Here is a 72089-nt window from a genome sequence, read left to right on the forward strand (position 1 = left end):
TCCTTCAGGTGAAAACCAAAAGGTGTGCCTTCATCCGGTTGAGCGTACTTAATCTTCACGTTCGTCATCCTAAGAGAGTAGAAAAGATGAGGAGTTAGAAAATGAGAAGAGAATGGTGATCTATGGCTTTAACTTAGTGGTCGTGTCCTACAGTCAGCGTGTGCTCTGATACCATCTCTATCGCGACCCGACCCGAATGGATCAAGCGCTCTGTGCTCAGGTGTCATCCCTGGATCAGTAATGCTGACACCACACAGTACATCGAAGGATTTATAGCAGAGTGGCAATCACACACTTATTACATCGTTGTCTCAAAGAGAACTTATTACAATAAAATGGCTTAAGGCCATCTAGTGTCGATAACAGCGGAAGACTCGGAAGATAAATGGGTCCATCAACTCCAACGGCATCACTGAGTATAGGGCCACGACCTAAAAGCACTTTACTCGTCGTCTGAAAAGTCTGCAACATGAGAAGTTGCAGCCCGAAAACGGGTCAGCACATGGAATATGCTGGCAATGTAACACATAGAGAGTAATGGAAATGAAACAGCTATACTATATGCATATATGGCTGGTGGAAAGCTCTATGGTTACAGTTTTGCGTAAAGCCAGTTTTTCCCTACTGCAAAGGAATAAATTTATTTAACTATCAAGGTGGTTGTGAAACATCGAGAATGGTTGACAGCATTCCGATCCCAATTAAGTGAACAATTAAAACCCAACAACATTAATTAGAAGTAACATGATGAGATTCACATGATATTCAAGTACTAGATACTCAAGTTGTCCATAACCGGGGACACGGCTAATCATGATTAGTTTGTACACTCTGCAGAGGTTTGCGCACTTTTCCCCACATGACTCGATCACCTCCGTTTGGTTTCTCGCACTGCAGGGTGTTTGAGAAACGGATGACCGAGACACAGTCTTTCAGAAGCGCTAGAACCTTACATGTGGGGTAGACCGTACCACCTACAACCCCTACATCTGCTAGTCCACCCCGTAATAGTTCGCACAACTTAGTCAACTATGCCAGAGCCCATAGTAGCATGTGGCTGCACACGGAAGTTTCTAGCATGAAAGATCTTATGATCCCTTTGAGCCTGGGTGGCGGTCCAAAAAAAACAGGCAAGTCCTGATAGACATCAGGTGCCTCAATCCACCCAGATGTGTGTTTAAGTTGCCACCTTAGATAAACCATTAAAATTAATAAACTCACATCTGTCATGGATATCACTCACCCAATCCACGTCTACTAGCATAGCATGGCATAATAAGCAAACGTAGAAGTAACTCCCAAAGGTTTCATAATAATACAGGTAATAGGTACTACCTAATCTACTTCCCATCCCACAATTTAATTAGATCCTAATCATGAAATGTGAGAGGATTGATCTAATGCAATAAAACATGTGTTGTAGAAAAGGTATGATCAAAGTGTTACTTGCCTTGCTGATGATCCGCGATACCTAGGGTTTCGAAGTAACAAGCGGCGCAATCCGGGTGATCTATCGCAGACAAACAACAAGCACACAATAAGTACTCATCTAATGCACAGGTAAAACTCGAACAAGAGAACAAACCAGAAAGTTCAACTTAAGAACTCCGGTTGCAAAGAAAGAAAGAACCGAACAAAGAAACAGAAAACAAACGGCGGAAGAAAACAACTCGGTTCTAGCAAGTTGAAACTAGGTCAAATTTTTACCGGGGCAAAAACTTGTTTAAGTTGGTTAGACGGAACGGCGGTTTCGAGACGAAACTCCAGGCGCTTGAATCACCTGATTCCGATCAACGAGCGAGAAGAAAAACTAGAACGAAGATCGGATCTGAGATCACGATCGCGGAATAAATCCGTCAAAAAGAAAGAGACGAACGGTTAAATGAACGGGCGTTCGTTAACCGGGGAATAATCGGTGATCACGTTCGTTGGGACGAACGGTACGAAAGAAGAACGAAAACCGATCTAGGGTTTCGGAAGAAAATCGAAACAAAAACTAGAAGAAAAAGAAAAGAATCAAAAGAAAAAGAGAAGAACTGGAACGGTTTCTAGAAGAAAAACCGAACCGAGGAAAAGAAGAGGCGGCGCGGCTACCTCGGGAGGCGGGCTCCGGGCGGCGGCGGGCTAAGGCGGCGGCGGCGCGGCTAAAGGGCGGCGGCGGCGGGCTAAGGCGGCGGCGGTGCGGCGAAAGGGCGGCGGCGGCGGGTGAGGGGCGCGGGGTGGGGCGCGGCTTGGGAGGAGAGAGGCTTGGGGCTGCGCGCTGCTGCTTGCTGCGGCTTAGGAGGAGAGGGGGCTTGGGATTGATGTGAGGAGAGGGGGGGTGTGGGGGTATTTATATAGGTGAGGGGTGAGGAGACTTGGGGTAGGGGGCAAGAAAAAGAGAAGGAAAAGGAAAACGAAACAAGGAAAGAGGGGGGGATAACCGACCTAAGTCCCGCTGGGACTCGGCCTCGAGCGAAGAGGCGGCGGCCTCGCCTGGCGCCTGGCGCGCGCGCGGCTGGGCTGGGGCCTGGCCGGCTGGCCTGCTGGCTGGGCCTTGGCCCAAGGCGGGGCGCTGCTCTTTTTTTTTAAACGGTTACGCGCGCAGAAAAACAAAAGAAAGAAAATCTAAACGAGCTCCAAAATTCCTAAAGTAAATTTTCCCCGACTCCTAAAAATGAGTCGAACAAAATGAACTTTTCTCCGGGCCTAAAATGCAATTTTTGAAAACGCGCATTTTTCCCTATCCAAATAAAAAGCAAACAAACTCCGGCAAAAACCAAATTTGATTTATTCATTAGATCTTCATTTTTCCTCAATTTTGGGAAAGTCATATTATTCCCTCTCTCATATTTTTGATATCGGAAAAATTATTGAAGATGAAATAAATAAATCAAATGATCCTCTTTTCAAATTCGAGAAAACTCTCAAATATGAAAATAACGAAATCTCCAACTCTCTCCGAAGGTCCTTGAGTTGCGTGAAATTTCTAGGATCAACCAAAATGCATGAAAATATGATATGCATGATGATCTAGTGTATAACATTCCAAATTGAAAATTTGGGATGTTACAAACCTACCCCCCTTAAGATGAATCTCGCCCTCGAGATTCGGGTTGGCTAGAAAATAGGTGAGGGTGGTCCTTGAGCAAATCTTCTTCTCTCTCCCAGGTGGCTTCATCCTCTGAGTGGTGGTTCCACTGAACTTTGCAAAACTTGATAACCTTGCTGCGGGTAACTCTGCTGGCATAATCGAGAATCTTGACTGGCTTCTCCTCATACGTTAAGTCATCCTTCAACTGAATCGCTTCGAGTGGCACGGTATCTCTTAGCGGTACCTCCGCCATCTCGGCATGACATTTCTTTAGCTGAGAAACATGGAATACATCATGAACTCCTGACAGCTCCTCTGGTAATTCCTACTTATAAGAGACTTCTCCCATACGTTGCAAGATCCTATACGGTCCAATGAAACGCGGTGCTAACTTTCCCTTAACTCCAAAGCGCTTAACTCCTCAAAGTGGGGATACTCGAAGATAAACTCTGTCTCCGGTCTCGTAGACTGTCTCCTTGCGTTTAGAATCTGCGTAGCTCTTTTGCCTGGACTGGGCTACCTTGAGCCTATCTCGAATCAACTTAACTTTCCGTTCAGACTCCTTAATCAAATCTGGTCCAAAGAACTGACGGTCTCCAACTTCGTCCCATGACAACGGTGTCCTGCACCTCCTTCTGTATAAAGCTTCGAAAGGTGCCATCTTCAAACTAGTTTGGTAACTGTTGTTATAAGAAAACTCCGCATACGGCAAGTTATCGTCCCAACTAGATCCATAATCTAGTGCACAAGCTCTCAGCATATCTTCCAAAATCTGATTGACTCTCTCGGTCTGTCCATCTGTCTGCGGGTGAAAAGCTGTGCTGAACTCTAGTCTGGTTCCTAAAGTTTCATGCAACTGATTCCAAAACTTTGAGGTAAATTGGGTTCCTCTATCTGATACGATACTCCTCGGAACTCCATGCAAACAAATGATCCTAGTCATATATATCTTTGCCAACTTAGCACTGGTGTAAGTGGTCTTAACTGGAATAAAATGTGCTACCTTCGTCAAACGATCAACTACTACCCATATCGAGTCATAGCCTGCTTTCGTCCTGGGTAGTCCTGTGATAAAATCCATGCCTATCTTATCCCACTTCCATTCGGGTATCGGCAATGGTTGTAACAATCCTGCTGGCTTCTGATGCTCTGCCTTTACTCTCTGACATACCTCACAAACTGCTACATATGCTGCAATATCCTTCTTCATTCCGGTCCACCAGAATGTTTCCTTCAAATCCAAATACATCTTGGTATTCCCTGGGTGAATCGAATACGGTGAATCATGCGCCTCCTGCAAAATCAACTTCCTGATCTCCGGGTCATTGGGCACATAAACACGGTCCTCAAACCATAGGGTATCGTGCTCATCCTCACGAAATCCCTTTGCTTTTCCTTCGCTCAATTTCTCTTTTATAGCAGCAATCTCCTTGTCAGATTTCTAAGCTTCTCTGATCTTATCCATCAATGTTGACTGAATCTCCAATGCTGCTACATAGCCTCTCGGAACTATTTCCAAACATAGCTCACGAAGGTTTTCTGCTAACTCCTTTGGTACTTTCCCCGTCACTAGGGTATTGACATGGCTCTTACGACTCAATGCGTCAGCTACTACATTAGCTTTTCCGGGATGGTAATGCAATCTCATGTCATAATCCTTGATGAGCTCCAACCATCTCCTTTGTCTGAGATTCAACTCCTTCTGAGTGAAAATGTACTTCAAACTCTTGTGATCCGTGTACACCTCACAATGATTTCCAATGAGCAAATGTCTCCACGTCTTCAATGCATGCACTACGGCTGCTAACTCCAAATCATGCATGGCGTAATTCAACTCATGAGGCTTCAGTTGCCGTGAAGCATATGAAACAACTCTTCCTTCCTGCATAAGCACTGCTCCAAGTCCTCGACGTGAAGCGTCGCAATACACCTCATAATCCTTGGTCTGATCTGGCAAAATCAATACTGGTGAGGTAACCAAACGTTTCTTCAACTCCTGGAAACTAGCCTCACACTCCTCAGTCCAGTTGAACTTAGTATCCTTCTTCAACAATTCAGTCATAGGCTTTGCAATCTTTGAAAAGTTCTCAATGAATCTCCGGTAGTATCCTGCGAGTCCAAGAAAACTCCGGATCTCTCCAACTGTTGTTGGTGATTCCCATTCGGTTACGGTCTCAACCTTTGTGGGGTCAACTGCTATACCTTCTCCGGATATAACGTGTCCGAGGAATCCAACTTCCTTCAACCAAAACTCACATTTGCTGAATTTGGCGTATAACTGATGTTCCCTTAGTTTCTCTAAAAGCAAACGCAAATGTTCCTTATGCTCCTCTTCATTCTTTGAATAAACCAGGATGTCATCAATGAACACTACGACGAACTTATCCAAAAACTCCATAAACACTTTGTTAATCAGGTTCATAAAATAGGCAGGTGCGTTAGTCAATACAAATGACATAACGGTATACTCATACAGTCTGTATCTTGTGGTGAATGCTGTCTTAGGTATGTCCTGCTCTCGAATCTTCAACTGATGGTACCCTGATCGCAAATCGATCTTGGAAAACACTTTAGCTCCTTGCAACCGATCGAACAGATCGTTGATCATTGGCAGTGGGTACTTGTTCTTGATGGTTACTTCATTCAATCCCCGATAATCTACAACCATCCTTAATGATCCATCCTTCTTTTCCACTAAAAGTACGGGTGATCCCCAAGGCGAAGAACTTGGGCGAATGTAACCTTTATCCAATAACTCCTTAATCTGATTCTTAATCTCCACCAAATCCTTTGCTGGCATCCGGTACGGTCGCTTCGATATTGGGCCTGTACCTGGCAATAACTCAATCAAAAACTCGATGTCTCTATCCGATGGCATGCCTGGTAATTCCTCAGGAAATACATCAGGAAAATCCTTCACCACTGGTACTTCCTCTTGCACAACTCCTGTTAGGCAGTTTACTTGTGTCTTGTTTGGCACATGTCGGGATACATACTTGATCCTTCTTCCTTCGGGTGTGGTAAGCAGAATTGACTTACTAGCACATTCAATGTTCCCTTCATACTTTGATAACCAATCCATGCCTAATATCACATCCAATCCTTGAGATTCCAATACTATTAGGTCTGAGGGAAACACATAGTTACCAATCCTTAATGGTAACCGATCACACCATCGTCTAGCCATATACTCCGCTCCTGGTGAGCTTACTAACATGGGTGACCTAAGGGCTTGGGTTGGCAGGTTATATTTATCCACAAATCCCCTTGATATGTATGAATGCGATGCACCAGTATCAAAAAGAACGCGTGCGGTAAATGACTTAACCAAAAACTTACCGATTACTGCATCAGGCTGATCTTCAACCTCCTCCACATTAACGTGGTTCACCTGTCCCCTATTGAAAGGGTTCGGCTTCTTCCCGGAGCTTCCATTGCCATTTCCATTCTGGCCTTCAGGACATTCATTGGCATAGTGTCCGGTCTTGGAACACTTGAAACAAGTGACTTGGCTCAGGTCCCTCTTGGTTGGGGTCGATGGGGTGGTACGGTTCTGGCCGTTGCTTCCTCCATTCCCATTACCATTCTTGTGGCCATTATGGTTGTGCGAGCTACCTCCTCCATGGGTATGCTGAAACTGAAATCCCGGTTTAGGGGTAAAACGGGGCTTTTGCTGGGCTCCAGAGTTATACTTCCCCTGTCCATACTTCCTCTTACGGTTCTCAATCTGCTGTTGCTTTCCTTCAATCATGATGGCACGATCTACCAACTCCTGGTAGTTGTTGAAACTCGCTACCATCAACTTCATGCTTAGTTCATCATTCAGTCCTTCCAGAAACTTCTCCTGCTTAGCTGCATCCGTAGCAACGTCATCTGGGGCATAACGTGCTAACTTGCTGAAATCGTAAACGTACTGGCCAATTGTCCTTCCTCCTTGGCGTAAGTTGCGAAACTCACGCTTCTTCAGGGCCATAGCTCCTGCTGAAACATGGGCAGTGCGGAAAGCTTGCTGAAACTGATCCCATGTGACAGTGTCAACAGGGTAAGTGGCTGTGAAATTATCCCACCATGCTGCCGCGGGTCCGTCAAGCTGGTGAGCGGCAAACTTCACTTTCTCACCATCCGTGCATCCTGTAGTGGTCAACTCCCTTCCTATCTTGCGGAGCCAATCGTCTGCTACTATTGGCTCGGTGCTACTGGAAAATACCGGCGGATTCAGCCTAAGGAAACGAGCTAAGTGGTCAACAGGTGGTGGTGGTGGTGGGTTGTTGTTGTTGTTCTGCTGGTTCTGGACTAACATCTGCATCAATTGATTCTGCTGCTGGATCAACTGAGTGAGCTCCGGTGGGAATCCATTGTCACGTCTCGGAGGCATCTGAGGGTTTAGAAAGGACGAGAATTAAGAATAGAGTGAGGTCTAAAGGGAAAACACTACCCAAATGCACATGAGCAAATGCACACAAAATCACTTCATTCAATCAAACAAGGGCTTACAAACGGTCTAAAACTATCGCAAAAGTGCTCGAACTATAATGTTTACATGGGGGAATACTACTACTATTTGGTGGTCATCTAGAAATTTGAACCAGTGGAAGACTCCATGATATCTGCTCCAGCTTCGTCTTCAAAGTCGGGTTCACTTGGATCCGAATCGGTGTCGTCGATGATGATGTAGTTGTCCGGACATGCGACGTACTCGTCCTCCTCCTTGGATGCTAACTTCCTCTTGAGTTCTTCAATCTCCTGCTTAAGATCGCCATTGTGTCTTGCTAGAGCTATGATCTCGTCCATGTAGTCCTTGCGTGTAGACTTCAGTTCTCCTTCTAGCTCGATGATCCTTGCCTTTGCATTCTTCAACTCTATCATATCATTGCACATCTGGTTCTCGTGGCGTCGAATGTGCTGATTTAACTCCTGGATGAAAGATGCAATGGATCTATCCTTCTTGGTGCTGACTAACTCCCAATGTTCATCTCGACGTCCGCAAATCTGGTAAATAGTGTCCTTGAGGTCTTCTTGATAAACTTCTCCAATGCGTCCTATGGTGATATGAGCTGCCATGCTCCTTCCTAGACTCCAGGTTGGTGCATTGAAAACACTATCTATAGGCTTCGTGATTGGCGCGAATGTCCTTCCCGGAACGTGAGCTTGAATCTTCCAGCGCTCCTCTTCAGGCAGAGTGGCGTTGAAGGTTCCCGTGAAGCTTGGTAATCCAACGTTCAGGTACTTGGTGACTTCCTTCAGGTGAAAACCAAAAGGTGTGCCTTCATCCGGTTGAGCGTACTTAATCTTCACGTTCGTCATCCTAAGAGAGTAGAAAAGATGAGGAGTTAGAAAATGAGAAGAGAATGGTGATCTATGGCTTTAACTTAGTGGTCGTGTCCTACAGTCAGCGTGTGCTCTGATACCATCTCTATCGCGACCCGACCCGAATGGATCAAGCGCTCTGTGCTCAGGTGTCATCCCTGGATCAGTAATGCTGACACCACACAGTACATCGAAGGATTTATAGCAGAGTGGCAATCACACACTTATTACATCATTGTCTCAAAGAGAACTTATTACAATAAAATGGCTTAAGGCCATCTAGTGTCGATAACAGCGGAAGACTCGGAAGATAAATGGGTCCATCAACTCCAACGGCATCACTGAGTATAGGGCCACGACCTAAAAGCACACTTTACTCGTCGTCTGAAAAGTCTGCAACATGAGAAGTTGCAGCCCGAAAACGGGTCAGCACATGGAATATGCTGGCAATGTAACACATAGAGAGTAATGGAATGAAACAGCTATACTATATGCATATATGGCTGGTGGAAAGCTCTATGGTTACAGTTTTGCGTAAAGCCAGTTTTTCCCTACTGCAAAGGAATAAATTTATTTAACTATCATGGTGGTTGTGAAACATCGAGAATGGTTGACAGCATTCCGATCCCAATTAAGTGAACAATTAAAACCCAACAACATTAATTAGAAGTAACATGATGAGATTCACATGATATTCAAGTACTAGATACTCAAGTTGTCCATAACCGGGGACACGGCTAATCATGATTAGTTTGTACACTCTGCAGAGGTTTGCGCACTTTTCCCCACATGACTCGATCGCCTCCGTTTGTTTTCTCGCACTACATGGTGTTTGAGAAAACGGATGACCGAGACACAGTCTTTCAGAAGCGCTAGCACCTTACATGTGGGTAGACCGTACCACCTATAACCCCTACATCTGCTAGTCTACCCGTAAGAGTTCGCACGACTTAATCAACTATGCCAGAGCCCATAATGGCTTGTGGCTGCACACGGAAGTTACTAGCATGAATGATCTTATGATCCCTTTGAGCCTGGGTGGCGGTCCGAAATAAAACAGGCAAGTCCTGATAGACATCAGGTGCCTCAATCCACCCAGATGTGTGTTTAAGTTGCCACCTTAGATAAACCATTAAAATTAATAAACTCACATCTGTCATGGATATCACTCACCCAATCCACGTCTACTAGCATAGCATGGCATAATAAGCAAACGTAGAAGTAACTCCCAAAGGTTTCATAATAATACAGGTAATAGGTACTACCTCATCTACTTCCCATCCCACAATTTAATTAGATCCTAATCATGCAATGTGAGAGGATTGATCTAATGCAATAAAACATGGGTTGTAGAAAAGGTATGATCAAAGTGTTACTTGCCTTGCTGATGATCCGCGAGACCTAGGGTTTCGAAGTAACATGCGGCGCAATCTGGGTGATCTATCGCAGACAAACAACAAGCACACAATAAGTACTCATCTAATGCACAGGTGAAACTCGAACAAGAGAACGAACCAGAAAGTTCAACTTAAGAACTCCGGTTGCAAAGAAAGAAAGAACCGAACAAAGAAACGGAAAACAAACGGTGGAAGAAAACAACTCAGTTCTAGCAAGTTGAAACTAGGTCAAATTTTTACCGGGGCAAAAACTTGTTTAAGTTGGTTAGACGGAACGGCGGTTTCGAGACAAAACTCCAGGCGCTTGAATCACCTGATTCCGATAAACGAGCGAGAAGAAAAACTAGAACGAAGATCGGATCTGAGATCACGATCGCGGAATAAATCCGTCGAAAAGAAAGAGACGAATGGTTAAATGAACGGGCGTTCGTTAACCGGGGAATAATCGGTGATCACGTTCGTTGGGACGAACGGTCCGAAAGAAGAACGAAAACCGATCTAAGGTTTCGGAAGAAAACCGAAACAAAAACCGGAAGAAAAAGAAAAGAATCGAAAGAAAAAGAGAAGAACCGAAACGGTTTCTAGAAGAAAAACCGAACTGAGGAAAAGAAGAGGCGGCGCGGCTACCTCGGGAGGCGGGCTCCGGGCAGCGGCGGGCTAAGGCGGCGGCGGCGCGGCTAAAGGGCGGCGGCGGCGGGTGAGGGGCGCGGGGTGGGGCGCGGCTTGGGAGGAGAGAGGCTTGGGGCTGCACGCTGCTGCTTGCTGCGGCTTAGGAGGAGAGGGGGCTTGGGATTGATGTGAGGAGAGGGGGGGTGTGGGGGTATTTATATAGGTGAGGGGTGAGGAGACTTGGGGTAGGGGGCAAGAAAAAGAGAAGGAAAAGGAAAACGAAACAAGGAAAGAGGGGGGGCTAACCGACCTAAGTCCCGCTAGGACTCGGCCTCGAGCGAAGAGGCGGCGGCCTCGCCTGGCGCCTGGCGTGCACGCGGCTGGGCTGGGGCCTGGCCAGCCTTTTTTTTAAACGGTTACGCGCGCAGAAAAACAAAAGAAAGAAAATCTAAATGAGCTCCAAAATTCCTAAAGTAAATTTTCCCCGACTCCTAAAAATGAGTCAAACAAAATGAACTTTTCTCCGGGCCTAAAATGCAATTTTTGAAAATGCGCATTTTTCCCTATCCAAATAAAAAGCAAACAAACTCCGGCAAAAACCAAATTTGATTTATTCATTAGATCTTCATTTTTCCTCAATTTTGGGAAAGTCATATTATTCCCTCTCTCATATTTTTGATATCGGAAAAATTATTGAAGATGAAATAAATAAATCAAATGATCCTCTTTTCAAATTCGAGAAAACTCTCAAATATGAAAATAACGAAATCTCCAACTCTCTCCGAAGGTCCTTGAGTTGCGTGAAATTTCTAGGATCAACCAAAATGCATGAAAATATGTTATACATGATGATCTAGTGTATAACATTCCAAATTGAAAATTTGGGATGTTACAAACTCTCTCTATGAAGAACAAGGTATTACTTTGAAGCACAAGTGTGGTAAAAGGATAGTAGCATTGCCCCTTCTCTCTTTTTCTCTCATTTTTTTGTTTTTTTGGGCTCTCTCTTTTTTTGTCCTATTTTTTCTTTTTTATTATTATTATTTTTCATCCGGAGTCTCATCCCGACTTGTGGGGGAACCATAGTCTCCATCATCCTCTCCTCACTGGGACAATGCTCTAATAATGATGATCATCACACTTTTATTTACTTACAACTCAATATTACAACTCGATGCTAGAACAAAGATGCGACTCTATATGAATGCCAAGCCGAGCAATTCAAATCATGCACAACCCCGATGACAAGCCGAGCAATTGGTTCATACTTTTTAACGCGCTTCAGCTTTTTCAACCCTCACGCAATACATGAGCGCAAGCCATGGACATAGCACTATGGGTGGAATAGAATATGATGATGAAGGTTGTGTGGAGAAGACAAAAAGGAAGAAAGTCTCACATCGACGCGGCTAATCAACGGGCTATGGAGATACCCATCAATTGATGTCAATGCGAGGAGTAGGGATTGCCATGCAACGGATGCACTAGAGCTATAAGTGTATGAAAGCTCAAACTGGAAACTAAGTAGGTGTGCATCCAACTTGCTTGCTCATGAAGACCTCGGGCATTTGAGGAAGCCCATCATCGGAATATACAAGCCAAGTTCTATAGTGAAAATTCCCACTAGTATATGAAAGTGATAACTCAAGAGACTCTCTATATGAAGAACATGGTGCTACTCTGAAGCACAACTGTGGTAAAAGGATAGTAACATTGTCCCTTCTCTCTTTTTCTCTCATTTTTTTCCTTTTTTGGGCCTTCCTTTTTTTGGCCTTTCTCTTTTTTTCTCTTTTTTTTATTTTATTTTTTCGTCCGAAGTCTCATCCCGACTTGTGGGGGAATCATAGTCTCCATCATCCTTTCCTCACTAGGACAATGCTCTAATAATGATGATCATCACACTTTTATTTACTTACAACTCAATATTACAACTCGATGCTAGAACAAATATATGACTCTGTATGAATGCCTCCGACGGTGTACCGGGATGTGCAATGATCTAGCATAGCTATGACATGAAAAAACTGACAAGCCATGAAAACATCATGCTAGCTATCTTACGATCATGCAAAGCAATATGACAATAAATGCTGAAGTCATGTATATGATGATGATGGAAGTTGCATGGAAATATATCTCGGAATGGCTATGGAAATGCCATGATAGGTAGGTATGGTGGCTGCTTTGAGGAAGATATAAGGAGGCTTATGTGTGATAGAGTGTATCATGTCATGGAGTTTGGATGCACCAGCGAAGTTTGCACCAACTCTCGGGGTGAGAAAGGGCAATGCACGGTACCGAAGAGGCTAGCAATGATGGAAGGGTGAGAGTGCGTATAATCCATGGACTCAACATTAGTCATAAAGAACTCACATACTTATTGCAAAAGTCTATTAGCTATCGAAACAAAGTACTATGCGCATGCTCCTAGGGGGATAGATTGGTAGGAAAAGACCATCGCTCGTCCCCGACCACCACTCATAAGGAAGACAATCAAAAAATAAATCATGCTCCGACTTCATCACATAACGGTTCACCATACGTGCATGCTACGGGAATCACAAACCTTAACACAAGTATTTCTACCAATCCACAATTACCCACTAGCATGACTCTAATACCACCATCTTTATATCGCAAAACTATTGCAAGGAATCAAACATATCATATTCAATGATCTACAAGTTTTATGTAGGATTTTATGTCTAACCATGTGAATGACCAATTCCTGCCAACTCTCTAAATGTATATAAGTGAAGCAAGAGAGTTTAATTCTTTCTACAAAAGATATGCCCACTCTCTAACAAATATAAGTGAAGCAAAAGAGGATTCTACAAATGGCAGTTTTCTATGTGTAGAGAAACAGGCAATCCAAACTTCAAATGATATAAGTGAAGCACATGAAGCATTCTATAAAGCCATACTAAAAAGATATAAGTGAAGTGCAAAGAGAATTCTATAAATCAACCAAGGACTATCTCATATCAGCATGGTGAATTATTAAAATAAAAATAAAAAGCACACGACACTCCAAGATTTACGCATATCATGTGACGAATAAAAATATAGCTCCAAGTAAAATTACCGATGATCGTTAGAAGAAAGAGGGGATGCCTTCCGGGGCATCCCCAAGCTTAATTGCTTGGGAGTCCTGGAATATTACCTTGGGTTGCCTCGGGCACCCCCAATCTTGGGCTCTTGCCACTCCTTATTCCTTCATCCATCGTGATCTTACCCAAAACTTGAAAACTTCAATCACACAGAACTTAAAAAAAACCGTGAGATCCGTTAGTATAATAAAACAAATCACCACTTCAAGTACTGTTGAAAACTCATTCATATTTTATTTTTTCATTGTAGCTACTATATTATAACTTCTCTATGGCTTATACCACCGATAAAATCGATAGTTTCATCAAAACTAGCAAAACAATGCATCAAAAACAGAATCTGTCTTAAGCAGGACAGTTTGTAGTAATCTGAACGTCAACCATACTTTTGTAACTCCAAAAATTCTGAAAAATTAGGAAAAATTAAAAAAATTGTATATAAGTATTATGCAAAAAGTTTCAGAAGATTTCGAATTTCCAGTAAAAAATGTAAAATCACGCACTACAGCCAAAGTTTATGTTTTTGCACCGCACAAACCAAACAGGCAATCTAATTATCATAAAGGCAAATCTTGGCACATTATTTCTATACTAAAATGGAATTGTACAAGGGGATAATTATTTTTGTGAGAATATTCAAGAAAAATTATACATTGTTTCCATGAGCATGAACACAAGTGTTCAAGGTCGACCCTCACTCTCCAATGCATAACTTCCAATGCTTCTCTTTTGTGAAAAAGTTTTAAGTTCCCCTCTATATTTTTGTTTTTAAACTTTATAAAAGCACTCAACAGAAATAAATGACTCTCTAAAACTTCTGGATTGTCTCCCTGGCAGCGCTTTCTTTAAAGCCATTAAGCTAGGCATAAGGTGCTCAAGTAATGGGTCCGCCTGGATCCCAAGGTATATCAAAGCCACTTTTAATTAACAATGATTTGGCATTTAGTAATGAGCACAAAGAAACATAAATCATGCAATGAAGAAGTCTAACTCTCTTCCTATGCATCGGCATGTCATACAAGAACAATTCATGCACATCAAGTAAAGGCCAATACATAGCATAAGTAGTTTCTTGCAATTTTATCGTGTTGGAAACATAGAGAGGTGGAGATGTAGTTCCTCTCTCATAATAATTGCAAGTAGGAGCAGAAAGCACATGCATATTACATTCATCAAAATTATCACGTGCAACGGTAAAAGGCAACCCATAAATATAATCATTAATAAGAACAAACTTCTCTGATATTGTGTTGTTTGGAGAATTCAAAAAGATAATAGGACTATCACGTATGGGTGCAATAGAAACAATTTCATTCTTAACATAAGGAACTATAGCAAGTTCATCTCCATAAGCATAATTCATATTGGCATCTTGGCCACAAGCATAGCAATTATCAAGTTCATCAAAAAGGGATATTTCAAATGAATCAACGGGATCATAGCAATTATCATAGCATTCATCCTTCTGTAAGAACGAAGGGACATTAAACAATGTATGAGTTGGAGGGTAACTCTCATTAGAAGGTGGGCCCGGGTAGCTAATCCGCTCTTCCTGCTTTTGTTCTTCACTCTCCTCCTCATCTTTTTCATCTAATGAGCTCACAATTTCAGCAATTTCTTCTTCCATAGTTTCCTGCAAATTTTTAGTATCCTCTTGACAGCGGAGGAGTCCTCAATATATGCATCAATATCTGTATTTTATTCATAATTCTCATAACAATATTTAAGTGTAGCAAAATTTTCAGGTCTGTAAACAACATCATAAAGATTTTCACACTTTTTAAACAAAGATTCAATTTCATAAGCACCCTTAAAAGCAACAAATTCTTCTATTCGTTCCACATCATAGTAATCATATATACCATTAGCATAAGAAGCTAAGGTTTCATTATCATTAAATTTGCATGAAAAGGAAAGGTGTGGAGCCTTCATCCTAGAGCAACAAGTATAATCATATCTCAAGCATAGTTGCCGAGCATACCAATGCAATATACGAATTTGATCCCATAATAGTTTCCCTTTTTGAGTCAAGCGATAATCCCTAAAGTATTCACATTGATCCAACGTGTCTCCCATCATATAATTGAATGGGGTTTTCTCTGGATTATTAAAGTAGTGCATAATATCTTTCACATAATGAGCATCGAGGGTTTTAGGAGGTTCCCCATCTCCATGAGTAGCAAGTATACCTATTTTTTGGTATTTCATGTTCCATATCGATAATTAAAGATAGATAACAACTTAGAACAACAAATAAAATCTACTTAGTGATAAAGCAAACAAGCACACACGAGAATATTCACCCCACGCTATTTGTTCCTCGGCAACGGCGCCAGAAAAAGGTCTTGATAACCCACAAGTATAGGGAATCAATTGTAGCCTCTTTCGATAAGTAAGAGTGTCAAACCCAACGAGGAGCTAAAGGTAGAACAAATATTCCCTCAAGTTCTATCGACCACCGATACAACTCTACGCATGCTTAACGTTTGCTTTACCTAGAACAAGTATGAAACTAGAAGTACTTTGTATGTGTTGTCGGATAGGTTTGCAAGATAATAAAGAGCACGTAAATAAAAACTAGGGGCTGTTTAGATAAAGACACAACTAATTTAGTTTTAGTAGAGAGCTTTTTGTCACAAGAAAGTTATTTGTCCCTAGGCAATCGATAACTAGACCGGTAATCATTAGTGCAATTTTATACGAGGGAGAGGCATAAGCTAACATACTTTCTCTTCTTGGATCATATGCACTTATGATTGGAACTCTAGCAAGCATCCGCAACTACTAAAGATCATTAAGGTAAAACCCAAACATAGCATTAAAGTATCAAGTCCTCTTTATTCCCATACGCCATAACCCACTCGTCCATGTTTGTGTTTCTATCACTCACACTACTGGAGGTTGCTGCTAACGCGACACTACGATTAGACACCCTTCGAATCACAAACGGTGGTGTATAATAACCATCAAAAAAGGTGCAAAACGTTTGCGATGGAGGATGCATCAAACACGGTTCAGATTTTAGTTGCGTGTGCGATGCAGGGCATACAGTTCAGCTAAATTAACTGTTTGTGATGAGGAGGAACAAAATAAACGAGCAGCCAGATGAAGGTGTGTGTGATATACAGCATACGGTTCACTCGGATGAACTGTTTGTGATTAGGCAACACAAAAGAAACAGGCAGCCAGATGAAGGTGTGTGCGATATACGGCATGCGGTTCACTCGGATGAACTATTTGCATTGAGACAAGAGAACAGAAATGGTTCAATATAACAAGATGTGTGTGATATGCCGCAAACAGGTCTGTAATCATAAATGTGTGCAAAGACCGAAAATAACACAGACGATTGCTTCTAATTCATCCGTTTGGGATTGCTGAATTCATCACTGATAGGTTCCCTAGTGTGGTCCGTGTTCATCTGATCATCATCTACTTCTTATGCTAGCTCGATGTTCCTTCTATGCTAAGTTTCCATTAATTGATGGCGTTTTATGAACACGCCACCATTTCCCGTCACCCAACGATATTGCGCATAGGTAGCGCGCGGCGCACGGAGGCGACAAGCGCAGCCTATAGCACATCCACCTTTTCCAAGCATGCCAACCCACCAAAGCGCCGCCTCTGCCATCAACCTCGTCGACGAGGAAAACAAGCAGGCGCCACAGCCCGTCGAGGCCGAGGCGCTCCCCGACAACGCGATGGATGACACCGTGATGCGTATCATAGCCAGGATTGAGAAGACCTTTGGCGCATGGCAGTTGAGCGCCACAGATCAAGATAGGCATGTCAGCGCCAACAGGCTGCAGCTCGCTGCACAACATGATCGATGGCGCGCCGCAGAGCAAGCTAGGCGCGTCCGCGCCGATAGGCTGCAGCTCGCCGCACAACAAGACCGTTGGAGCGCCGCAGAGCGAGAGGCGCGGCACGCCACACAGCAAGAGCGGATCCATCGGCGCTTGCCTGCTGTCGACACGGCGTCACAGCTGGGTACACGTCCCGTCAGTACCCCCATTCCTCGCCAGGAGTGGGCAGAGGCCCTCGGCGCCGTACTTGCACCAGAGGCCGGCCGCGCCGTACTTGCACCGGACGGCACTATGCCATTCACATGGGTGCCGTCGTTCGCCTTGTCCGCGGCCCGCTGGATGCCAACGCGCTGGTCCGTAGGCTCGACCGCCTCCTTGGCCCAGGTGTCCACCTGGGCGCAGTCGAGGAACATGGCCATCGCATCCTCGAGCTGGTGATCTCCGATGAAATAGCCAACTTGGAGCTTGATAATCCCCAAGTGCAGGGAATCATCGTAGCAATTCCCAAAGGTGGAAGTGATAAGTATGGAGTGTCGAACCCACAAGGAGCTAAAGGTAAGATCAATATTCTCTCCAGTCCTATCTGCCACTGATACGACTCTACATACACCGAAAGTTTGCGTCCAACTAGAAACGAGAAATAAAATTACGTTGTGGGTATGAAGAGGATAACTTTGCATGGTATCGGAGAGATAAAATATAAAAGTAGGTGATGTTATCATAAAGTTAGAATATATTACTAAATATTATAAATAGCGAGTGTGGAATAATGGTGGATCAGTGTGCGGAATTTTCTTAGGCAATTGTTAACAAGATCGGTAGTCGTCATTGCAAATTCATATGAGGGAGAGGCATAAGCTAACATACTTTCTCTTCTTGGATCATATGCACTTATGATTGGAACTCTAGGAAGCATCCTCAACTACTAAAGATCATTAAGGTAAAACTCAACCATAGCATTAAAGCATCAAGTCCCCTTTATCCCATACGCAACAACCCCCTTACTCGGGTTTATGCTTCTGTCACTCAAGCAACCCACTATAAGCGAATCATGAACATATTGCAACACCCTACAGCGGGAATCCCTCACGCTTGCACGAGACGGAGGGCACAATAGGACAGCACCAAAATAAAACATACAACTCATACTAATCTAGATCATCAATCAACCCAAAGACAAGGGATATCTACTCAAAACATCATAGGACGGCAACACATCATTGGATCATAATATGTGGCATAAAGCACCATGTTCAAGTAGGGATTACAGCGGGGTGCGGGTAAGTGGACCGCGTAAAAGAGATGAGGATGGTGATGATGATGGTGATGTTGATGAAGACGATCACCGCGGCGATGATTCCCCTCCCGATGGCACTCTGGCGCCGCCGAGAGAGAGGAGAAGAGGTTCTCCCCCTTGTGCTTCCTCCTCCATGGCCTCCCCCTGGATGGGGAGTGGTTCTCCCTCTGGTCCTTGGCCTTCATGGTGATGATGTCCCCTCCGAAATCCTCCTCCATAGCCTCTGGTGATGATGGCCCCCTCCGGCAGGGTGCCAGAGAGGGCCTAGATTGATTTCTCGTGGCTACAGAGGCTTGTGGCGGCGGAACTTCAGATCTAGGTTAATTTCTGGAGGTTTCTGTATATATAAGAGGTTTTGGCGTCGAGAACAAGTCAGGGGGGTCTCCGGGCTGTCCACGAGGTAGGGGGCATGCCCAGGGGGTGGGCGCGCCTCCCACCCTCGTGGGCAGCCCGGGACTCTTCTGGCCCAACTCTTTTACTCCATGGCCTTCTTCTGGTCCAAAAATAATCTCCGTCAAGTTTCAGGTCAATTGGACTCCGTTTGGTTTTCCTTTTCTGCGATACTCTAAAACAAGGAAAAAACAGAAACTGGAACTGGGCTCTAGGTTAATAAGTTAGTCCCAAAAACCATATAAAATAGCATATAAATGCATATAAAACATCCAAGGTTGATAATATAATAGCATGAATACTTCATAAATTATAGATACGTTGGAGACGTATCAGAGCTCGAGATCACGCTCCAGATGTATCGCGAGCGTGTCGACCGCTTGGACGAACGCCTGCACGAGTTCAGGCAGAGCTAAGAGCTACTGTAGGCAAGGGATGGTGGTCATGGTCTCATGGACGCATTTTATTTTGGAAAGTCATTTCGACGTGGATAGCTATGTATTCACAGCAAACATAGTATTGCTCTGTTTCAATGTGTGTACTCTGTTTTTCATTTTTATATGTTCTGTTTGAATGTGTGTATATACGCTTTCCATTTTGTATATGTGGATGATAACAGCTAGATTCAAATTAGTATACAAAAACAGATAGAAAATGGAATTCATAATATATATATATATATTGATTGTTCATTAGTTCATCACATAATATATATAATATCATCACATATATATACGTGATGATACTTAACAACTAGGTACAATGCATAAAATTGAAAACAAACAATACTAAAACTAATAATCCCTCCTGGGGTCAGTATTCCCACAGCTCCTCGCCAGCAGCTCCCTGGTGCGCGGCGTCTTCCCGGTGCGGCGGCAGTACTCCGCCTCCTCCGCCTCGCAGTGCTTGACGTAATGATCTGCCTCTTGCTGGCGGATGCGTGCGGATGATCTTGCCATTTTGTTGGGCCCCCACCAGAGCTCCTCGTCGGTGGCACGCTGGAGCTTATTGGCCCACCTCCACACAGCGACGAGGCGCCCAGCGCCCATGACCTTCCTCGCGAAGTACCCGTCTTCGTATACCTCCTCGGCACGATGACGCACCTGCCCCCAAAGCTCCGCCGCTGCCTTTTCCAGGCGGCATCACGGGCTTCATAGGCAGCCTGGTACCTGGCTTCCTCCTCCGCCATCTCCTTCTTGAATGCCACTTGCCTGGCTTTCTCAGCCGGCGGCAGCGACTTCCACAGACAAAGATTGTACTGGCCCCAAAACCAATCCAAAGTTGGGGGGTCCAGAGCAACCTCGTTAGGCGGTGCGTAGGGGTCCTCGTCGCTGCTAATCGAGTGAGCATCCTCGGGGGGCGGCGACTCCTCGTTGGCGCGTGGGCAGACCGGCGGTGCCATAGCAGAGATTTGAGAGAGAGAGAAAGAGAGGGCGAGCGAGGGGAGGATGTAGATGAGAATGCAGGCGGATAATGTGAGCAAGGTAGTATTTATTGGCAGCCGGAATCTAGATCGACGGGGACAGTACACACGCCGGTCGCCAGAATTTCCGAGTACTATAGTTTGAATTACACACGATTCCCGTAGCAAAATCCGTGTGTGAACATAATAGCCAAAATTCGTGTGTGAATATAATAGCTGACGGTTTCCAATGCAGAATCATGTCTGATTAATGATCCTCGCCACTCACCTACCAAACCTCGAGCCGCGAGATAGAGTGCCCATCGTGTGGGGACCGGTTGTCTTGCCAGATCTTTACATTTTCTTTTTTGAACAGCAGATATGTACATCATCTGATGATTTTTTAACTCGCACACAAGTACACAAAAATATGATTATTCAGACCGTTATGGTTAGGCGTTCCATGTAGATGTAGTTCAAATTTGAATTATAGTCATTAAATGGTTATAAAATCACTTAAATGTCTTTAAAAGGTCAAATGACCCCCGAAATTTTCCAAATTTTCACATGACAGTTGTATTAGTGCACGTTAAAAGAAAAAAATTGAAGGCCGTAAGAGGAAGCTATCTCCTGTTCGTTATCAAATATGCATTGTTCCCTCTCGGAACCATGAACCTTCTAGTGAGTTGCTCTGGTTTGTGAGGGGTGTGTGTCCAAACTTTCGTCAAACAGGCCAATTTTTTACCACATCATCTTGGTGGCATGCCATTAAATCAAGCAAGGTTTCATGGTTTTCTGATCATTTTTTTATTTTTTTTGAATTAAAATGACATGGCACTCCATGCATACGTATGCATGTGTCCATATCGTGAGACCAATATGTTTTAAAATTCCTTCTGATTGACTGCACATGGAATTAACTCGCACACAAGTACACAAAAATATGATTTTTCAAACTGTTTTGCTTAGGCGTTGCATGTAGATGTAGTTCAAATTTGAATTATGGTCATTAACGAAGGAAATGTGCCCTAGAGGCAATAATAAAGTTATTATTTATTTCCTTATATCATGATAAATGTTTATTATTCATGCTAGAATTGTATTAACCGGAAACATAATACATGTGTGAATACATAGACGAACAGAGGGTCACTAGTATGCCTGTACCTGACTAGCTCGTTGATCAAAGATGGTTATGTTTCCTAACCATAGACATGAGTTGTCATTTGATAAACAGGATCACATCATTAGGAGAATGATGTGATTAACTTGACCCATTCTGTTAGCTTAGCATTTGATCGTTTAGTTTACTGTTGTTGCTTTCTTCATGACTTATACATGTTCCTATGACTATGAGATTATGCAACTCTCGATTACCAGAGGAACACTTTGTGTGCTACCAAACGTCACAACATAACTGGGTGATTATAAAGGTGCTCTACAGGTGTCCCTGATGATACTTGTTGAGTTGGCATAAATCAAGATTAGGATTTGTCACTCGGATTGTCGGAGAGGTATCTCTGGGCCCTCTCGGTAATGCACATCACTATAAGCCTTGCAAGCAATGTAACTAATGAGTTAGTTGCAGGATGATGCATTACGGAACGAGTAAAGAGACTTGTCGGTAACGAGATTGAACTAGGTATTGAGATACCGACGATCGAATCTCGGGCAAGTAACATACAGATGACAAAGGGAACAACGTATTTTGTTATGCGGTTTGACCGATAAAGATCTTCGTAGAATATGTAGGAGCCAATATGAACATCCAGATTCCGCTATTGGTTATTGACCGGAGACGTGTCTCGGTCATGTATACATAGTTCTCTAACCCGTAGGGTCCGCACGCTTAACGTTCGATGACGATCGGTATTATGAGTTTATGTGATTTGATGTACCAAAGGTAGTTCGGAGTCCCGAATGAGATCGGGGACATGATGAGGAGTCTCGAAATGGTCGAGACGTAAAGATCGATATATTGGACGACTATATTCGGACATCAGAAAGGTTCCGAGTGATTCGGGTATTTTTCGGGGTACCGGGGACTTACGGGAATACGAGGAAGAAGTAATGGGCCTCATGGTCCAAGTGGTGGAAGAGAGGAGGCAGGGCGCGTGGCCCCCCTAGCCCAAACCGAATTGGACTAGGGGGCGGCCCCCCTTTCCTTCTTTTCCTCCATCTCCTTCCTTCTCCCTCTCCTCCTTCCTTTCCTCCTCCTAGTAGGAGTAGGAAGAAAGGGGAGTCCTACTCCTACTAGGAGGAGGACTCCTCCTCCTGGCGCGCCTCCCCCCTTGCTCCTTTATATACGGGGGCAAGGGGGCACCCTAGAACACACAAGTTGATCTGTTGATCTCTCCCAGCCGTGTGTGGTGCCCCCCTCCACCATAATCCACCTCGATCATATCGTAGCGGTGCTTAGGCGAAGCCCTGTGTCGGTAGCATCATCATCACCGTCATCGAGCTGAACGTGTGCTGAACTCGGAGGTGCCATGTGTTCGGTACTTGGATCGGTCGAATCATGAAGACATACGGCTACATTAACCGCGTTGTGCTAACGCTTCCGCTTTCGGTCTACGAGGGTACGTGGATACACTCTCCCCTCTCGTTGCTATGCATCACCATGATCTTGTGTGTCTGTAGAAATTTTTTTGAAATTACTACGTTCCCTAATAGTGGTATCAGAGCCAGGTTTATACGTAGATGTTATATGCACGAGTAGAAAACAAGTGAGTTGTGGGTGATACAAGTCATACTGCTTACCAGCATGTCATACTTTGGTTCGGTGGTATTCTTGGATGAAGCGGCTCGGACCGACATTACGCGTACGCTTACGTGAGACTGGTTCTACCGACGTGCTTTGCACACAGGTGGCTGGCGGGTGTCAGTTTCTCCAACTTTGGTTGAACCGAGTGTGGCTACGCCCGGTCCTTGTTGAAGGTTAAAACGGCACTAACTTGATGAAATATCGTTGTGGTTTGATGCATAGGTAAGAACGGTTCTTGCTTAGCCTGTAGCAGCCACGTAAAACTTGCAACAACAAAGTAGAGGACGTCTAACTTGTTTTTGCAGGGCATATTGTGATGTGATATGGTCAAGACGTGATGAGATATAAATTGTTGTATGAGATGATCATGTTTTGTTGAAGTTATCGGCAACTGGCAGGAGCCTTATGGTTGTCTCTTTATTGCATAAGATGCAAGCGCCAAATAATTGCTTTACTTTATCGCTATGCGATAGCAATAGTTTCAAGAGCAATAGTTGGCGAGACGACCATATGATGACACGTTGATAGAGATCAAGATGATGGAGATCATGGTGTCATGCCGGTGACGATAGAGATCATGACGGTACTTTGGAGATGGAGATCAAAGGCGCAAGATGATCATGGCCATATCATGTCACATATTTTGATTGCATGTGATGTTTATCCTTTATGCATCTTATTTTGCTTAGTTCGACGGTAGCATTTTAAGATGATCTCTCACTAAATTTCAAGGTATAAGTGTTCTCCCTGAGTATGCACCGTTGCGACAGTTCGTCATGCCGAGACACCACGTGATGATCGGGTGTGATAAGCTCTACGTTCACATACAACGGGTGCAAGCCAGTTTTGCACACGCGGAATACTCGGGTTAAACTTGATGAGCCTAGCATATGCAGATATGGCCTCGGAACACTGGAGACCGAAAGGTCGAGCGTGAATCATATAGTAGATATGATCAACATAGTGATGTTCACCATTGAAAACTACTCCATCTCACGTGATGATCGGACATGGTTTAGTTGATTTGGATCACGTGATCATTTAGATGACTAGAGGGATATCTATCTAAGTGGGAGTTCTTAAGTAATATGATTAATTGAACTTAAATTTATCATGAACTTAGTCCTGATAGTATTTGCATATCTATGTTGTAGATTAATATCTTGCGATGTAGCTCCCCGTTTATTTTGATATGTTCCTAGAGAAAAACTAAGTTGAAAGATGTTAGTAGCAATGATGCGGATAGGATCCGTGATCTGAGGAATATCCTCATTGCTGCACAGAAGAATTATGTCCTTGATGCACCGCTAGGTGATGGACCTATTGCAGGAGTAGATACAGACGTTATGAAAGTTTTAAAAAGCTCAGTATGATGACTACTTGATAGTTTAGTGCACCATGCTTTACGGCTTAGAATCGGGGACTCGAATATGTTTTGAACTCCACGGAGCATATGAGATGTTCCAAGAGTTGAAATTAGTATTTCATACTCATGCCCATGTCGAAAGGTATGAGACCTTTGACAAGCACTTTGCCTACAAGATGGAGGAGAATAGCTGAGCTTGTGAGCATGTGCTCAGAATGTCCGAGTACTACAATCACTTGAATCAAGTGGGAGTTAATCTTCCAGATAAGATAGTGATTGACAGAATTCTCTAGTCACTATCACCAAGTTACTGGAACTTCGTGATGAACTATAATATGCAAGGGATAACAGAAACGATTCCCAAGCTCTTCGTGATGCTGAAATCGACGAAGGTAGAAATCAAGAAAAGCATCAAGTGTTGATGGTTGACAAGACCACTAGTTTCAATAAAAGGGCAAACGGAAGAAGGGGAACTTCAAGAAGAACGGCGAGCAAGTTGCTGCTCAAGTGAAGAATCCCAAGTCTAGACCTAAACCTGAGACTAAGTGCTTCTACTGCAAAGGGACTGGTCACTGGAAGCAGAACTGCCCCAAGTATTTGGCCGCTAAGAAGGATGGCAATGTAAATAAAGGTATATTTGATATACATGTTATTGATGTGTACTTTACTAGTGTTTATAGCAACCCCTCAGTATTTGATACTAGTTCAGTTGCTGAGATTAGTAACTCGAAATGGGACTTGCATAATGAACAGAGACTAGTTAAGGGTGAAGTGACAATGTGTGTTGGAAGTGGTTCCAAGATTGATATGATCATCATCGTACACTCCCTATACTTTCGGGATTAGTGTTGAACCTAAATAAATGTTATTTGGTGTTTGTGTTAAGCATGAATATGATTTGCTCATGTTTATTGCAATACGATTATTCATTTAAAGTCAAAGAATAATTGTTGTTCTGCTTACATGAATAAAACCTTCAATGGTCATACACCCAAGGTGAATGGTTTATTGAATCTCGATCGTAGTGATACACATATTCATAATATTGAAGCCAAAAAGATGAAAAGTTAATAATGATAGTGCAACTTATTTGTGGCACTGCCGTTTAGGTCATATTGGTGTAAAGCGCATGAAGAAAATCCATGCTGATGGGCTTTTGGAATCACTTGATTATGTATCAGTTGATGCTTGCGAACCATGCCTCATGGGCAAGATGACTAAGACTCCGTTCTCCAGAACATTGGAGCGAGCAACAGACTTGTTGGAAATAATACGTACTGATGTATGCAGTCCGATGACTGTTGAGGCTCGCGGAGGGTATCGTTATTTTCTGACCTTCATAGATGATTTGAGTAAGATATGGGTATCTTCTTGATGAAACATAAATCTGAAACATTTGAAAAGTTCAAATAATTTCAGAGTGAAGTGGAAAATCATCGTAACAAGAAAACAAAGTTTCTATGATCTGATCGTGGAGGAGAATATTCGAGTTATGAGTTTGGTCTTCATTTGAAACAATGCGGAATAGTTTCTCAACTCACGCCACCTGGAACACCACAGCGTAATGGTGTGTCCGAGCATCGTAACCGTACTTTATTAGATATGGTGCAATCTATGATGTCTCTTACCGATTTACCACTATCATTTTGGGGTTATGCATTAGAGACAGCTGCATTCACTTTTTTTTACCGTGAACAGTAGGGGAACCCCCTACTATGAAAGAATGAAATTAATAATGGTGGTAAGTTACATGGTTTTACTTTACATCTCCATTTTCCCTTTGGGAAAAGGTCAAAAGGCTACTCTAATGAAGGCAAGACAAGAGTAGAGGGATGAGATGTTTGTGCTTCTCCTTGACCCTATAGGTTAGGAGTGAAAAATCAGACTTGAGTCTGTTAAGCCAAGCTAGACGGGATGGAGCAATCCCCCTAAAGTGTTTGTTGTTGCATTCCTTCCATATGCTCCACGCTGCCAATAGGAAAACTTCCATGAACAGTGGCCTTCCCCAAGCTTGTTTTGCCATTGAAACCTTGTCTAGTCTTGTCCTCCCCTGGTGCCAACCAATTCCAAGCGTGGACCAACATTGTGTGCTGATGTGACAATCAAAGAACAAATGTTCCAGAGTTTCTTCTATGTGCTGTCCACAAAGTATGCAGTCATGATTATGCCCAATGTTGTAGCGTCGCCGCTTGAGCATGTTCCTTGTGTTTAAGCGGTCAGATAGTAGTAGCCAGCTGAAAACTTTGATCTTCATGGTTGATTTGGATTTCCATAGCCAGTGAAATACTTAATGTCCTTGGATATCTCTGAAGCAGAAAGTATAATATTTGTGAGTGGTATATTCTTTGTCTCCCCAAGTATATGTCTAGATATCATTGCGTAGCTCTGCATTCGTCAGAACAATTTCTCTGGTGTCCATCTGGATTTTCCTTACTTCATCAAGTGCTTGTGGAGAGAGGGGAAGATGAAACGCTTTCTGGAGTGATGTGATGGCCAAGAAATCCTTAACCGAGATGTCCTCGTCATTGGCATATGAAAAAGCACGTGCGTACACCTCGGATAGGATGTTATCACACCAATCATCCTTCCAGAATAGGATTGTGGTACCAGTGACTACTTGGACCTTTGTGATTCCCCGAAAGACTGGCATGAGTTTAGTTACATCCCTCCACCAGAATGAGCTGCAAGAGTCTGATGCATGTGGGATCCGTCCGTCATAATATGTGTCTTTAATAAGCTGAACCCAGGGCACGTCCTAGTTGTTATAAAATTTATGAAGGAATTTGAGCAGCAATGCATCTCCTTGAATACGAAGGTCAATGATTCCCAATCCTCCACTTGTTTTGGGTTTGCACACCATGTCCCAAGATGCCAAGGAATTACATTTGTCGCCTTGGTCAGTTTTTTTGGTCCAAAGGCATTTTCGTCGAATCTTGTCCAGCAACTCAATGATTTTGGTTGGCAAGCGCAAAGTGCATAGTGCGAAGATGGCTAGAGAGGTGATCACCGAGTTGAGAAGTGAAAGCTTTCCTCTGTAGGAGATCATATTGAGAGTTGCAGATAACCATCTTTCTACCATGCATACTAGAGGCGTCAGGTCTTGAACGGTGGGCCTTGTTGTTCCCAGTGGCAGCCCGAGATATGTAAACGACATTTTTCCTATGACACATCCAAAGATACGCGCCATCTGATCACAGCGGTCTGCGGCACAGTTGATAGGAATGATTGTTGACTTATGGAAGTTTATTTTCAGTCCAACAGAGGTGGCATAATAAGTTAAGATGTTTTTCAGAACCAAAGCTTGTTGGGGGCAAGCTGGTAACACTAGGATGGTGTCATCAGCGTATTGTATTACCGGATAGTCTGACTGGTTGCGTGCTAGGAAACGCAACTGAATTTCATTACGAGCAAAAGCATCATTAATGACCGCTTGGAGGAGATCAGCTGCGAGGACAAAGGGAAGCGGGGACAGCGGATCTCCTTGTCTCACCCTGCACTTACAGTGGAATTGTCGTCCCGGGGTGCCATTAAGGAGGACAGAAGATTTCCCAGAAGAGAAAATGCATCACATCCAATTCAACCATTTTTCATTGAATCCCATACTTGCCATAATTTTAATCATTGCTTCATGTTCAATGGTATCAAATGCCTTCAGAAGGTCTAATTTGAGAAGGATGACTTCCTTTTTTGATGATTGACATTGTTAAATATATTCATATGCCCAAGCGAGGCAGTCTTGAATGGATCTACCCTTGAGAAACCCGTATTGGTTGCGATGTATTATCTTTAAGATCACTTTTTGCAAACAGTTGCCCAAGATTTTTGTGACCACTTTCAGACAGCAGTTAAGTAAAGTAATCGGTCGGAAATCATTAACTGAGGCTGGAGAATTTATCTTAGGGATTAGAGTAATGAAACCATCATTAATACTCTCCAGATTGAGACCGCCCTCATGGAATTGGTTGCAGAGCCGGTAAAAGTCCTCTTTGATGATGGGCCAGCAACGTTTCAAAAAAACTCCGGTGAAACCATCCGGACCAGGTGCACGGTCCGCTGGCATTTCTATAATAACCTGATCAATCTCGTCATGTGTGAACGGGAGGGTAAGTTGGTCAAGACCCTCATATTTCTTAATGATACGGGACAGGTCAAATTTCATGTTGTGGGGTTCGGCGGTGCCAATTCTTTCTTTGAAGGTTTCAAATATGACTGATTCTTTGCCAGTGTGATCATCAACAATGTCCCCATTGGTTGCTGCATTCACGTTAAATAGGGCACCATCTAAATCCGTTGAGACGACGCCATATGAACTGTGGTTTGGCAAGAAACCAAAGTTGTCGTTTCTTAAAGTTTGGGGTTCCAATGCTTATGTGAAAAGATTTCATCCTGATAAGCTCAAACCCAAATCGGAGAAATGTGTCTTCATAGGATACCCAAAGGAGAGAGTTGGGTACACCTTCTATCACAGATCCGAAGGCAAGACATTGGTTGCTAAGAATGGATCCTTTCTAGAGAAGGAGTTTCTCTTGAAAGAAGTGAGTGGGAGGAAAGTAGAACTTGATGAGGTAACTGTACCTCCTCCCTTATTGGAAAGTAGTTCATCACAGAAATCTGTTCCTGTGACTCCTACACCAATTAGTGAGGAAGCTAATGATGATGATCATGTAACTTCAAATCAAGCTGCTACCGAACCTCGTAGGTGAACCAGAGTGAGATCCGCACCAGAGTGGTACGGTGATCCTGTTCTGGATGTCATGTTACTTGACCATGACGAACCTACGAACTATGAGGAAGCGATGATGAGCCCAGATTCCGCGAAATGGCTTGAGGCCATGAAATCTGAGATGAGATCCATGTATGAGAACAAAGTATGGACTTTGATTGACTTGCCCGATGATCGGTGAGTCATTAAGAATAAATGGATCTTCAAGAGGAAGACGGACGCTAATAGTAGTGTTATTATCTACAAAACTCGAATTGTCAAAAAATGTTTTCGACAAGTTCAAGGTGTTGACTACGATGAGATTTTCTCACTCATATCGATGCTTAAAAGTCTGTCTGAATCATGTTAGCAGTTGCTGCATTTTATGAAATCTGGCAAATGGATGTCAAAACTGTATTCCTTCATGGATTTCATAAAGAAGAGTTGTACATGATGCAACCAGAAGGTTTTTTCGATCCTAAAAGGTGCTAACAAAGTGAGCAAGCTCCAGCGATCCATCTATGGACTAGTGCAAGCATCTCGGAGTTGGAATATATGCTTTGATAAAGTGATCAAAGCATATGGTTTTATACAGACTTGCGGTGAAGCCTGTATTTACAAGAAAGTGAGTGGGAGCACTACATCATTTCTGATAAGTATATGTGAATGACATATTGTTGATCGGAAATAATGTAGAATTTTCTGGAAAGCATAAAGGAGTGTTTGAAAAGAGTTTTTCAAAGAAAGACCTCAATAAAGCTGCTTACACATTGAGCATCAAGATCTATAGAGATAGATCAAGACGCTTGATAAGTTTTTTCAATGAGTACATACCTTGACAAGATTTTGAAGTAGTTCAAAATGAAACAGTCAAAGAAGGAGTTCTTGCCTGTGTTGCAAGGTGTGAAGTTGGGTAAAGACTCAAAACCCTACCACATCAGAAAATAGAAAGAGAATGAAAAGTCATTCTCTATACCTCGGTCATAGGTTCTATAAAGTATGCTATGCTATTTACCAGTCCTATTGTATACCTTAGCATCATTCTGGCAAGGGAGTACAATAGTGATCTAGGAGTAGATCACTGGACAGCGGTCAAAATTATCCTTAGAGGACTAAGGAAATATTTCTCGGTTATGGAGGTGATAAAGGAGTTCATCATAAAGAGTTACGTCGATGCAAGCTTTTTTCATCGGTCTAGATGACTCTAAGTCTCGATCTAGATACATATTGAAAGTGGGAGCAATTAGCTAGAGTAGCTATGTGCAAAGCATTGTAGACATAGAAAATTTGCAAAATACATACGGCTCTGAATGTGACAGACCTGTTGACTAAATTTCTCTCACAAGCAGAACATCATCACTCTTTGCGTGTTAATCACATAACGATGTGAACTAGATTATTGACTCTAGTAAACCCTTTGGGTGTTAGTCACATGGAGATGTGAACTAATCACATAAAGATGTGACCTAGATTATTGACTCTAGTGCAAGTGGGAGACTGAAGGAAATATGCCCTAGAGGCAATAATAAAGTTATTATTTATTTCCTTATATCATGATAAATGTTTATTATTCATGCTAGAATTGTATTAACCGGAAACATAATACATGTGTGAATACATAGACAAACAGAGTGTCACTAGCATGCCTCTACTTGACTAGCTCGTTGATCAAAGATGGTTATGTTTCCTAACCATAGACATGATTTGTCATTTGATAAACGGGATCACATCATTAGGAGAATGATGTCATTGACATGACCCATCCCGTTAGCTTAGCATTTGATCGTTTAGTTTACTGATGTTGCTTTCTTCATGACTTATACATGTTCCTATGACTATGAGATTATGCAACTCCCGATTACCGGAGGAACACTTTGTGTGCTACCAAACGTCACAACGTAACTGGGTGATTATAAAGGTGCTCTACAGGTGTCTCCGATGGTACTTGTTGAGTTGGCATAAATCAAGATTAGGATTTGTCACTCCGATTGTCGGAGAGGTATCTCTGGGCCCTCTCGGTAATGCACATCAGTATAAGCCTTGCAAGAAATGTAACTAATGAGTTAGTTGCAGGATGATGCATTACGGAACAAGTAAAGAGACTTGTCGGTAACGAGATTGAACTAGGTATTGAGATACCATCGAATCTCGGGCAAGTAACATACCGATGACAAAGGGAACAACGTATGTTGTTATGCAGTTTGAACGATAAAGATCTTCATAGAAAATGTAGGAGCCAATATGAACATCCAGGTTCCGCTATTTGTTATTAACCGGAGACGTGTCTCGGTCATGTCTACATAGTTCTCGAACCTGTAGGGTCCGCACGCTTAACATTCGGTGACGATCGGTATTATGAGTTTATGTGATTTGATGTAGCGAAGGTAGTTCGGAGTCCCGGATGAGACCGGGGACATTTCGAGGAGTCTCAAAATGGTCGAGACGTAAAGATCTATATATTGGATGACTATATTCGGACATCAGAAAGGTTCCGAGTGATTCGGGTATTTTTCGGGGTACCGGGTAGTTACGGGAATACAAGGAAGAAGTAATGGGCCTCATGGGCCATGTGGTGGAAGAGAGGAGGCATGGCGCCCCCCCCTAGCCCAAACCGAATTGGACTAGGGGGTCGGCCCCCCTTTCCTCCTTTTCCTCCCTCTCCTTCCTTCGTCCTCTGCTCCTTCCTTTTCTCTTCCTAGTAGGAGTAGGAAAGGGGAGTCCTACTCCTACTAGGAGGAGGATTCCTCCTCCTTGCACGCCCTATGAGGGTCGGCCGGCCTCCCCCCTTGTTCCTTTATATACGGGGGCAGGGGACACCCAGAACACACAAGTTGATCTCTCCCAGCCATGTGCGGTGCCCCCCTACACCATAATCCACCTCGATCATATCGTAGCGGTGCTTAGGTAAAGCCCTGCGTCGGTAGCATCATCATCACTGTCATCACGCCATCGTGCTGACGAAACTCTCCCGTGAATCTCTGTTGGATCGGAGTTCGTGGGACGTCATCGACTGAACATGTGCTGAACTCGGAGGTGCCGTGTGTTTGGTACTTGGATCGGTCGGATCGTGAAGACATACGACTACATCAACCGCGTTGTGCTAACGCTTCCGCTTTCAGTCTACGAGGGTACGTGGACACACTCTTCCCTCTCGTTGCTATGCATCACCATGATCCTGTGTGTGTGTATGTAGGATTTTTTTTTAAATTACTACATTCCCTAACAATTAAATGGTTGGAAAATCACTTAAATGTCTTTAAAAGGTCAAATGAACCCTGAAATTTTCCAAATTTTCAAATGACAATTGTATTAGTGCACGTTAGACGTATAAAAAAATTTGAAGGCCGTAAGAGGAAGCTATCTCCCATTCGTCATCAAACATGCATTGTTCCCTCTCAGAACCACGAACCTTCTAGTGAGTTGCTCCAGTTTGTGAGGGGTGTGTGTCCAAACTTTTGTCAAACATGCCAATTTCTTTACCACATCATCTTGGTGGCATGACATTACATCAACCAAGGTTTCATCTGTTTCTAATTTGTTTTGGAATTAAAATGCCATATCACTCCATGCATAATTGTGTCATAGCCGTTAGACCAATATGTTTGAAAATTCCTTCCAATTACTGCACATGGAATTAAATCGCACACAAGTACAGGAAATATGAGTTTTCAAACCGTTATGGTTAGCTGTTGCATGTACATGTTTCAATTACGGTCATTAAATGGCTAGAAAATCACTTAAATATCTTAAAAGGTTAGATGACCCCTGAAATTACAAAATTTGACATGACAGTTGTATTAGTACTACAAAATTTTTCGTTCATTTAAAACACCATCCGTTGCCACTTTACTCCAAATTCGTCTTTCACAGCTAATAAAAAATATCTACAATGTCATACATAGTTGTTTTCTAGGAACCGTTTGTGATGAAAATATCTGGTTCTATTTAAGTCTCCCTCCTTAAACTTCGCCAGCTCGTCTCCTCTAGTGTCGGCAACCCCGAATCCATGAATCCCAATCCCCATTCCCGCACCCCCTTCTTGCAAAGATGACACCGTGGAAACGCTTCGTGAAGGCCCGTACGATGGCCGTGTCCCCCCAGAGCGCCGCCGCCTGCGCTGAGAGCGCGGTCGCCTACGGCGAGAGTGCCGCCACATCCGCATTGAGCGCGGCTGCTTTCACTGAGAGGGCGTCTGCGACAGCCGATAGGGCAGATTCAGCAGCCGAGATGGCTGCAGCTGCTGCTACAACAGCGGCTACAAACGCCGAGAGCGCTCGAGCTATCGTCCGTGTCGCTGATGTCGCCCTAGCCCGGGTCAAGGCCATCCACACAAAGATCGAGGATGCATACTGATACGTCTCCAACGTATCTATAATTTATGAAGTATTCATGCTATTATATTATCAACCTTGGATGTTTTATATGCATATTTTATATGACTTTTGGGACTAACCTATTAACCTAGTGCCCAGTGCCAGTTTCTGTTTTTTCCTTGTTTTTGAGTTTTACAGAAAAAGAATACCAAACGGAGTCCAATTGACGTGCCAATTTTTGACAAATTTTATGGAACAAAAGAACACCCCAGAGTAAAAGAGTTGGTCCAGAAGAGTCTTGGGCCATCCACGAGGGTGGGGGCGCCCTCCCCACCCCCCGGGCGCGTGGGCCTACCTCGTGGACGACACAGACATATCCTTGATGTGAGACCGACGCCAAAAATTCCTATAAATACAGAAACCTCTAGAAAACAACCTAGATCGGAAGTTCCACCGCCGCAAGCCTCTGTAGCCACGAGAAATAAATCTAGGCCCTCTCTGGCAACCTGCCGGAGGGGGCCATCATCACCGGAGGGCATGGAGGAGGATCCTGGAGGGGCCATCATCATCATGAAGGCCAAGGACCAGAGGGAGAACCTCTCCCCATCCAGGGGGAGGCCATGGAGGAGGAAGCACAAGGGAGTGAACCTCTCATCCTCTCTCTCGGTGGCACCAGAGTGCCATCGGGAGGGGAATCATCGCCGCGGTGATCGTCTTCATCAACATCACCATCATCATCACCATCCTCATCTCTTTTACGAGGTCCACTCTCCCGCACCCCGCTGTAATCCCTACTTGAACATGGTGCTTTATGTCACATATTATGATCCAATGATGTGTTGCCATCCTATGATGTTTTGAGTAGATATCCTTTGTCTATGGGTTGATCGATGATCTAGATTGGTATGAGTTGTATGTTTTACTTTGGTGTTGTCCTATGGTGCCCTCCTTGTCGCGCAAGCGTGAGGGATTCCCGCTGTAGGGTGTTGCAATATGTCCATGGTTTTGTTATTGTCTGCGTAGCGTGAGTGACTGAAACACAAACACGGATAAGAGGGACATGGCGTATGGGAATAAAGGGGACATGATACTTTAATGCTATGGTTGGCTTTTACCTTAATGATCTTTAGTAGTTGCGGATGCTTGCTAGAGTTCCAATCATAAGTGCATATGATCCAAGAAGAGAAAGTATGTTAGCTTATGCCTCTCCCTCATATGAAACTGCAATAGTGATTACCGGTCTTGTTAACAATTGCCTAGGACAATTCCGCACACCGATCCACCATTATTCCACACTCGCTCTTTATAATATTTAGTAATATATTCTAACTTTATGATAACAGCACCTACTTTCATATTTTAGCTCTCCGATATCATGCAAAGTTATCCACTTCATACCCACAACATAGTTTTATTTCTCGTTGCTAGTTGGCAACAAACGTTCGGTGTACGTAGAGTCGTATCAGTGACAGATAGGGCTTGAGAGAATATTGATCTTACCTTTAGCTCCTTGTGGGTTCGACACTCCATACTTATCACTTACACCTTTGGAAATTGCTACGATGATTCCCTGCACTTGGGGATTATCAAGCTCTTTTCTGGTGCCGTTGCTGGGGAGCAATAGCGTGGGGTTGATATTCTTGTGTATGCTTGTTTGCTTTCTTCACTAAGTAGATTTTGTTTTTCCTTTTTTGTTTCTGTTTAGTTGTGGGTGAAACATACAATTTTTTTTAAAAGAATGAAAATACAAAAAAAAATACTTGCCTCACATGCCTAAAAAGTTTTTCAAAAAGAGAAGTGATTGGAAAGTTATGCATTGAAGAAGTGAGGGTCGACCTTGAGCACTTGTGTTCATGCTCACGGAAACAATGTAGAATTTTTCATGGAATTTTATATTTAAATAATTATCCCCTTATATATATATCCATTGTATTATAAAAATAATGTGCCAGGCTTTGGTTTTAGGATGATTAGATTGCTTGTTTGCTATGTGCAGAACAAAAACAGAAACTTTGGCTGTAGCGCGTGATTTTACATTTTTTACTGGAAAGTCAAATGGGTCTGAAACTTTTTGCACATTACTTATCTACAAATTTTTCAAATTTTAAAATTTATTTCATAATTTTTCGAGTTACAGAAGTTTACTAAACCTCCATATTACTACAGACTGTCCTGTTTTAGACAGATTCTGTTTTTCGTGTGTTGTTTGCTTATTTTGATGCATCTATGGCTAGTATCAGAGGGTATGAACCATAGAGAAGTTGGAATACAGTTGATATAGTCCTAATATTAAATTGGAATGAGTTTTAAACAGTACCTAAAGTTAGTGATTTGCTTTATTATACTAACGGATCTCACAAAGTTTTTGTTAAAGTTTTGTGTGGATGAAGTGTTCGAAGAACGAGGAGTTACCGATGTGAGAAGAATAAAGAGAGGCAAGATCTCAAGCTTGTGGATGCCCAAGGCACCCCAAGTAAATATTTCAAGGATACTCAAGCATCTAAGCTTGGGGATGCCCCGGTTGGCATCCCATCTTTCTTCTTCAACAATTATTGGTATACCTCGGCTGTTTTGTTCACATAATTTGTGTCCTTTGAGTTTTTGTTTTTCCTTTAAGAACCATGCTAATATGAGATATCCATTTTTTGATTTATATAATACTTCATGTGCTTCACTTATATCTTTTAAGTATGATCTTATAGAATTGCTCTGTGTGCTTCACTTACATCTTTTGAGTATGGTTTTATAGAATGCTTCGTGTGCTTCACTTATACATTTTGAGCTTGGATATTGGTTAGTCTATATTAATTGTAGAATGCTCCATGAACTTCACTTATATCTTTTGGAGTATGAATAATATTATCATCTAAAGTGGATTTAGAAGAAGTTTGCTCCCACTATTCCGAATGAGGAGAATTTTGCTTATGTGGAGAGTAGTAAAATTTCTATGCTCGTAGATCATGAAAAGAATGCTTTATGTGATGGTAATATTGTTGAACTCATTCATGATGCTACTGAAAATTATTATGAGGGAGGAATACATGCTTGTAGGAGTTGCAATAATATCAAGTTTCCTCTCTATGTGCTTAAAGTTTTGAAGTTATACTTGTTTTCCTTCCTATGTTGATTCTTGTTCCTATAAATTATGTGATCAGAAAATCCCTAGGCATAGGAAGTGGGTTAGGTTTGAATGTGCTAGTCATATTCTTCATGATGCTCTCTTTATGTTGCAATTCTTATCTTTTATGTGAGCATCAGTGAAATCATCATGCCTAGCTAAAAGGCATTAAAGAAAAGCGCTTGTTGGGAGACAACCCAGTATTTACCCTTACTGTTTTTGTGTGTTCTCATGATTAAGCTACTGTATTAATCATTTATTATATATTTTGTTTCAATAAAGTGCCAAGTAAGACCTTGGGAGGACTTGGGTGAAAGTTAATGTGATCTTGCTGTAAAAAGCAGAAACTTTATGCTCACGAGATTAGCTGCCATTTTTTACAGAAGAGTGCGATTGAGTTGATTATTTTTCAGAAGATTAATAGACAAATTCCTAACGTCCACCAATTTATTTCAGAACTTTTGGAGTAGCAGAAGTATGGTTGGTGTTCAGATCATTACAGACTGTTCTGTTTCTGACAGATTCTGTTTTCATTGCATAGTTTGCTTATTTTCTAGTTTCTATGGCTTATATTTCTCAATATAAATTGTAGAAATGATATGGTACAGTAGGCATTGTGTGAAAACAATTATGAGCCTTGTCTTTGACAGTACTAAAGTGAATGGTTTACTCTTTATCATACTAACCTATCTCGCGAAGTTCCTTTAAGTTTTGTGTGATTAAAATTTTCAAGCTTTGGGTGAGATATCGATATGGGGAGAATAAGGTGTGGAAATACCCTAAACTTCGGGATGCACAAGGCACCCCAAGGTAATATTCAAGGAAGACTCAAGCGCCTAAGCTTGGGGATGCCCCGGAAGGCATCCCCTCTTTCGTCTTCAAAATTATTGGTATACCTTACTCGGAGCTATATTTTTATTCGTCACATGATATGTGTTTTGCTTGGTGCGTATTTTCAATTTTACTTGCTGATTGAATAAAATCATTGAATCTGAAATCTTGAATGAAAAAGAATCCTCCCATGGCTAGTTAATTATTTGACTACTCAGCGTCCTTCACTTATATCTTTTTGGAGTAGTTTGTCATTTACTTACGTGCTTCACATATAGAGTAAATGGTTGAATGAATTGAATATCATAAATCTGAATTTATATATGTTTCATATGCTTATACCACGGGGAGTAATGACTTCACACAGAATAAGTATAGGTAGTAAACTTATTGAAAGTTAGCAAACATAGAATTGGTCACTTGAACAATTCATGAAAGAATATTGAAGGAAGATATATTTCACATATAAATATACTATCTTGGACATCTTTTGTAATTGTGAGCACTCATTAAAATATGACATGCTAAAAGGTTGATGTCGGACAAGGAAGACAACATAATGAGTTATGTTTTCTTATATCCGAAATAAAGTATATTGTCTTGGATCATCCAACATGTTGATCTTGCTTTTTTCCCCTCATGCTAGCAAAATTCTTTGCACCAATTAGAGATACTACTTGTGCTTCCAAACATTCCTTAAACTAGTTTTGCCATGAGAGTCCACCATACCTACCAATGGATTGAGTAAGATCCTTCAAGTAAGTTGTCATCGGTGCATGCAATAAAAATTGCCCTCTAAATATGTATGGTCTATTAATGTGGAGAAAATAAGCTTTATACGATCTTATGATGTGGAAGAAATAAAAGCGACGGACTGCATATTAAAGGTCAATATCACAAGTGGCAATATAAAGTGACGTTCTTTTGCATTAAGATTTTGTGCATCCAACCATAAAAGCGCATGACAACCTCTGCTTCCCTCTGCGAAGGGCCTATCTTTTACTTTTATCTTCTACCCATGAGCAAGAGTCATGGTGATCTTCACCTTTCCTTTTTACATTTTATCCTTTGGCAAGCACATTGTGTTGGAAAGATCCTGATATCTATATATCCAATTTGATGTAAGTTATCATGAACTATTATTGTTGACATTACCCTTGAGGTAAAAGGTTGGGAGGCGAATCTATAAGCCCCTATCTTTCTCTGTGTCCGATTAAAACTTTGAACCCATAAATATCACGTGAGTGTTAGCAATTATGAAAGATTAAATGATAGTTGAGTATGTGGAGTTTGCTAAATCAAAGCTCTGACATAGACCCTTCCTGAAAATAAGATGAATTGCAAATGTTTGATGACAGAGAATATAGTTTGTTAGTTTCAAGAAAGTTTATGATCTATACTTTAATGTAGCGCCAGACCTCAAACAGTCTGATCTCTGTGCTCTGGTGTCATCCCTGGATTAGTAATGCTGACACCACACAGTACTCGGAGGATTTATAACAAAGTAGCAATCACACACTTATTACATCGAGTGTCTCAAAAGAGAACTTATTACAATAAATATGGCTTAAGGCCATCTAATAACGATAATAGCGGAAGGCTTGGAAGATAAGTGAGTCCATCAACTCCAACGGCATCACTGAGTATAGAACCACGACCTAAAACTCCTTAATCGTCGTCTGAAAAGTCTGCAACATTAACGTTGCAGCCCGAAAATGGGTCAACACATGGAATATGCTGGCAAGGTAACACAAAGAGAGTAATGGAATGAAACAGCTATACTATATGCATATTTGGCTGGTGGAAAGCTCTATGGTTACAGTTTTGCGTAAATCCAATTTTTCCCTACTGCAAAGGAATAAAATTTATTTAACTATTAGGGTAGTTGTTAAACATTGAGAATGGTTGGCAGCATTCTCAATCCTAATTAAGTAACATCATTAAAACCCAACAATATTAATTAAAGTAACATGATGAGATTCACATGATAATCCAAGGGTACTAGATACTCAAGATGTCCATAACCGGGGACACGGCTAATCATGATTAGTTTGTTACACTCTGCAGAGGTTTGCGCACTTTTCCCCACAAGACTCGCTCGCCTCCGTTTGGTTTCTCGCACTACATGGTGTTTGAGAAGATGGATGACCGAGACATAGTTTTCAGAAGCGCTAGCACCTTACAATCAGGTAGACCGTACCACCTACATCCCCTACATCTGCTAGTCTACCACTGTAAGAGTTCGCACAACTTAGTCAACTATGCTAGAGCCCATAATAGCTTGTGGCTGCACACGGAAGTTTCTAGTATGAATAGTCTCATGATCCCTTTGAGCCTAGGTGGCGGTCCAAAAGAAAACAAGCAAGTCCTGGAATACCCAGGTGCCTCAATCCACCCAGATGTGTGTTTAAGTTGCCACCTTAGATAAACCATTAATTAACAAACTCACATCTGTCATGGATATCACTCACCCAATCCACGTCTACTAGCATAGCATGGCATAATAAGCAAACGTAGAAGTAACTCCCAAAGGTTTGATAATAACTGGTAATAGGTACTACCTCATCTACTTCCCATCCCATAATTTAATTAGATCCTAATCATGCAATGTGTGAGGATTGATCTAATGCAATAAAACTAGGTAGTAGAAAAGGTATGATCAAAGTGTTACTTGCCTTGCTGATGATCCGCAAAACCTAACGATTCGAAGTAACAGGCGGCGCACTCCGGGTATTCTATCGCAGACAAACAACAAGCATACAATAAGTACTCATCTAATGCACAGGTAAAACTCAAATAGGAGATCTAACCAGAAGGTTCAACTTAAGAACTCCGGTTGGCAAAAAGAGTCAAATCGAACAAAGCAACCAAAGTCAAACGGCGAAAGAAAACAACTTCGTTCTAGTAATCTGGATCTAGGACAAATTTTACAGTAGCAAAATCTTGTTTAAGTTGGTTAAACGGATAGAGGGTTTCGAGACGAAACTCTAGGCGCTTGAATCGCCTGATTCTGATAAACGAGCGAAAAGTTAAACTAAAAGGAAAATCAGATCAGGAATCGTGATCAGAAAATCGCGGATTTAATCCGAGAAAAAGAAAACTGACGAACAGTTAATCGAACAGACGTTCGTTAACAGAAACTAACCGGTGAACACGTTCGCTAAAACGAACGGATCGATGAACGTTCACTAATTAAATAAACCAAAGAAATAAAATTAACCGATCTAGGGTTTCGAAAAAAATAAACCGAGGCGGTTTTTTTTTTGAAAAAAACCAAACGACGAACGGCGGCGGCTATACCTCCGGCGAGGCACTCCGGCGGGCGGGGCGGGGTTCCAGCGGGTCGGCAGGGTGCGGCGGGGTGCGGCGCAGCGACGGGAGGCGGCGGGCGGCGGCGCGCGGCTCGGGCAGCGGGGCGGCTGCGGCGGCGCGGCTCGGCAGGCGGCTCGGGGCGGGGTGGGGTGAGGTGAGGGGCGGCGGGGTCCGGTATTTAACGAGGGGAGGGGGTGCTGCCTTGGGGAAGGGGGCACGGCGGGGCGGCTCCGAGCCGGACTCGGGGCGGCGCCGGCTCCAGTCTCCTAGAGGGAGACGGCAGGCGGCGGGGTGGGCCGTCGGCTGGGCCTTGGCCCAGTCGGCGCGCGGCGCGTTTTTTTACATCAATTATGCGCAGAAGAAAAATAAAAAGAAATACTAAACGGACTCCAAAAATTCCGAAATAAATTTTCACGAGCTTCTAAAATCAAGCCTCACAAGGTGAACATTTATTTGGGACCTAAATGCAATTTTGAAAAACGCACTTTTTTCCTAAATTCAAATAAAACACCAAAAAACTCCGGAATAAAATCCTATTTGATTCTATTATTAAATCCTCAATATTTCTTTATTTTGGGAAAGTCATTTTATTCCCTCTCTCATATTTTTGTAATAGAAATAATTGATGATAGAATAAATAAAATCAAATGATCCTATTCTCAAAATTTGAGAGAACTCAAATATGAAAATAACGAAATCCCCAACTCTCTCCGTGGGTCATTGAGTTGCGTAGAATTTCTAGGATCAACCAAAATGCAAATAAAATATGATATGCATTGATGATCTAATGTATAACATTCCAAATTGAAAATTTGTGATGTTACAAACCTACCCCCCTTAAGATGAATCTCGCCCTCGAGATTCGGGTTGGCTAGAAAATAGGTGAGGGTGGTCTTTGAGCAAATCTTCCTCTCGCTCCCAGGTGGCTTCATCCTCTCGGTGGTGGCTCCACTGAACTTTGCAAAACTTGATAACCTTGCTGCGAGTAACTCGGTTGGCAAACTCGATAATCTTGACTGGCTTCTCCTCGTAGGTCAAATCGTTATCCAACTGAATAGTTTCCAAAGGCACTGTATCTCTCAACGGTATGTCAGCCATCTCCGCGTGACATTTCTTTAACTGAGAAACGTGGAACACATCATGAACTCCTGACAATCCTTCGGGCAATTCCAACTTGTAGGCCACTTATCCCATACGCTCCAAAACTCGATATGGTCCTACAAATCGTGGCGCTAACTTCCCTTTAACTCCAAAACGCTTTGTTCCTCGAAGTGGAGATACTCGAAGATAAGCTCTATCTCCGACTTCGTAAACTGTCTCCTTCCGTTTAGAATCTGCATAACTTTTCTGTCTGGACTGGGCTACCTTGAGCCTATCGCGAATCAATTTCACCTTCTGTTCAGACTCTTTAATCAAGTCAGGACCAAACAACTGGCGGTCTCCAACTTCGTCCCACGATAACGGTGTCCTGCACCTCCTTCCGTACAAAGCTTCGAAAGGGGCCATTTTTAAACTGGTTTGATAACTGTTGTTGTAAGAAAATTCTGCATATGGCAAATTGTTGTCCCAACTAGATCCGTAATCCAGCGCACAAGCTCTCAGCATATCCTCCAAAATCTGATTGACTCTCTCGGTCTGTCCATCTGTCTGTGGATGAAAAGCTGTGCTGAATTCTAGCCTGGTACCCAAAGTTTCATGCAACTGCTTCCAGAACTTTGAGGTAAACTGGGTTCCTCTATCTGATACGATACTCCTTGGAACTCCATGCAGACATACGATCCTGGTCATGTATATCTTTGCAACTCAGCACTGGTGTAAGTGGTCTTTACTGGGATGAAATGAGCTACTTTCGTCAATCGATCAACTAGAACCCAAATTGAGTCATAGCCTGAACGAGTCCTGGGTAATCCCGTGATAAAATCCATGCCTATCTTATCCCACTTCCATTTGGGTATCGGCAATGGTTGTAACAATCCTGCTGGCTTCTGATGCTCTGCCTTTACTCTCTGGCATACAACACAAACTGCTACATACTCCGCAATATCCTTCTTCATTCCGGTCCACCAGAAAATATCCTTCAAATCTAAATACATCTTGGTATTTCCTGGGTGAATTGAATACGGCGAGTCGTGTGCCTCTTGCAAAATCAATTTCCTGATCTCCGGGTCGTTGGGCACGTAAACACGATCTTCAAACCATAGGGTGTCGTGCTCATCCTCATGAAATCCTTTAGCTTTTCCTTTGCTCAGCTTCTCCTTTATAGCGGCAATCTCTTTGTCAGCTTTCTGAGCTTCCCTGATTTTATCCATCAAAGTTGACTGAATCTTCAATGCTGCTACATAACCTCTCGGAACTATTTCCAAACATAGTTCACGAAGATTTTCTGCTAACTCCTTGGGTATTTCTCCCGTCATTAACGTATTGACATGGCTCTTACGGGTTAATGCGTCCGCTACTACATTAGCCTTTCCGGGGTGATAATGCAATTTCATATCATAATCCTTGATAAGCTCCAACTATCTCCTTTGTCTGAGATTTAACTCCTTCTGTGTGAAAATGTACTTCAAACTCTTATGATCCGTGTACACCTCACAATGATTTCCAATGAGGAAATGTCTACATGTTTTCAATGCATGCACTACGACTGCTAACTCCAAATCATGTGTAGCATAATTAAACTCATGGGGCTTCAGTTGTCTTGAGGCATAGGAAACAACTCTCCCTTCCTACATAAGCACTGCTCCAAGTCCTCGACGTGAAGTGTCACAATACACCTCATAATCCTTGGTCTGGTCTGGCAAAATCAACACTGGTGAGGTAACCAAGCGTTTCTTCAACTCCTGGAAACTAGCCTCACATTCCTCTATCCATATGAACTTGGTATCCTTCTTTAATAACACCGTCATAGGCTTCGCAATCTTTGAGAAATTCTTAATAAATCTCCGGTAGTATCCTGCGAGTCCAAGAAAACTCCGGATCTCTCCAACTGTGGTTGGGGCTTCCCACTTGGTCACGGTTTCAACTTTAGCGGGATCTACAGCTATACCTTCTCCAGATATAACATGTCCGAGGAATCCTACTTCCTTCAATCAAAACTCACATTTGCTGAATTTGGCATATAGTTGATGTTCTCTGAGCTTTCCAAGTACCAAACGCAAATGCTCCTTATGCTCCTCTTCATTCTTGGAATAAACCAGGATATCATCAATGAACACTACGACGAACTTATCCAAAAACTCCATAAACACTTTGTTCATCATGTTCATAAAATAGGCAGGTGCGTTAGTCAGACCAAATGACATAACAGTGTACTCATATAGCCCATATCTGGTAGTAAAAGTTGTCTTCGGAATATCCTGTTCTCGAATCTTCAACTGGTGGTATCCTGATCGCAGATCGATCTTGGAAAATACCTTAGCTCCTTGCAATCGATCAAACAGATCGTTGATCATTGGTAGTGGGTACTTGTTCTTGATCGTTACTTCATTCAATCCTCGATAATCAACAACCATCCTTAATGACCCATCCTTCTTCTCCACTAGAAGTACTGGCGATCCCCAAGGTGAAGAACTTGGGAGAATATATCCCTTATCCAGTAACTCCTTAATCTGCTTCTTAATTTCCACCAAATCCTTTGCTGGCATCCTATATGGTCTCTTTGATATTGGCCCTGTGCCTGGCAATAACTCGATCAAAAACTCAATATCTCTATCCGGGGGCATGCCTGGCAACTCTTCTGGAAATACATCAGGGAAATCCCATACCACTGGTACTCCCTCCTGCACAACTCCTGTTAGGCAATTTACTTGAGTCCTCTTTGGCACATGCCGGGATACATACTTGATCCTTCTCCCTTCTGGGGTAGTAAGCAAAATTGACTTACTATCACACTCAATATTCCCTTCATACTTTGATAACTAATCCATGCCTAATATCACATCCAATCCTTGAGATTCCAATACTATTAGGTCTGAGGGAAAAACATAGTTACCAATCCTTAATGGTAACCGATCACACCATAGACTAGCCACATACTCTGCTCCGGGCGAGGTTACTAACATGGGTGACCTAAGGGATTGGGTTGGTAGGTTATACTTATCCACAAATCCCCTTGAGATGTATGAATGCGATGCACCAGTATCAAAAAGAACAAGTGCAGTAAATGACTTAACCAAAAACTTACCTATTACTGCATCGGGCTGAGCTTCAACCTCCTCCATGCTAACGTGGTTCACCTGTCCCCTGTTGAAAGGGTTCAGCTTCTTCCTAGAACTCCCATTGCCATTTTGGCCTTCAGGACATTCATTGGCATAATGTCCGGTCTTCTGACACTTATAACAAGTGACTTGGCTTAGGTCCTTCTTGGCTGGGGTTGATGGGTTGGTGCGGTTCTGGCCGTTGCTTCCTCCATTGCCATTACCATTCTTGGTGCCATTGTGATTGTGCGAGCTACCTCCTCCATGGGTATGCTGAAAATGTCCTCCTGGTCTAGGGGTAAAACATGGCTTCTGCTGAGCTCCTGAATTGTACTTTCCTTGTCCATACTTCCTCTTGCGATTCTCAATTTGATGCTGCTTCCCTTCAATCATAAGAGCACGATCTACCAACTCCTGGTAGTTGTTGAAGGTGGCTACCATCAACTGCATGCTCAACTCATCATTCAGTCCTTCCAGAAACTTCTCTTGCTTAGCTGCATCCGTAGCGACGTCATCCGGGGCATAACGTGCTAGTTTACTAAATTCCTCCACATACTGGCCAACTGTCCGTCCTCCTTGGCGCAAGTTGCGAAACTCACGCTTCTTCATGGCCATAGCTCCTGCTGAAACATGTGCAGTACGAAAGGCCTGCTGAAACTGGTCCCATATGACAGTGTCGACTGGGAAAGTGGCTGTGAAATTCTCCCACCAGGATGCTGCGGGTCCTTCTAGCTGATGTGCGGCAAACTTCACCTTCTCCGCATCTGTGCATCCTGCTATGGTCAACTCCCTAGTTGTCTTGCGGAGCCAATCATCTGCTACTATCGGCTCGGTGCTACTGGAAAACACCGGCGGATTCAGCCTAAGAAAACGGGCTAAGTGGTCAATAGGTGGTGGTGGTGGTGGTGGGTTGTTGTTGTTTTTCCCCTGATTCTGATTCTAGACTAGCAACTGCATCAATGTGTTCTGCTCCTGGATCAACTGGGTGAGCTCCAGTGGGAAGGCAAATCCGAGGTCACGTCTCGGAGGCATCTGAGGGTTTAGAAAAGATGAGATATAAGAATAGAGGGGGTCTAAATAGAAAACACTACCCATATGCACATGAGGCAAAAACAAACAATTCACTTCAATCAATCAAACCAAGCCATACAATCGATCTATCTATCGCAAAAGTGCTCTGACTACTATATTTACATGGTGGACTACTACTACTGATGAGGTGGTCTACTAGAAATATTCTACGGTTGCAGACTCCATGATGTCTGCTCCAGCTTCATCAACATAGTCATCATCGCTACTATCTGGTTCCGAGTCGGTGCCGTCGATGATGATGTAGTCTTGCGGGCTAATCTCCTAGGGTTCTTCGTCTTCATCTACTGGCGTAGGGCCTCCCATAAATATTCCAATCTTCTTGATTAGGTTGTCATTCTTCTCCACCAATACTTCAATTTCCTCTTCATAATCTTCACGTGTAGCCTTGAGTTCTTCCTCCAGTTCCTTGATTCTAGTCTTTGCCTTCATCAGATCTATCATGTCGGCGCACATCTGGTTCTCCTGTCGTCGAATGTGCTGGTTTAGCTCCTGGATAAAAGCTGCGATCGATCTGTCCTTCCTGGTGCTGATCATCTCCCAGTGTTCATCTCGGCACCCACAAATCTGGTAGATAGTATCCTTGAGATCCTTGCGGTAGACTTCTCCAATGCGTCCCATGGCGATGTGAGCTGCCATGCTCTTTCCTAGACTCCAAGTTGGTGCATCAAAAGAAAATTCTATGGGCTCAGTGACTAGCATGAACGTCCTTCCTGGAACTTGAACTTGAATCATCCAGCGCTCTTCTTCAGGTAAAGTGGTGTTGTAGGTTCCCGTGAAGCTTGGTACTCCTATATTCAGGTATCTAGTGACTTCCTTCAAGTGGCGTCCAAAGGGTGTATCTTCATCCGGTTGTGTGAACTTGTTCCTTGCATCTGCCATCCTAAAGAGTAGAAAAGATGAGAGGTCAGAAGAGAAGAGAGTGAATAGTGATCTAGGTCTTTTAGCTTAGTGGCCTTGTCCTACAGTCAGCGTGTGCTCTGATACCATCTCTGTAGCGACCAGACCTCAAACAGTCCGATCTTTGTGCTCCGGTGTCATCCCTGGATCAGTAATGCTGACACCACACAGTACTCGGAGGATTTATAGTAGAGTAGCAATCACACACTTATTACATCAAGTGTCTCAAAAGAGAACTTATTACAATAAATATGGCTTAAGGCCATCTAATAACGATAACAGCGGAAGGCTTGGAAGATAAGTGAGTCCATCAACTCCAACGGCATCACTGAGTATAGAACCATGACCTAAACTCCTTAATCGTCGTCTGAAAAGTCTGCAACATTAACGTTGCAGCCCGAAACGGGTCAGCACATGGAATATGCTGGCTAGGTAACACATAGAGAGTAATGGAATGAAACAGCTATACTATATGCATATTTGGCTGGTGGAAAGCTCTATGGTTACAGTTTTGCGTAAAGCCAATTTTTCCCTACTTCAAAGGAATGGAATTTATTTAACTATCATGGTAGTTGTTAAACATTGAGAATGGTTGACAGCATTCTCAATCCCAATTAAGCATCATCATTAAACATACCCAACAAAATTAATTTAGAGTAACATGTTGAGATTCACTTGATAATCCAGGTACTAGATACTCAAGATGTCCATAACCGGGGACACGGCTAATCATGATTAGTTTGTTACACTCTGCAGAGGTTTGCGCACTTTTCCCCACAAGACTCGCTCGCCTCCGTTTGGTTTCTCGCACTACATGGTGTTTGAGAAGATGGATGACCGAGACATAGTTTTCAGAAGCGCTAGCACCTTACAATCAGGTAGACCGTACCACCTACATCCCCTACATCTGCTAGTCTACCACTGTAAGAGTTCGCACAACTTAGTCAACTATGCTAGAGCCCATAATAGCTTGTGGCTGCACACGGAAGTTTCTAGTATGAATAGTCTCATGATCCCTTTGAGCCTGGGTGGCGGTCCAAAAGAAAACAGGCAAGTCCTAGAATACCCAGGTGCCTCAATCCACCCAGATGTGTGTTTAAGTTGCCACCTTAGATAAACCATTAATTAACAAACTCACATCTGTCATGGATATCACTCACCCAATCCACGTCTACTAGCATAGCATGGCATAATAAGCAAACGTAGAAGTAACTCCCAAAGGTTTGCTAATAACTGGTAATAGGTACTACCTCATCTACTTCCCATCCCACAATTTAATTAGATCCTAATCATGCAATGTGTGAGGATTGATCTAATGCAATAAAACTGGGTAGTAGAAAAGGTATGATCAAAGAGTTACTTGCCTTGCTAATGATCCGCGAAAGCTAACGATTCGAAGTAACAGGCGGCGCACTCCGGGTATTCTATCGCAGACAAACAACAAGCATACAATAAGTACTCATCTAATGGACAGGTAAAACTCAAATAGGAGATCTAACCAGAAGGTTCAACTTAAGAACTCCGGTTGGCAAAAAGAGTCAAATCGAACAAAGCAACGAAAGTCAAACGGCGAAAGAAAACAACTTTGTTCTAGTAATCTGGATCTAGGGCAAATTTTACAGTAGCAAAATCTTGCTCAAGTTGGTTAAACGGATAGAGGGTTTCAAGACGAAACTCTAGGCGCTTGAATCGCCTGATTCTGATAAACGAGCGAAAAGTTAAACTAAAACGAAAATCGGATCAGGAATCGCGATCATAAAATCGCGGATTTAATCCGAGAAAAAGAAAACTGACGAACAGTTAATCGAATGGACGTTCGTTAACAGAAACTAACCGGTGAACACGTTAGCTAAAACGAACGGATCGGTGAACGTTCACTAATTAAATAAACCAGAGAAAAAAAATTAACCGATCTAGGGTTTCGAAAAAAATAAACCGAGGCGGTTTTTTTTGAAAAAAACCGAACGGCGAACGGCGACGGCTATACCTCTGGCGAGGCACTCCGGCGGGCGGGGCGGGGTTCCAGCGGGTCGGCAGGGTGCGGCGGGGTGCGGCGCAGCGACGGGAGGCGGCGGGCGGCGGCGCGCGGCTCGGGCAGCGGGGCGGCTGCGGCGGCGCGGCTCGGCAGGCGGCTCGGGGCGGGGTGGGGTGAGGTGAGGGGCGGCGGGGTCCGGTATTTAACGAGGGGAGGGGGTGCTGCCTTGGGGAAGGGGGCACGGCGGGGCGGCTCCGAGCCGGACTCGGGGCGGCGCCGGCTCCAGTCTCCTAGAGGGAGACGGCAGGCGGCGGGGTGGGCCGTCGGCTGGGCCTTGGCCCAGTCGGCGCGCGACGCGTTTTTTTATATATAAATTACGCGCAGAAGAAAAATAAAAAGAAATACTAAACGGACTCCAAAAATTCCGAAATAAATTTTCACGGGCTTCTAAAATCAAGCCTCACAAGGTGAACATTTATTTGGGACCTAAATGCAATTTTGAAAAACGCACTTTTTTCCTAAATTCAAATAAAACACCGAAAAACTCCGGAATAAAATCCTATTTGATTCTATTATTAAATCCTCAATATTTCTTTATTTTGGGAAAGTCATTTTATTCCCTCTCTCATATTTTTGTAATAGAAATAATTGATGATAAAATAAATAAAATCAAATGATCCTATTCTCAAAATTTGAGAAAATTCAAATATGAAAATAACGAAATCCCCAACTCTCTCCGTGGGTCATTGAGTTGCGTAGAATTTCAAGGATCAACCAAAATGCAAATAAAATATGATATGCATTGATGATCTCATGTATAACATTCCAAATTCAAAATTTGGGATGTTACACTTTAACATGTGAATAGGTTGTTACTTGATTATGAAAAGTTTTATGAAAATGAGCTACTGTTATGATATATAATGATGCTAGAAAAAGTGATTGGAACTATCATTGATGAAACTTATGCACTTGCTAGCATTCACACTTCATAAATTATTTCTTTTATCATTTACCTACTCGAGGACGAGCAGGAATTAAGCTTGGGGATGCTGATACGTCTCCAACGTATCTATAATTTATGAAGTATTCATGCTATTATATTATCAACCTTGGATGTTGTATATGCATTTATATGCTATTTTATATGATTTTTGGGACTAACCTATTAACCTAGTGCCCAGTGCCAGTTTCTGTTTTTCCTTGTTTTTGAGTTTTACAGAAAAGGAATACCAAACGGAGTCCAATTGACGTGCCAATTTTTGACAATTTTTTATGGACCAAAAGAAGACCCCGGCATAAAAGAGTTGGGCCAGAAGAGTCCCGGGCCGTCCACAATGGGGGGGGGCGTGCCCACCCCCCGGGCGCGTGGGCCTACCTCGTGGACGACACGGGCATCTCCTTGATGCGAGACCGACGCCAAAAATTCCTATAAATACAGAAACCTCCAGAAAATAACCTAGATCAGAAGTTCCGCCGCCGCAAGCCTCTGTAGGCACGAGAAATCAATCTAGGCCCTCTCCGGCACCCTGCCGGAGGGGGCCATCATCACCGGAGAGCATGGAGGAAGACCCCGGAGGGGCCATCATTATCATGAAGGCCAAGGACCAGAGGGAGAACCTCTCCCCAACCAGGGGGAGGCCATGGAGGAGGAAGCACAAGGGGGAGAACCTCTCCTCCTCTCTCTTGGTGGCACCAGAGTGCCAGCGGGAGGGGAATCATCGCCGCGGTGATCGTCTTCATCAACATCACCATCCTCATCTCTTTTACGCGGTCCACTCTCCTGCACCCCGCTGTAATCCCTACTTGAACATGGTGCTTTATGCCACATATTATAATCCAATGATGTGTTGCCATCCTATGATGTTTTGAGTAGATATCCTTTGTCTTTGGGTTGATCGATGATCTAGATTGGTACGAGTTGTATGTTTTACTTTGGTGTTGTCCTATGGTGCCCTCCGTGTCGCGCAAGCGTGAGGGATTCCCGCTGTAGGGTGTTGCAATATGTCCATGGTTTTGTTATTGTATGCGTTGCGTGAGTGACTGAAACACAAACACGAATAACCGGGACATAGCGTATGGGAATAAAGAGGACTTGATACTTTAATGTTATGGTTGTCTTTTACCTTAATGATCTTTAGTAGTTGCGGATGCTTGCTAGAGTTCCAATCATAAGTGCATATGATCCAAGAAGAGAAAGCATGTTAGCTTATGCCTCTCCCTCATATGAAACTACAATAGTGATTACCGGTCTTGTTAACAATTGCCTAGGACAATTCCGCACACCGATCCATCATTATTCCACACTCTCTCTTTATAATATTTAGTAATATATTCTAACTTTATGATAACAGCACCTACTTTCATATTTTAGCTCTCCGATATCATGCAAAGTTATCCACTTCATACCCACAACATAGTTTTATTTCTCGTTGCTAGTTGGAAGCAAACATTCGGTGTACGTAGAGTCGTATCAGTGGCAGATAGGGCTTGAGAGAATATTGATCTTACCTTTAGCTCCTTGTGGGTTCGACACTCCATACTTGTCACTTCCACCTTTGGAAATTGCTATGATGATTCCCTGCACTTGGGGATTATCACACACGCCAAGATATTTTAGGCCACCTCAGACTCCAGCATGCAACCCACGTCTGAAAAGGCGGCGGTGGCCATGGAGCACCTGCTTCCTCATGAGGTCGTCGAGTGGGAGCTGGAGATGCAGGAGGCAGCGAAGATCGAGGAGCGCCGGGAGGAGGAGTTGCGCGTGGACGAGGTCGAGATAGAGAAGAGTCTGTCCGTCGAGGAATCAGCGGTGGAGTACCAACGCGAGCTCTAGCGCAGCCACTACTATGAGTACTACAACTTTGAGGGCGGCGCCAAGGACGAGGATGAGGATGAGGACGCGGTCGACTTCAGCAGGGGGATGCGGAGTCCACCAACTGCGGCATGTCGCCAGGACAATTCATCGACGTTTCATCTCACACCGGTGATGCATAGGCCGGCGCGGCGGCGGATTTGTTAAAATTATGCGTACTTAGGCTTTGTTTTTAATGTTGGTCTTTTGTTAGAGCAATGTTTAGGTCAACTGGCTCTATTTAATTACTAAAATTGCTCGATTATGTAAGTGTGGTCTATCTGCTGTGCGCTCTTTTGTGTGCCCAAATTAGCAAGCGATGTTAAATTATGCAATGACGTACCCGGGGAAATTTCCACCAAAATTTGAATTATCAAACTCATCCCATGCGCGTAAAGTAGAAGAATCGTTTGCGATGCACACAATCGTTCAAAATGAAAGGTCCGGCGATACCTCGCGCAAAGTTTTCCTCCACATTTCCAAAATTTTGGCCTACCGCCAAAATATCTACCCCCGCCCCCCTTCCCCACCCCCTTTTCTCCCCGACCACAAGTCACATTTCCCCTGTTTCCTCCTTCCTTACTTCCTTGCTAAGTTATAGCCGCTTACTTGCTCTCGCCGTCTCGCATCCTACCGTCGGGGTCGCCATGGTATTCTTCAAAGACCTCTCCAGCGGTTCCTCCTCCAGCGATGACTCCTTCACCACTCGGGTATGCCTCTCTTCTCTCTCTCGGGCTATGACTTGGAATGAAGGATTATTACCCGGTGGTCGATTTGAGTCATTTCTTCCTCTTGTAGCTCCCTAGGACCATCAGTGGCAACGAATGGAGCGGGGTGGCTGAAGATCTATCTGCTCGTTGTCACCATCAATCTCGATGCGTGAAGCTAGCTGCGTTTGATTCTGTGGATAGTGGGAGGAAGTTTCTAGCATGTGCAGAGAAGGTTAGACCCTCTTTCGTTGTTACAAATCATTTGTTAGATGTGATTTAGACATTGTCACGGTCCCAACCCATTCATACCACACCTTCAACCAAACACATCCTAAGACAGTGTCATTGTTTGTACCTAGTATCTTAAATTGTTGCCATCTCATCAGCGGTGCCATTAGAAAATTGTTTTGGCACTGCTTCAGCAGTTTTTGCAGCCAACTTTGGTCCAGACATCCGAGCAGCCAAGCAGTAAAATACTAAATCTTTATGGCACGAAGGAACTGGGCACCGGAGCAACTACGTGCTCCGGAGTCCGGGTCCCTGATTTTTTTCCACTACATCGGCTCGCTAGTGCAGGGCACCGGTGTGAGATGTAGCAACAGTTGTCTTTACCCCAGTTTTGGCATACATATACATAGTGGACGGCCTTAGTGCTATTAGTTCTATGTTACTAAATTTGTGCATGTCAACACCTGTTAGTATCAATTTTCTGTCATCCAAACACTGTCGCTATGATGTTGAAGTTATATTTACCTTTCTCATAAAATGTTCAATTTGTTATTTATTGTATATGAGTAAGAACTTGTAGTGTCGTTGTAGTTAATTATAGCTTCTGATGTTCCAGAATTTGGTTGTTGTCTCAGTACCAATTATTTCATTTGCACATTGATCTTTTTGAGAAGATATGTCATAATTAACATGTTTCTTCAGTTTTTTAAAATAAGCATTGGTGATTTTCTATGTTGCTATAAACCCATTTCCCCTACAATTGTTACTGATCTAGTTTTAAATATTATAGGATGAATGGAAGTGTTCTTACTTTGAGTGGGTTGATCAAGAGTGGCCACAGTCTTTGAAGATGTGCCTAGCGAAGCTCTGGAGGATGTATGAGGAAGAGAACAGACGTATGCTTAGAGAAACTGTTGTCAACGCTGAAGAATATTTGAAGATGCGGGATAAAAAGTTGAAGGTGGAGAATGAGCTCAGATTTTTTAAATCAGAATTTGCTAAGATGGTGTTGGCGAAGGAGGAGGCACTTTCCCAGTTGGCCCATGCAAAACAGGGTATTGCTGAACTGAAAGCAGAGGTGGATAAGACGAGGCTGGATGATCTCAATTGGGGAAATGAATATATTGTTCTTATGAAGTTGAACTAGCTATATGTTGTACCGTGCTGTTTTCATGTAGCTACCATATTGTGATGTTATAATATATTTATGTGTCTGATATGAAATTGGAAAACAGTTGTTCGATATGAAATGTGAATTTGCGTAATACTGGAATTATTAATTGTAAACTAATAAACCTACTAAATGTGTCATGGACCTTTGCAAACGGTTCTAGCAGTAAAAGCTCTTGCAATGGGTAGCCCAATGCCACACAATTTTTTTCATCAGATCGTGTGTGATATAGTGGATAAAAGCAAACAGTTAACCAAGGCAGACCGTGTGTGATAGTTACACCTTTCACACACGAGCCTACAAATAAAACTGTGTGGGATGTACGTACGAACGGAAACGTTTTCCCTGGATTGAATGTGTGGGATGTACATAAGAACGGAAACGTATTCCTTGGATTGACTGTGTGTGATATACATACAAACGGAAATGTTTTTCTAGGATTCACCGTGTGGGATGTACATACCTACAGAAATGATTTTCTCGAATTACCGTGTGGGATGTACATACCTACGAAAATGATTGGGTTTCGATGCCTCGCCCGATCGCACACGGCCCCATCCTGTGTCCTAGGAGGGCCTATCCCCGACGATTTCTGGGTCGTGTGGGAAGGACCCCCCTATCACCCACACTTACTTGGCGACGGTTTCAAATGTCGTCGCGGAAAGGGGTTAAAAACCGTTTTTAGCACCGACGCGCACCAGTGTCACGCAATGCAGACAATAAGCAAACCATGAACATATTGCAAACCCTACAGTGGGAATCCCTCACACTTGCGTGACACGTAGAGCACCATAGGATAGCACCAATAATAAGACATGCAACTCAAACCAATCACGATCATCAATGAACCCATAGGACAAAACAGATCTACTCAAACATCATAGGATAGCCATACATCATTGGGCAATAATATATAGCGTTGAGCACCATGTTTAAGTAGAGATTACAGCAGGGATAAGAGGTATTACACCGCTGCATAGAGGGGGGGAGAGTTGGTGATGATGGTGGTGAAGTTGTTGGTGTAGATCGCGGTCATGATGATGGCCCCGATGGTGTTCCGATGCCACCGGGAGAGAGGGGGAGAGAGCCCCCCTTCTTCTTCCTTGACCTTCCCCCTAGATGGGAGAAGGGTTTCCCCTATGGTCCTTGGCTTCCATGGCGGTGGAGGGGCAGGAGCCCCTCCGAGATTGGGTCTCTCTCTCTCTCTCTCTCTCTCTCTCTCTCTCTTTGTTTACTTCTGTTTCTGCGCTCCCAGATTCTAGCCTTTCACCGTTTCTTAAATTCCTGGAGATCCGTAACTCCAATTGGGCTGAAATTTTAACATGATTTTTATCCGGATATTGGCTTTCTTGCGGCAAAAGAAGGACACCAACCGCCTTACGAAGTGGCCACAAGGACCAGGGGCGTGCCCTCCGTCCCTGCGGGCCCCTCGGGCATCGTCTCATGTTGATTCTTTTTCCCAAAAATCACATATATTCCAAAAAATCTCCATAAGTTTTTATCCCGTTCGGACTCCATTTGATATGGATTTTTCTGTGAAACAAAAAACATGCAACAAACAGGAAGTGGCACTGGGCACTGGATCAATATGTTAGTTGCAAAAAAGAGTATAAAAAGTTGCCAAAAGTATGTAAAAGTTGTATAATATTGGCATGGAACAATAAAAAATTATAGAAACGATGGAGACGTGTTAGAGGGTACGTAGACACACTCTCCCTATCATTGCTATGCATCTCCTAGATAGATCTTACGTGTGCGTAGAATTTTTCTGTTTTCCATACAACGTTTCCCAATAGTGGCATCCGAGCCAGGTCTATGCGTAGATCATATGCACGAGTAGAACACAAAGATCTGTGGGAGGTGATAGTAATGCTGCTTACCAACAACGTCTTATTTTGATTTAGCGATATTGTGGGATGAAGCGGTCCAGACCAACCTTACATGGCCACGCACATTAGACCGGTTCCACCGACAGATATGCAACTGGTTTTGCATAAAGGTGGCTGGCGGGTGTCTGTTTCTTCTACTTGAGTTGAATCAAATTTGACTATGAACAACCCTTGAAGAAGGTTAAAATAGCAAATTTGATGAATCATTGTTGTGGTTTTATGCGTAGGTAAGAACGGTTCTTGCTAGAAGCCCGTAGCAGCCACGTAAAACTTGCAACAACAAAGTACAGGGCGTCTAACTTGTTTTTGCAGGGCATGTTGTGATGTGATATGGTCAAGATATGATGTGATATATGTTGATGTATGAGATTGATAACCCACGAGTATAGGGGATCAATTGTAGCCTCTTTTGATAAGTAAGAGTGTCGAACCCAACGAGGAGCTAAAGGTAGAACAAATATCCCCTCATGTTCTATCGACCACCGATACAACTCTACGCACTCTTAACGTTTGATTTACCTAGAACAAGAATGAAACTAGAAGTACTTTGTAGGTTTTTTTGCACATGAACGGCCATAATTGGGACCATAGATATCTCTCTTCTTAGATAGCTGGAACTCATATGTGTTGAGCCTCTCAAGTATGTCAGACGGATCGAGTTCTTTGAAGTCAGGACATTCTTGGATCATCAATGATAGGGTGTCAAATGAGCTGTCAAGTGATCTCAATGGCTTCTTTAGGACTTCATGCCTGGTGATCTCAGTCGCGCCAAGTGCGCGAAGCTCATTTGTGATATCAGTGAGATGATCGAAAGTGAGCTGGACATTCTCATTGTCATTCATCTTGAATCGGTTGAAGAGATTGCGAAGCACATCAATTCTTGAGTCTTTCTGGGTTGAGATGCCTTCATTGGCCTTGGACTGCCAGTCCCAGACTAACTTCGCAGATTCTAGAGCACTCACATGGCCATACTGCCCTTTGGTCAGATGACCACAGATGATGTTCCTGGCAGTTGAGTCCAGTTGCGCGAACCTCTTGACATCAGCAGTGGTGACACCTTCACTGACCTTGGGAACGCCAGTCTTGACGACATACCAGAGGTCGTTGTCAATGGCTTCAAGATGCATTCGCATCTTATTCTTCCAGTAGCGGTAATCAGTGCCATCGAAGATGGAGCATGTAACAAAGACCTTGATTATCCATGTAGTCGACATAGCTAAAACTCCAGGTGGTTAAACCGAATCACACAGAACAAGGGAGCACCTTGCTCTGAGACCAATTGAAAGTGCTAGTTATCGACTAGAGGGGGGTGAATAGGCGAGTTTTATGAAAGTCTTGAAGAAATGAATTCTCTTTGAAGACAAGCAATAAAATAACACCTACACCATATGCAGCGGAAGATAAACTACACTAGCCAAGCCATAGTCAAGTAAACAGAACAGAATAAGCATGAAGACTAATAGCAGCTAGGTAGAACAGATCAGAACATGACAATAGTATGAAGCCAAATATGCAATTAGAGAGAATGAATTCACACAATGAAGTCAAACAGAACAACAATCAATGACTTCATGAAGATAAACTGTATGTAAAGGGGTGAAGTGATAGAACCAGTTGCTTGACGAAGACAAGGATTTGGTAGACCAGTTCCAGTTGTTGTTGGAGGAAATATGCCCTAGAGGCAATAATTAAGTTGTTATTTTATATTTCCTTATTCATGATAAAGGTTTATTATTCATGCTAGAATTGTATTGATCGGAAACTTAAATACATGTGTGAATACATAAACAAATACAGTGTCCCTAGTATGCCTCTACTAGACTAGTTCGTTGATCAAAGATGGTTAAGGTTTCCTAACCATGGACATGTGTTGTCATTTGATAATGGGATCACATCATTAGGAGAATGATGTGATGGACAAGACCCATCCGTTAGCTTAGCATAATGATCGTTCAGTTTTATTGCTATTGCTTTCTTCATGTCAAATACATATTCCATCGACTATGAGATTATGCAACTCCCGGATACCGGGGGAATTCCTTGTGTTCTATCAAACCTCACAATGTAAATGGGTGATCATAAATATGCTCTACAGGTATCTCCAAAGGTGTTTGTTGAGTTGGCATAGATCGAGATTAGGATTTGTCACTCCGAGTATCAGAGAGGTATCTCTGGGCCCTCTCGATAATACACATCATAAGCTTGCAAGAAAATGACTAAGGTGTTATTCACAAGGTGATGTAATATGGAACAAGTAAAGGGACTTGCCGGTAACGAGATTGAACTAGGTATAGAGATACAACGATCGAATCTCGGGCAAGTAACATATCGATGGACAAAGGGAATTACGTATGTTGTCATAACGGTTCGACCGATAAAGATCTTCGTAGAATATGCAGGAGCCAATATGGGCATCCAGGTTCCTCTATTGGTTATTGACCGAAGAGGTGTCTCACTCATGTCTACATAGTTCTCGAACCCGTAGGGTCCGCACGCTTAACGCTCGTTGATGATATTGTGTTATATGAGTTATGTGATTTGGTGACCGAATGTTGTTTAGAGTCCCAGATGAGATCACAGACATGATCAGGAGTCTAAAAATGGTCGAGAGGTAAAGATTGATATATAGGACGATGGTATACAGACACCAGAAGTGTATCAGAGGGTACCGGGTACTTATCGGGTCACCGGAAAGGAGTCGGCACCCCCGACAAAGATATGGGCCTTATGGGCCAAGAGAGGGAACACACCAGCCCACAAGGGGTTGGTGCACCCCTATAGAGGCCAGCCCTATGAGGAGGAGCAGGAAATAGGGGAGGGAAAGGAAAGTGTGGAGTAGGACTCCCCCTTCCTTCCCTCCCCCCTTCTTCATACAAGGAAAGGGGGCGCAGGAGGGCAGGAGCCCTAGGGCCGGTTGTCACACCCACGATGCGGCTATATCTCCCATGTGTCAGGGCATGACTTAGAGGCATAACCGCATGGTAGGCAAGTCGCAAGAGGGGTAATCTTTACACATCCCATGTACTGAATAAGAAAGGGATAAAGAGTTGGCTTACAATCACCACTTCACACAATACATAAATATATCATGCATCATCCAGAATACAATCAAGGTCCGACTATAGAACCAAATAAAAGAAAGACAACCCCAAATTCTAGATCCTTGATCGCCCCAACTGGGCTCCTCTACTGATCATCCGGAAAAGAAACATATTAACAGCTCGAATCCTCGTCGAACTCCCACTTGAGTTCGGTAGCATCCCCTGCACTGGCATCATCGGCACCTGCATCTATTTGGAAGTATCTGTGAGTCACGGGGACTCAGCAATCTCACACCCGCAAGATCAAGACTATTTAAGCTTAAGGTAGGAAAGGGTAGTGAGGTGGAGCTGCAGCAAGCACTAGCATATATGGTGGCTAACTTCTGCAAAAGAGAGCGAGAAGAGAAGCAAAGCACGGTCGAGAAGCTAATGGTGATCAAGAAGTGATCCTGAAGCTACTTGCGTTCAAGCATAACACGAGACCGTGTTCTCTTCCCGGACTCCGCCGAAAAGAGACCATCATGGCTACACACGCGGTTGATTCATTTTAATTAAGTTAAGTGTCAAGTTCTCTACAACCGGACATTAACAAATTCCCATCTGCCCATAACCGCGGGCACGGCTTTCGAAAGTTCAAAACCCTACAGGGGTGTCCCAACTTAGCCCATCACAAGCTCTCTTGGTCAATGAAGGATATTCCTTCTAGTGGGAAGACCCGATCACTCCCAGAATCCCAGTTACAAGACATTTCGACAAAGGTAAAACAAGACCAGCAAAGCCACACGATGTGCCAACAAATCCCGATAGGAGTCGCACGTATCTCGTTCTCAGGGCAACACCGGATGAGACAGGCTAGGAGTAAAACCAACCCTCGAGTTTCTCTGAGGTGGCCCCGCAGGCGGCTTGGTTCGAACTAACACTCAGAGGAGCACTGGCCCAGGGGGGGTTTAAAATAAAGATGACCCTTGAGTCTGCAGAACCCAAGGGAAGGTATATGGTGGTAGGTAGGAAAATGGTAAAACCAAGGTTGGGCCTTGCTGGAGGAGTTTTATTCAAAGCGAACTGTCAAGGGGTTCCCATAACACCCAACCATGTAAGGAACGCAAAATCAAGGAACATAACACCGGTACGACGGAAACTAGGGCGGCAAGAGTGGAACAAAACACCAGGCATAAGGCCGAGCCTTCCACCCTTTACCAAGTATATAGATGCGTTAAAGTAAATAAGAGATAATAATGATATCCCAACAATATCCATGTTCCAACATGGAACAAACTTCATCTTCACCTGCAACTAGCAATGCTATAAGAGGGGCTAAGCAAAAGCGGTAACATAGCCAAACAATGATTTGCTAGGAAAGGTGGGTTAGAGGCTTGACATGGCAATATGGGAGGCATGATAAATCAAGTGGTAGGTATCGCGGCATGGCAATAGACTGAACAACTAGCAAGCAAAGATAGAAGTGATTTCGAGGGTATGGTCATCTTGCCTGCAAAGTTCTCAGAGTTAACGAAAGCTTGCTCCTCGTTAGCGTACTCAACAGGTTCCTCGATCACATACTCGTCTCCCGGCTCTACCCAAAGCAAGAACACAAGCAAAAGGACCAACAATCAATCACGGTGCAATGCACAAACAACATGATGCAAAACATGGCATGACATGCGGGATGTGATATGCAATGCATATGCGTGCTCCAGAAGGAAAGGAATGATCAAGGCATCAACTTGGAAAACCAAGTGTGCCGCTGGAAAGATGAGATGATTTTGGTCGAAATCGATATAAAGATCACCGGAATCGGATGCACGGTTTGCAAATGGCAAGCATAATAAGAATGGCACAATTCCACGATTAACAGCACGATGCCATCTAGAATGCAATAAGAAACTAAGCTACTGCACTCCAACATGGAAATAAAGCATATGGCAGTGATCTACTCAAGATTATTGACAAAACATGAACACTGAGCTATGGTTAAATCACACTAGAATAGGTTCAAACAAGCATGGCAAAAGTGCAAAAGATATCAGCTTCACAGACTTGGTCAGAATACTAACATGCCAGGAATTAACATCAGGAAGGCATGTTTAGAGCAAGCTAACAACATGCTACAGGAACAGATCATAGAAAACAAAGGCACGTCATGAATCTACTCAAAGCATAGAACAAAATTCCCTTACTGCCCAAGAGCCAAAAAGGCACAGAAAATATGATGGCACCCATGTAAACATAGCAAGTTTCGTTAACAGATTCAGACTTAGCAGAAAACAGAGCATGGCATAAACAGAATTATGAAGGCATCTTTGCGAGCTCTATTCAATCCCCATGAGGCATTGCATGACAATATAAGCATAGAATCAACAAGAATACATGTTCAAGAAGCTAACCATGGCCAGAGCAAGTTCATAGCATGCATGGATCAACTACAACAACCATGGCAAAATTGATTAACATGTAAACAATCTGCCAGGAACATTTTATAGCACAAGTAGAGCAAGATTAAGACATGCTAGGGCACTCCATAATTACAAACAGGGACATGGATGGATCGAGCATAACCATATGTCCAAATCATCCTTACTGAAGCAACTCAAAACAAGCATGGATCACACTGTAGCATCATGGATACATGGCATAAAAATAACAGCAGAGCAAAGACCCTGAAATCAACAATATCACGAAGGCTACTTTGCATGCTTGTGATAGTCACCAAAAAGATCACAAAAATACATGGCAAGCACCCCTGTAAATATGGCATGGCATAGACCAAAACACATGTAGAGCTCATGTTCATATGAAGCACACAACAAATGTGACAAAAATGACAAATGCTCATAATCTGCTAAGCAACTGGAGCAAACATTTTATAGCACTCTTGCATCAGTGATTTGGGCATCAAGATGGACTCAAACAAGCATGCCACAATGGAACAAAATGAAGAGCACACCATGATGAACATTTTGATATATCATGTGCATGAAACGGAGCTACGGACATAGAGTTATGGCATGATGAACATAGCACCAGAATGCAAAAATATCAGGGACTTAGACAAAAAAACGGGGGTCAACCTCGTCAGATCCAGATCTGGCACGGAGTACGAGGATCACCGAAGATGGAGGTCGCGGCGGTCGCCGGCGCTTGCGGATGAGGAGGGTTCGCCGGAGATGGCCGGAGACGGCGCCGGAGTGGCTTGAAGGTGCGGCGTCGAGGTGGAGGCGGCGTGCCTCGCGATGGGCGCGGGCAGCGGGCGCCGGTGAGCTCCGGTGGTGGCGGGCGCGGCCGGCTCCGGTGGCGGCGGGTGGCGCGGAGGAGCAGGGCGGTGGGGACGATCTTGGTCGGGCAGCGCGCGGGGATGATGTTGGAGGTGGCGGCGCGCGCGACCCGGGCCGGGAGAGCTAGCGATGGGCCCAAGCGGGCCTGGCGGCGGGGCGGCGTCCAGGGACAGGTGGCACGCCCCGGTTGGCTGTGGGCGGCGGCGGTGGATGTGTCCGGCGCCGGCGGACACATCCGGCGGCGGAGAGGGAGTGGGGCTAGGGTTTGGACCCAAAAATTCGGAGGAGTGCACATATTTATAGCTAGGAGGTGGTAGGAGTGTCCAGCTAGAGTGTAGTTTTTGACCACACAATCGTGATCCAACGACGGAGGACATGGGAGGGGTTTCGAAGGGTTATTGGGCTGTTTTGGAGGGGTGTTGGGCTGCAACACACACGAGGCCTTTGCGGTTCCCCGGTTAACCGTTAGAGTATCAAACGGACTCCAAATGACACGAAATTTGACAGGTGGTCTACTGGTGGTGTACCAAGGCCGCTTGGAAAATGTTGGTCCATTCCGAGAATGTTTAACCCCCGATCACAAAAAGAGACAAAAGGGGGCGCCGATGCACGTAGGAGTGTCGGATTGCAAAACGGACAACGGGGAAAAAGCTCGGATGCATGAGACGAACACGTATGCAAATGAGATGCACATGATGACATGATATGAAATGCATGACATGAACAAAAAGCAAAACAAAGGAAAAACCCAACCATGAAGGGAAATCTCGTAACTTAAAGCCGAAAATGGCAAGAGTCAGAGTACAAATATGGCAAGTTACATCCGGGGTGTTACAACACTCCACCACTACGAAAGAATCTCGTCCCGAGATCTAGGACTGGAAGAACTCCGGACATTCGGAACAGAGGTGGTCCTCACGTTCCCAGGTGGCTTCTCGGTCGGAATGGTGTGACCACTTCACTTTCAGGAATTTGGTTGACTTGTTGCGAGTCTTGCGCTCAGTTTCTTCAAGAATAGCAATGGGATTCTCATGATAAGACATGTCTTCATGGAGATCAATCTCTTCGAAGTTGATGGTGCGCTCTGGTGTCTTGAAGCACTTGCGAAGCTGTGACACGTGAAACACATCGTTCACGTTTGTGAAGTTGGATGGAAGCTCAAGTTGATAGGCGAGATCGCCTCTTTTGCCAATGATCTTGAAAGGACCCACGTATCTAGGGCAAGCTTCCCTTTGATACTGAAGCGACGATTACCTTTCACTAGAGAGACGCGGAGGTAGACATGGTCTCTGATCTCGAAAGCCAAGTCACGGTGCTTGCTATCATAGTAATTCTTCTGGCGCGATTGCGCGGCTTTGAGATTTTCACGGATGACTTTACACATTTCTTCAGCTTCTATGATTAAGTCATTGCCAAGAAGTTGGCGTTCACCAGTCTCTGACCAATTAAGAGGAGTACGGCATTTTTTGCCATAGAGAATCTCGAATGGGGCCTTGCCCGAACTCGCTTGGAAGCTGTTGTAGGAGAACTCGGCATGTGGAAGGCAATCTTCCCACTTCATACCGAAGGAAATGACACAAGCCCTGAGCATATCTTCAAGGATTTGATTTACTCGCTCGACTTGGCCACTAGTTTGAGGATAGAAGGCTGTGTTGAACCGAATGTTGGTGCCCATGGCCTTCTGAAAGGAGTCCCAGAACTTAGAAGTGAAGATGCTTCCATGATCTGAAGATATCAATTATGGAATGTCGTGCAAGGTGACAATCCTGGAGGTGTATAGCTCTGCCAGCTGAGGTGTTGTGATATATTCTTTGATAGGAAGGAAATGAGCCACTTTAGTAAGCTTGTCGATGACAACAAAGATAGCATCATTGCCATGCTTGGACTTGGGAAATCCAGTCACGAAGTCCATCTCAATAGGGTTAAACTTCCATTCTGGAATAGCAAGAGGTTGGAGGAGACCAGCTGGCCGTTGGTGTTCTGCTTTCACCCTTCTACAGACATCACATTCATTCACGAATTGAGCAATTTCTCGCTTCATTCGAGTCCACCAATACGGTTGCTTGAGGTCATGGTACATCTTTGTACTTCCAGGATGAATGGATAGAAGGGAATTGTGCACCTCGTTCATAATGACTTTCCTTAGATTGCCTTTAGGAACCACAATTCGTTTCTCGAAGAAAAGAGTATCTTTATCATCAATGCGATAGCACTTGTACTTGGGTTGGCTCTTGGCAATCCCATTTTTCACCTTCTTCACCATGGGATCAAGAAGTTGTGCCTCACGAATTTGATCTTCCAAAGTAGGAGAGACTATGAGGTTGGCAAGCAATCCTCGAGGAACAACTTGGAGATTCAGTTTGTGGAAAGCTTCACAAAGGTCCGGTTGGAAGGGCTTGAGAATTAGGATGTTGCAGTAAGCCTTCCTGCTCAAAGCGTCTGCAATGACATTGGCCTTGCCTGGAGTATATTCAATACTCAGATTGTATTCTTGAATCATTTCGACCCAGCGAGTCTGCCTGAGGTTGAGGTTGCGTTGAGTGAAGATGTACTTGAGGCTCTTATGATCCGTGAAGATGTCCACTTTCCTTCCCAACAAGAGATGTCCCCACGTTAATAGAGCATGGACAACTGCCGCCAACTTGAGGTCGTGAGTGGGGTAGTTCTTTTCGTTGGGCTTCAACTGGCGAGAGGTATAAGCCACAACTTTCTTCTCTTGCATTAACACAACACCGAGACCTTGCAGGGAGGCATCACGGAAAACTTTGAATGGTTTGGATTCATCAAGAGGAGTCAAAACAGGAGCTGTGACCAGCTTCTCTTTGAGGGTGTTGAAAGCAATGTCACATTCAGGCGTCCATACATACTTGACATGTTTGTGGAGGTTGGAAAGAGGCTTTGCAATCTTAGAGAAATTCTCAACGAATCTTCGATAATAGCTTGCAAGCCCAAGGAAACTACGGAGCTGCTTGACATTCTGAGGCGGTTCCCAATTCACAATTGCAAACACCTTCTCAGGATTAACAGCAATGCCCTTGGTTGAGATGATATGGCCAAGGTAGAGAACCTCATCAAGCCAGAATTCACACTTTGAAAACTTCGCATGGAATTGATGCTCTTTGAGTTTGTCGAGTACCAATCTCAAATGCTTGGCATGATCCTCCTTGTTCTTGGAAAAGACCAAAATATCATCGAGATACACCAGGATGAAATCATTTGTGTAAGGGTTGAAGATGAATTTCATCATGCGAGAGAACGTTGGAGGAGCATTGACAAGACCGAAAGACATGACAGTATATTCATAAGTACCATAGCTTGTTCTGAATGATGTCTTGGGGATATCTTGTTCACGAATGCGAATTTGATGATAACCCATATGGAGGTCAAGCTTGGAGAAGACTTGAGCACCCTTAAGTTGCTCGAAAAGTTCATTGATGTTGGGAAGTGGGTACTTGTTATTTATTGTTTTCTTGTTCAATGGGCGGTAGTCGACGCAGAGGCGTTCTGTTCCATCCTTCTTCTTGACAAAAAGAACACCACAACCCCATGGAGATGAACTCGGTCTGATCAGACCCATACGCTCTTGTTCATCGAGTTGTTTCTTAAACTCCTTCAACTCTTCTGGTCCAAGCTTGTAAGGACGTTTGCAAACAGGTTCCGTGCCAGGCTCAAGATCGATAACGAATTCAACTGGCCGGTGAGGAGGCATTCCTGGAAGCTCTTCTAGAAAGACGTCTTGATATTCACAAACGAATAGAATCTAAGAGATGGCATTCAACTCGCCCTTCTCATTGAGAGAAAATAGCCGAATGGTTTCATCACGAGCGGCATAGATGATCACTTCCTCAGAAGAGTGTGTCAATTGAATTTCTCTGGCAGCACAATCAAGCAGAGCCTTGTGCTTAGAAAGCCAGTCCATGCCGAGAATTAGATCAATATCCGAGTCACCAAGAACAATTGGAGAAGCTAGAAATCTATAGTCGCCCATTTCGATACCGACATTCGGAACCATCATGGTAGATCTCAAACGCTTAGCCGGAGAAACAACTTGCAATGCTTTAGGTAATGCCTTAGTGTCAAAGTTGTGCTCCGATGCAAATGGGAATGACATTAAAGAATGCGATGCACCAGTATCAAATAAGACTTTAGCAGGAATGGAGTTAACTGGAAGGTTACCCATGATCACTTCTGAAGAATCATCTGCCTGAGCTGTGTTCATCATGTTGACCTTGGCATGCTTGGGATTATGCTTGACCACTGCATTGCTGGCAGATCTCACAGGAGGAGGAGGTGGAAGGCGCCTTTGGTTGAAGCATTTGTTTGCATAGTGCCCTTCTGTTAAAACTTGTTGCAAGTAACCTCTGAGAGCGGACGGTGATAAGGAGCACTTGACCTCGGAGTATGAGACTGAGCTTTGTTATGATAGCCTGGGTTGGGTGGGTGGGAAGATCCATTGCCACCTTTACTCTTCTGCTGATAAGGCTGACAAAACAGAGGAGGAGGAGGCAACCAGAACTTCTGCTGCTTAGCTGCCACTTGAGTTGAAGAAGAAGATGGAGCTGCATCCCTGACTCTCTTCTTAGAAGCATCACACTTGAGCTGAGCAGCTTCTTGCTTTAGTGCCATGTTGTAGAATTCATCATACTTAGTCGGCTCAAAAAGCACGGGAGCTAATTGCAGATCTTCTCTGAGGCCACCTCTGAATTGATAAATCATGCTCTTTTCATCAGGGACGTCTTGTTTAGCGAAGCGAGCGAGCCTCTGAAACAGTATATTGTATTGGTAAACAGACATGCTTCCTTGCTTGAGATTGCGGAACTCCTCGCGCTTACTCTCAGCAACACTTTGTGGAATGTGATGAGCTTTGAAGTCTGACATGTTGGCGTTGGTGGCTCCCATGACAGCTTGCCATGCCTCCGGAGGTGGAGGTGGTGGCGGAGGTTCCAGATTCTGACGCGTTGGAGGAGCCATCCTGAAGAGGTTGACATCTGTTAGCATCGAAATTGCAACATATAGCCTTAACATTCGAACAGAATGAACGAATGAATTCCAAAGTAAATCATCACACTTCCGTAAATTTGAGAAGCCACTTAGATAAAAGGTAGATGAATAAAGCAACAAGGTACAGATATGAACAAACAATTGGTAAGGATTACCCAATCACAAACCAAATATCTGCGGGAAGAAATACTAGAGCTACAAGAATTCCCACCTATAAAACTCCGGAAATTTTCTGGTTATGTAATCAGGTGTTGGGGATACAGGGGAAGCATAATATCTCACCCAAAACTAGCAAATCCTACATCCAGCTGTATCCATCCTTCAACACATAACCAAGAAACCTTCGGAAATCATTTACCTCAACCTTCGAAAAGCATCCTTTATACAAGTTATGGAAATACTCCCGAACTCCCGCCCCAGTACTGGGTGGCATCGAGGTTATCTCACCAACAACTGCATAAAAGAGATTTTCAATGTCGGTGAACTCAGGTATTCCAGAACTGCAACGATAAAATTGTGACGACAACACCTCGGAGCTCAACTCCCCGGGACACTGCCACAACCCCTAAATGTCAGGAGGCACCAAGAGCAATGTTCTCGTCACAAAACCATCGAAACGATTCCAAGATACCCGTGTGATCCTAAAAAAAATCATGAAATTTGAGGAGAGAAGAGTCAAAACTCTACGTCAGGAGGCCTCACCAGAGCGACGAAGGGACTGAGGAGTAAAAAGAATCCTACTCTCCGATATATATAATCCTACAAGACTCAAAACATTTTCTTCTAGACTCAACAACGTCAGCGATTCGATCAAGCAGGGGGCTCCTAAGTTGGGGAAGGCTCTGATTACCAACTTGTCACACCCACAATGCGGCTATATCTCCCACGTGTCGGGGCACGACTTAGAGGCATAACCGCATGGTAGGAATGTCGCAAGAGGGGTAATCTTTACACATCCCATGTACTGAATAAAAAAGGGATAAAGAGTTGGCTTACAATCGCCACTTCACACAGTACATAAATATATCATACATCATCCAGAATACAATCAAGGTCCGACTACGGAACCAAAATAAAAGAAGACTACCCCAATGCTACACAGATCCCCGATAGACCCCAACTGGGCTCCACTACTGATCATCCGGAAAAGAAACATAGTAACGGCCCGAATCCTCGTCGAACTCCCACTTGAGTTCAGTAGCATCCCCTGCACTGGCATCATCAGCACCTGCATCTATTTGGAAGTATCTGTGAGTCACGGGGACTCAGCAATCTCACACCTGCGAGATCAAGACTATTTAAGCTTAAGGTAGGAAAGGGTAGTGAGGTGGAGCTGCAGCAAGCACTAGCATATATGGTGGCTAACTTACGCAAAAGAGAGCGAGAAGAGAAGCAAAGCACGGTCGAGAAGCTAATGGTGATCAAGAAGTGATCCTGAAGCTACTAACGTTCAAGCATAACACGAGACCGTGTTCTCTTCCCGGACTCCGTCGAAAAGAGACCATCATGGCTACATACGCGGTTGATTCATTTTAATTAAGTTAAGTGTCAAGTTCTCTACAACTGGACATTAACAAATTCCCATCTGCCCATAACCGTGGGCACAGCTTTCGAAAATTCAAAACCCTGCAAGGGTGTCCCAACTTAGCCCATCACAAGCTCTCACGGTTAACGAAGGATATTCCTTCTAGCGAGAAGACCCGATCAGTCTCGGAATCCCGGTTACAAGACATTTCGACAAAGGTAAAACAAGACCAGCAAAGCCACCCGATGTGCCGACAAATCCCGATAGGAGTTGCACGTGTCTCGTTCTCAGTGCAACAGCGGATGAGACAGGCTACGAGTAAAACCAACCCTCGAGTTTCTCTGAGGTGGCCCCGCAGGCGGCTTGGTTCGAACTAACACTCAGAGGAGCACTGGCCCAGGGGGGGTTTAAAATAAAGATGACCCTTGAGTCTCGGGCAAGTAACATACCGATGGAGAAAGGGAATTACGTATGTTGTCATAACGGTTGGACCAATAAAGATCTCCGTAGAATATGTAGGAGCCAATATGGGCATCCAGGTTCCGCTATTGGTTATTGACTGGAGAGGTGTCTCGATCATGTCTACATAGTGCTCGAACCTGTAGGGTCCGCACGCTTAACGTTCGTTGACGATATAGTGTTATATGATTTGGTGACCGAATGTTACTCGGAGTCCCGTATGTGATCATGGAGATGATGAGGAGTCTCAAAATGGTCGAGAGGTAAAGATTGATATATAGGACGATGGTATTCGGACACCGGAAGTGTCTCGGGGTGTACCGGGTGATCATCGGAGTACTGGAGGGGGTACTGGACACCCCCGGGAGGTTAGTGGGCCTATTGGGCCATAAGAGGGGAGCACACCAGCCCACAAGGGGCTGGCGCGCCCCCCATGGCAGCCGCCCAAGTGGGGAAAGGAAAGGGGGGATTTGGCCTCCCCCTTCCTTCCTCTCCCGCCTTTACTTCCCCCCTCCGACAAAGTAGGAGCCCTAGTAGGATTCAGACCTACTTGGGCCACCCCTTGGCATCTCACCTCTCTCTCCCATATATATATGTGTGGGGGGGCGCCTAGCACAAGCACAACAATCCCTTAGCCGTGTGCGGCGCCCCCTCCACAGTTTACACCTCCTGTCATATTTTCGTAGTGCTTAGGCGAAGCCCTGCAGAGATAGCTTCACCATCACCGTCACCATGCCGCCATGTTGCCAGAACTCATCCACTACCTCGCTGTCTTACTGGATCAAGAAGGCGGAGGACGTCGCCGAGCTGAACGTGTGTTGAACGCGGAGGTGCCGTACGTTTGGTGCTCGATCGGTTGGAACACAAAGAAGTTCGACTACATCAACCGTGTTGTCAAACACTTCCGCTTACGGTCTATGAGAGTGATAACCCACAAGTATAGGGGATCAATTGTAGCCTCTTTCAATAAGTAAGAGTGTCGAACCCAACGAGGAGCTAAAGGTAGAACAAATATTCCCTCAAGTTCAATCGACCACCGATACAACTCTACGCACGCGTAATGTTTGCTTTACCTAGAACAAGTATGAAACTAGAAGTACTTTGTAGGTGTTGTAGGATAGGTTTGCAAGATAATAAAGAGCACATAAATAAAAACTAGGGGATGTTTATATAAATACACAAGTAAGTTAGTTTTAGTAGAGAGCTTTTTGTCACAAGAAAGTTATGTGTCCCTAGGCAATCGATAACTAGATTGGTAATCATTATTGCAATTTTATATGACGGAGAGGCATAAGCTAACATACTTTATCTTCTTGGATCATATGAACTTATGATTGGAACTCTAGCAAGCATTCGCAACTACTAAAGATCATTAAGGTAAAACCCAACCATAGCATTAAAGTATCAAGTCCTCTTTATTCCCATACGCCATAACCCACTTATCCGTGTTTGTGTTTCTATCACTCACGCAATGCAGACAATAAGAAAACCATGAACATATTGCAAACGCTATAGCGGAGAACCATCACGCTTGTGCGACACGGAGATCACCATAGGACAACACCAATAATAAAACATGCAACTCAAATCAATCACGATCATCAATGAACCCATAGGACAAAATGATCTACTCAAACATCACAGGATGGCCTTACATCATTGGGAAATAATATATAGTGTTGAGCACCATGTATAAGTAGATATTACAGCGGGGAGAAGAGGTGTTACACCGCTGCACAAAGGGGGAGAGAGTTGGTGATGATGGTGGTGAAGTTGTTGGTGTAGATTGCAGTCATGATGACGGCCCCGGTGGTGTTCCGGCGCCACCGGGAGAGAGGGGGAGAGAGCCCCCCTTCTCCTTCTTCTTCCTTCACCTTCCCCCTAGATGGGAGAAGGGTTTCCCCTCTAGTCCTTGGCTTCCATGGCGGCGGAGGGGCGGGAGCCCCTCTGAGATTGGATCTCTCTCTCTCTCTCTCTCTCTCTCTCTGTGTGTGTTTCCTTCTATTTCTGCGCTCCCAGATTCTGGCCTTTCACCGTTTCTTAAATTCCCAAAGATCCATAACTCCGATTGGGCTGAAATTTTTACACGATTTTTATCCGGATATTGGATTTATTGCGGCGAAAAAGGGCACCAAGCGCATTACACAGTGGCCACAAGGACCAGGGATGCTCCCTCCGTCCTTATGGGCCCCTTGGGCATCGTCTCGCATTGATTCTTTTTCCCAAAAATCACATATATTCCAAAAAAATCTCCATAAGTTTCTATCCCATTCGGACTCTGTTTGATATGGATTTTCTACGAAACAAAAAACATGCAACAAAGAGGAACTGGCACTGGGCACTGGATCAATATGTTAGTCCCAAAAAATAGTATAAAAAGTTGCCAAAAGTATATAAAAGTTGTAGAATATTGGCATGAAACAATCAAAAATTATAGATATGACGGAGACGTATCAGCATCCCCAAGCTTAATTCATGCTCGTCCTCGAGTAGGTAAATGATAAAAAAGATATTTTTTATGTGGAATGCTACCTAGCATAATATTGATCATATAATCTAATCATGGCATGAATATTAAGACACGAGTGATTCAAAGCAATAGTCTATCATTTGACATTAAGGCAATAATACTTCAAGCATACTAATAAAGAAATCATGTATTTTCAAAATAACATGGCCAAAGAAAGTTATCCCAACAAAATCATATAGTCTGGCTATGCTCCATCTTCATCACACAAAGTACTTCATCATGCACAACCCCGATGACAAGCCAAGCAATTGTTTCATACTTTTAATGTTCTCAACCCCTTTCAACTTTCACGCAATACTTGAGCGTCAGCCATGTATATAGCACTATAGGTGGAATAGATTATGATGGTGGAGGTTGTGTGGAGAAGACAAAAGGAAGAAATTCTCACATCGACGTGGCTAATCAACCGGCTATGGAGATGCCCATCAATTGATGTCAATGTGAGGAGTAGG

This window comes from Triticum urartu, chromosome 5 (assembly GCF_003073215.2).
Source record: "Triticum urartu cultivar G1812 chromosome 5, Tu2.1, whole genome shotgun sequence".
In the NCBI taxonomy this organism is placed as follows: Eukaryota; Viridiplantae; Streptophyta; class Magnoliopsida; order Poales; family Poaceae; genus Triticum; species Triticum urartu.